The 72,089-nt window shown below is 43.8% G+C and overlaps 1 protein-coding gene across 1 annotated transcript; it reads left to right on the plus strand.

The window, feature by feature from the left end:
* Positions 1-27,452: 27,452 nt before the first annotated feature.
* TNIP2 (TNFAIP3 interacting protein 2) lies at positions 27,453-34,439 on the plus strand. Its single transcript, XM_088539926.1, has 6 exons — positions 27,453-27,894; positions 29,618-29,923; positions 31,815-31,898; positions 32,454-32,735; positions 33,113-33,232; positions 33,933-34,439. Exons 1-6 carry the CDS (start codon positions 27,454-27,456, stop codon positions 34,212-34,214), a joined length of 1,515 nt encoding a protein of 504 aa, XP_088396052.1. The 5' UTR covers position 27,453; the 3' UTR covers positions 34,215-34,439.
* The last annotated feature ends 37,650 nt before the right edge of the window (positions 34,440-72,089 follow it).

The raw sequence follows: 72,089 nt of genomic DNA on the forward strand, positions 1-72,089 counted from the left end.
TATGGCATTTCCATTTTTCTCCATAAGCTTCCTGGAGTTAGAAGGAGACAAACTCTGTTTCCACACGATCTTCACCTGTGCCCAGTGGGCACGCGCCGGCGTGCAGGCTATACAGTGATGTTAAACACACGCGTCACCCCAGGGCCGTACGCAGGGCCATGTGGGGGGATTGCGCATGGGGAACAGAGGCTGGGGCCCAGCGGGCTTTGTGGCATTGCTCACAGGAGCAGCCCATCGGTGCCCAGTACAACGTCAGAGCCACCTCCTCCTGCGGGGAGCCCTGCAGACCAAGGTCACCTCATGCAAGCGTGAAAAACCACCCCCACCAAGAGGACTGCTGCGATGGCCGCAGAGCAGCACGACACGGCACTGCCAATGCCAGAGCATGTGCTACGCGTGCTGGTGAGTCATGGGTGACAAATGGGGACTGAGAGAGGAAGAGGCCGTGGCAGGGCCGCTTTGCAGGAGCTGGAGGTGCCAGCAGCCTCCTACTCAACACAGCTCACTAGGAAACATGGGTCTTGAGCTGAGCTGAGGTTCTGAAGGGGCTCGTACTGCAAGTCTTGGAAGGAATCAACAGAACTCAAAAATAATGGCTCAGTTAGAATATGAAAGATATGCAGACTGCTTGGCATGTCACTTCTGGGTTTGGTCCCTGTTAATGGCCCTGATTCCACTTGGACAGTAAAATTTCCCTGTGAAGGCTCCAGTAGCGTTAGAGAGCGCCTGGGCTCCTAGTTCGGTCTTACACTTTGATCCAACACTGTGAGATCAAACGCAGAGTCTCACCTCACATCTTCATATGCAAGAGAGACACTCAGCACCTCGGAGGACGTTTGTACACATGGAAATCCTGGCGGTGGGAACAAGCGCGTGTCCCCGAGGAGGTGGCTGCTTCCGTGGCTTCCCTTTATGAGCTCCTCTTACAAGGGTAAAAGTGTCTCCATGACACAGGATAGGCAGCAGATTATAATTTCACTCCCTGATTTAGTGTGCACCGATTTCCTTTCATGAAGCACCTTTGGCCACATTTTAAAACAAGTAGTTAAATCAAAACAAGCACTGCATCTTTCTGTGGCATCTTAGATTCAGCATTTAAAAATATTCTCTAAAATCACAAAATGTAGGTATAGTTTACACATGAGCCTTACTAATATGTTCCATTCAACTGTTGTTATAAAAAGGAAATGAACAACACCAAAAACACTTTTCATTTCATATTTCCCATATTGTTCTTCATTCTCAACAGTGACTCTATGAAACTAATCTTTGCCACCCACACACATCCACATTGAAAAAAAAAAAAAGAAGAAGAAGAAAAAAGAAAAGGCAGCAGCCCAGATTTAAGCTGTTGGTCTCACTTCTACTATTTGTGGTGACACTTTGTTTTATTTTTGGACCGTGGCTTTTAAATTTGAGACTGAAAATAGCAGCCACCTCCAGAGTGCTGTATACGTAGGAGGAATGCTTTGTACACAAAACCATCTCTGTCCCTTTTTCTGTCTCAGTCACCCGGCCTACACTTCTCCTCCTTAGAAATGAATTTCTGTGAAGGTTAGTGAGGCATATAAAGCAGAATCCCAGTTCTTCGTTAGTAGCACTAATAAGAGGAAATTCAGTGCAGCATTGACTCAGTCAAGTCAACTTTTGACTGCTTGTTTCAGGTTGCAAATAATAGGACAGAACTTTACAACACTCTAGATCCGGTTCTGGAAACATGGCCACATGTGAACAATTTATTTATTTCTGTATTATCTAAATCTTGCATGCAGAAATATAAGAAATGGCTTTAATAGATCATACTAAGTGTGTTTTTTTTTTCTCCAACAGTGCTCAATAAATACTTCTGAGCAAGGTGTAACAAACCTTCAAATGGGATTTTTTTTAAAAAAACCCTCATGCATGAGAGAAATTTCCATTGCTAGAGATTTCTCTAATGCCCTGAATTATCTGTGTATTTTAAAGCAAAACAACCCGCCAACTATCCTAATATCACTGTGTTTGTTCTCAGCATTTTGAACACTTTGACTTCTGCTCCACTATTGCCCTCAGTGAAAACTTACAACAGGTACAAGCACATGAAACTAGGAGCACGTAATTATGGAAGTTCAGCTTGTTGTCTGCTCGGTACTATTTGCCATTGTACAGGATACTCACAACTCCATTATTTCCATTACCTGTTTCCCTGGTCTGTCTGTATTTTGTATGCTCTAGAAATGAGTGCTTTCTACCCAGAGCATCCAGGGTCAAGCTCTTCCCTTCCCTTCCCTTGATCACAGCACTCTACCTGCTCAAGAATTAAGTTAATTTTTCTGGCTGCTGTTTCATACTCAGGCTACGTTTTCCATAGTTACAGCTGGGTGAAATTAATACATGGTGACATTGGTTATAGCAACTGATGAGTAGTTTAAGTGATTTCTTCCCCCATGAAACCCAGAGGACTCCTTTGACTGCCATGTAGCCCATCCATCTCAATCAGCTGGGGTCTTCTCCAGTTATCCCCAGCACTTTGAAGCCTGTCTAACCTAAACTACATATTTTTGCCATTTTACTGAATGCTTCTTTTCCTAAATTGCTGCAAAAGAGAAAGCTAAAGCCCCTCATCAATCTGAGCTGTGCTTAGAGCAATATTATGAAGGGAAGCACAAACGGGGCCTTTTTGCACTCCTTTATCATCTCTAAATGGTCTGGAATCATTCATCGGTAGTAGGAGAAAAAAAAATGTTTTTCTTAGTATTTTCAGTTGCATGTGAAATGCAGGTCAGGGGAAGTTCACAGCTGGATGACAAGGACTGAATCTTGGGGAAAAGTAATGTTTTGCTATCATGCCAAGGCTTTCTTTGCCCTCCTTTAAAAAAAATCCCTGTCACCCTATTTTTTGCTTTGTCAGAAGACAAAGAGCTTGCATTTTCTTTTTAATCTACCCTAGTTCTTTGTAATATCCTGCATGCCATTCTTTAAATCTGAAGAAATCTGACTTGCTGCGAGCATCACTACCAGCAGGAAGAATGAGAGAGATGGATTTCAAATATATCGGTTAAGTTTTATCCATGTCTGTTATGAAGAAGGACATGGATTAGCAGACGGAACAAACCTGCCACCTATCACTCTTGAGAAAAATGATGCAACTAGTTGTTAAATGACAACTTATATTGTGGTTATATTTTGAAAAACTGTATCTCAAAATGATCTGTACATACTTCTCAAGACGAAGTTTTGCACTGTAACTCAAAATGCAACCATGTGTGCTACACAAAAATAAACACTGCACTTGCACATTAAACAGCACCTTTGTAGAAGTAGGAATAGGATGAGGACGGAAGTGCTACCTGAATTCACAAGAGTATTTTGAAGAAAAATCATTTTAAATTGATGAATTCAGATGTGACCGCAAAAAATGCAGGGTTCTGTGGCTGGGGTAGGACCAAGTTTGGGAGATTAAAAAAAGGCTTTGAGAAAGGAATACAGAAAGAAATACCGACATAAGACACCTTAGCTTATTGGGGAAAAACCACATGGCAGCACAGAATTTAAAAAATCTCCCTAGTACAGGGATTTTGATATTTCTTAAATAATAATAATTTTTAAATCCCCCCCAGTTTTCAGGCCATCTTCATAATAAACAAGCAAACAAAAAGGACATACGACTGTTCCTTGATATATTTAAAGCACACACTGAAAAAAATCTAGATGCCATGTTAACATCTAGCCACTCAAGCTCAACTAGAAAAAAAACCAAAAGTAAAAATAATGCTAATAAAAATATTTCAAATTAAAAATATCAGTGTGTTTAAAATAAGACACACTTATTCTCTGTGCTGAATTTGAACCTAACGGGGGACCCAATGGAAATAACAGAAACTATTACACATTTCTACCCCACAGTGACACCAGGAAATGAGCGGATGAAACGCTTCAGTCCCCAGCGCTCGCGAGCTCAGTCTGGCTCCCTTACCCAGCTGTTCCAGGTCAATAAGCTCACACAATCACGAGGACTTTTGCTCATAATCTTTTTCAAAGGCATTTTCTTTGTAAAAGGATCAAATTGGTATTTCTTTCACTCACACGAGCATGTTTCATCAGTCGCACATTGCGTGTAAGGCCAGAAGTTATAATGTCCCATTTGAACAAGATTTAACCTCCCTGTTTCATGACGGGGGCAGTAATGCCCTGCGTCTGCTCTTGAAAGTGGCTGCTCTAATGACTAATTAATGCATGCCCTGTAATTCTCCTAAGACTGAGTGAGTCTCTTAGTAAAACTGAATTCCCAAGGAGTTTATAACTGATTTGCTCAGTCAGGACTTTCACTACATGGTAACAAAAAGTTATAAAATGTGTTGAATATTAAACCATAGCTTAAGGAAAGACAGTGTCTCCAAATCATAGCATTTAAATACGGACAAAAGCTTTGAAAATAATAGGGAACAAAGACTTGGCGGTTGGGCACATATATTGAAACAGTTGGCATAGCATTGAGAATTTTTACTTTCCTTTTATTCTAAAGCAAAACAAATGGACAATCCCATAAATATTAAATATATCAGTGAGAGCAGATGCATTTTATATGCTCAGTCACTATATGTGCTACAAAATGTTTCAGACACAGATAGCTTTTTCTTCATTCCAAGCCACTTTAAGTACAGATGTACTTGGTCAGTGGAAAATTACTGCTTTACCGTAACTCTCACAGAGGCAGCTCCAGTGCCCCACTCAGAAATTGCCCTTGCCCTTCTGATGTATCAGGTCATTCTCAGGCAAAAAACAATGGATATTTAGGGTGGGAAATCATAGAATAACTCATGCAACAGCACGTCACACCAGCACATCAACCTTGATGTGCTTCTTGAGAGGAAGACAGCACAGAAAGAGAATTTTAATGACAAACTTGCAAGAAAGTTATGATGTATCTTGGTAAATAATTACAGGATACATAAGGAGTAGCTTAAAAAATGGCTGAAAAAGAAATCTAATGATGCTTCTAGGGGAGGCCTTACGGGACAGCTGAAAGCAAAGTCACATATTTTTTTGTGCCTTTAAACTGCTATGTGACTTCAGATAAAACACACTAGTTAGGATTTCCAGAAATCAGTGGCTCAGTTTTTTAGATATCTGCCTTTAGACCATTCAGAAGGACTTGATTTTGAGAAAGCAGATGTATTAGCTGTTGGGAAAAGCAGGCCTCTTTACGCACTTACACTGGGCATGAACAAATTCAGCTATTTGCTTAGAAACTTTCAAGCCACTTCTGATATTCTTGGGCTACAAAACTCTTCACTATTCCTACCCTTAAAAAGGAAATTTCCTGAGCAGGCTGTCTTACTGCAATGGTTACTGAACATGCATGTGCAAAACAAGGGATGAAGAATTACCAGTAGGTGAAAGATTATGAACACGTACTAAAAGATGCACATTAAAAAAAAAAAAAAACACATATTTGTCTTCAAACTGTTATGTTGGAAAAGGTAGTTAATATAGTAAGACTATGCCATATGTATACACTATATATCTATAATCCCTTGGTCTAGATGATAAGGCAAATCCCAGCTGCAACATTCAGGCAAAGGAAGGAAAGAACCCAAAGATTACATAATGTAAACTCACTAGCTGTATTTTTTAATTGTGAATCTATTTATTTCACCATATTATTTCCAAGGTATTCAAAATACTAGATTTGCAATTCTTATAATATATAAGTGAGAGAAGACTCAGGTTTTATAGATCATTAAGGAGAGTTAAGGAGCAAGTGCCACATAAACATCGAAGAAACTGTTTTCTGTGCCATTTTCCTATCCCGCTTTTGAACTGAAAGCTGGAGAATGTTGCTGCATATTAGTTACGTTTCTCATATGACTAACAAGGCATCAATTATGCAGATTTACAGCATTGCCAAAGTAATCACAGATAAATTATAAGTTTATTAATGATTATGACTCAGAACTATTCCAACATCTCTTCTGCCGTTAGAGCCACTTATGAAGTCCAGCAACCCAGTGCCCTGCAACAAGTCTATGAGCTGATAAATCTGCAGATCTGAAAAGTGCCTCTGTTACCACGTCCATGTGCTATGTGAGATCCAGACTCAGTCCAGGACTTGGACCTCAGGCTCAGGAAGAACCCTCCATCTTGAAAAACTGAATGGATAATATGTAGCACAGCACGTCCCACAACATTGAAGAATTACAGAATGGTTAAGGTTGGAAGGGACCTCTAGAGATCATCTAGTCCAACCCCCCTGCTCAAGCTTATATATATATATAGATATATATATATAAAGAACAGAAAATAGGATTGCTAACCTATAGGTCCTGTGTGTTGCTTTTGTGAGGTGATTTAGTGCCTGGCATTACAAGAACAGGCACCTGTTGGGCTGGAAGAACAGTTCAGATTGGCTGAATTCCACAGGGTCTGTAGAACATGTATTTCCATTTCAACAAACACTTGCACTTTAAGAATAGTCAAACACAGACTCTCCTCATTTTATAAGCATCAGGGAATTCATTCTTACTGCATTCCACAGGTCTAGGAAAAGGCTGGTCCCCACGGGCACAAAGAATGAAGCGGAGAGTTAACCGCCCTCTATGCACTAGCTACCTTTTCATCCCAAGAATTTTCTAGGCCTGCACCTGGGATGTTATTTATTTTAATTACGCCATAGAGAAGGAGATGATGCATCAAATAGCTGTTGGACTCACAGCTACAATGATTCAGGAGAAGATCAGCCTTATCCTGTAATCACGCAATGCAAGGGCTTCATTCTGCCATTAATGACCTCAACATCAAGAGTCCCCTGACTTCAAAGTGTGACAGAGGTGGCTTTTACTCTAGAATGTTCAGCAATGAGGCATGAGATATCCAGGCAAACGGTCAGCTACTGAAAGGCAACTCTGCCGCAGACACTAATAATGTAGACTTCACTTATAATGTAATTTCATTGCATATTTATGGCTTTGGCATTTTGGCCACAGAGCTATCTGCAGCGGAGGTCCAAAAGGAATTCAGCAGGAGTTATAAAATGCCACAGCAAATCAAACACATCCACTGGCTTCTTTTTCATTAAGTAGCTCATTTAGATAAGAGGACTAGAAGGCTTGTAAAGAAAATTACATAACAATATTTTTTTTCTTTAGCTACTTTTACCTACTGCTGCTTGCTTAACATACTGCCTGTGTCCACATCCAGGTATAACTTTCATTCCTCCAGCTGAACTGACCTGATTATTATCTAGAACATAGATCACATCTGTGATCTAGCCAGGGGTCTGATATCATTAATTAAAATGGAAATAAAATAGAGATGAGGAAAAAAAAAGAACAATTTTATCATCATCCCTTGAAACTATTGCTTAGTTCTCAGTACTGTAAATGGGGGGCTTATAACTCCTCTCAAGGGGTCTGGAAGCACTTACAAGGAATTAAAGATTAGGGTAGGCCTTTTACCTGTCCTGTCGCTATCGCTGCAGTGATCACTGAAAGTTTCCCTGGACGTGATGACGCCTCTGATGCCCTCCAGCTGGCCCGAAACGTGTTTCTCGAGGCAATGGCTCCACCTGCAGGCTGGAGCAGGGCTAAGAGCAGCGTCTCGGCCGCAGTTACAAGCCAGAACTGCCACTTCTGCTCAAAAGAGCAGGAGCCCTGCACAGCCCTAGGCACTTTCCCATTCCCTCCTGGTCTTAGGAACCACTTCTTCCCCTCCCTCCATCACATCCATGCCAGGTAAATGCCTCTCTCTACCATCCTCCCTTGGAAGCGATCCCCACTAGGCACCATGTGCTTCCTCTTCTTCCCCATTCCCTCTGTTTTGGACCGGCTGCTCTGTAGTGCAGCCGGCACCGGGGGCCGCAGGGATGAGCACCCCTGTGCTCTGCTCCCTACCCGCTGTTGCTTTCTTGCATGCCCAAGGCGGCTTTTCCAGGTCCCAAGAGGTTGAGAGCACTGTACTCGAAAAAACTACCATCTACCAGTTTAATTAACTGAAAACTTCTGTTTGTTCGTTAGTTTGCTGAGCCAATGAATAGAAAACTGACTAGCACCTGCAGACTGGTGACTGATATTTATGGCAGAGATCAAACCCTCCTGGCCCGTCACCTGGGTGCCTGTGCTCAGCTTCTCTCCCGGTTTGGAGGACAGCATCAAGCCTTGCTCTACCCAATAAGCTCCAGCATATCCAAACTATCTTTGTTTCCATATTCATCTTCAATGCTTCCAAGGAATGCAAATACTAGTCTCTTTTTGAAAGCATACAAGTAGTAAGCTTTACTATGATTAGGAGTATGTGTGTGTATGTGTATTAGGGGGACAAGATAAGGGGAACAAATGAACCTAAGAAAGATTTTCTCCTCACTTTTTTAAAGGAGATCAAACTTCAGCATTTTTTGATGTAGGGAGTCAAGCTGTTACAAAATCAATGTGTTATCTTCTCTTTTACACCCCAGTTCCTCTCCTTCTGTTCCTATCTGCTTCTCACCCCAGCCAGAATAATGGGATGGGCTCCTTCTCTAGCCTCGCCAGTCCACGGCTGTGTCCTCTTTCAGACATGAGTCATGATGATACCCGAAGAAGTGACCAACCAGATTACTCTCTTTTTGGTTCCCAATTGCTCCTAACAAGTATCCGCAATTTTAACTTCAAAAAAGAGTTTATATAGAAGCTCCGGAGAGAAAAAGGAAGATGTGGTCTGACTGCTTGGACTAGATTTCATTACCATTAAAAAAAAAAGAAGAGCTGAAACTGTCAGCAGCATCAGGACCTGTGGCCTGGGTAATCATTAGCAGTTACCAGCAGAAAAGAATTCCTAATTCCTTGGAAGCAATAATTTTAGAAGCCAGAAGGAAGTTGCACAAGCGTCCGTGGCGAAGGCGGCAGTTCTCAGAACACGGCAGCAGGCCAGAGACATGGCCTGAGCTACAGTATCTCCACAGCAGGAGCGGATCTGACCCCTGGCTCTGGCAGCCCACGCCAAGCCGTCGTGCCCTGCGCCGCTGCAGACAGCTGAGCTGCATAAGCACTAGCAACATTACTGGAGGATTTTTTATATTTTCGGAGTGCTTGAAAGTCCTTAAAAGCCCTGTGAAGAGGGTAATTATTATTTTCCTTACTTGACAGACTAGGAAAATGAGATACAGAAAAATGAACTGACATACTCAAAATTCCACAGCACATCAGCATCAGAGCCAAGATTATAATTAAGAGTCCATAACTCCTGCCTTCAGAGCCAAGTTGCTGAATGACTTTATGGATTTTATTGGATTATTCTTGAAGAAAGTTCAAAATGAACCTTGACTCCTGAAATATCTTTCTGATTCTGCGACTATTTGTTCTATTGATTTGTTCTATTTAACAAAATGTGTAAATGTGTAAACTAAACCTCATCTTTTCAACATGCAGCTTTACTCAGTTAATGATTGTGAAGCTTTCTGAGCTCCTAGAATGAAGAATATTTAGCAGGAAATAGAGTTGCTATTTTATATATTTATACATTTATCCAGAAGTATGCATGTCGAGAATCGAGAAGTTTACTCAGGAGTGACTAAGGCAGAAGGAAATGGGAAAGGGACTTTACAGAGTTTCTTACTCAAACCACATATGGTAAGTCTGGGAGTTGCATTTCTGGCTTTGTCTGGGAACATGTTGCGTCCCACTCCCTACATCTATTGCACTGTGAGATCTGAAGCAACAAAATTCAACCTGCTGCTCTAGAAGAGGCAAGAGTTTTGTGGTACAAAATGGCACAGATTACTATCACTTGCACTTCTTGAAATTCAGACATACCCCTAACCAGATAATGATGCAGAAATTTCTTTTTATTCTACATGAAGTATACAATATATGGATTACTCTCATGAATCTATGACTGTCTCCTGTAAGACACTGACTAAAATCTACCCCTTTGTTCTTTCATTTCCATTAGAAGAAGGAAATGGATTTAGGATGTTTAGGAAAACAAACAGGTAAATTGCTGTAAGAGGGTTAGAACTCTGGATGCAAAAAAGAACATCCATAGAGATGGATAAAAGTTTTTGTACTCATTGTTTTATTTTTCCTTTTTCTCTACCATGTACCTGATCAGGCTCACACAGTTTATCAGGACCTGTATGTGATAGTCTTTGATATGGCGAAAAATGTATAGCACATATTTTTCATGGTTCAGAGCTCCAGCACTCTGGGGCATGTAGGGTTTGTGTATCCTGTGACCTGAGACTGCCTAAAGAAAGTCGAGACTCCAAGAGCTTACACCACTGCTCAGCCAAGTAGGACCTGGGAAGGAAAAAGCATCTTTCAAGCAGACTCAGAATGGATCTTGCTACCATCAGAGACAACATAAAACTTGCTGTGTGTGCCTGGGCCAAACACAGCATGTTTTGGGGAAGACTGACATGCAGAGCCACACCAGCAGATGCTGATACGTGGCCCAGGGTTTTACAATACTAGCAAATGATTACTGCAGAAGTAAGCCTTGGTCTGTGCTGGGCTCACATATGCTACAGAACAAATGAATTAGGGCAGCCTAGCATTTCTGCAAATCTACAGACGCAGAATGATATGCAAGGAACTACCCTTGGAGTGATTATTTATTAGCAGTCAATTACCAAGACAAGAGTAAAGAGCCACCAGGTCCCTAAGGAGCTGTAGCTGCACAAACTGTGGTGATGTCTCTTGCATTCATGAACAGTCAGAGTGGAAAGATTCCTCCAATGATTGTGACTCATGAGGAACTGAATTTTTTTTGCTGTGAGTTGAATAATAATAACATAGAAATAGTCTTTAGCTTGCAAGAGGCAATAAAGAGATTCTTGCTCTTAAATTCTAAGCCTTTGACTGTGACTTGCATCTCAGATAAATTCCAGGCTCTGCAGACAAGAGATTCTTCTTAGCAGAGTAAAACATGAGATATCTTTTCAGCAGTTTTTCTCCACTCTTGTTAATTTGTAATGAAATTGGAAGAACCAGCGGCCTTCCAGTTTTAGTGGGCAGATGGAGATCTTGCAGAAGTGCTGCTAGAAAAGAAGTAGAAATGCATTTCTCCGTGCACAAAAGGAATAAAAGGCTTTTGAAGTGGCATATATATATGTGGGACAGAAACTTGTTGCGTTGCATGCATGCCCTATCATTGTCAGAAATCTTACTCTGAGCAGCAGGAGACCAGCAGGTCATCGGCATCATTTATCATACCAGTATCATAGCAGGTCCTCAGCACCAATGCTACAGAGCTGTGAGTAACTAAGTACCTTTCTTATTTTGAAAGTCCCACTCCCAAGAAGTGTAGCCTTTACACACAGAAAAGGATGGACTGTGCTCCTCCCTTGCACAAGACAGATCACAGAAATATCCCTCTATGCGGAGAATAAATTCTCCGCTTTTTTGTTACATGGGCCCTATGTAGGGATGTCCCAGGAAAACTCAATGAAAATGAGACTTGCCCTTATCACAAAAAACTACCAATGAAAAGATAACGAAAAGAAGGAAAAGCAAAACCTGTAAGTAAGTGAATAATAACAATCAGGACGACAATAATTTCGCTGCAGAGAAGCAGGAGCTCAGACTGCAGAGCATTACTCTTCCCACCTCATGTTCTTGGTACCAGGCAGGATGCAGCACGGGCAGCCATGGCACCACAGCTGGAGCTCAGGTTTCCATGCGAAATGACTGCAAGCCCACGCAGCCACACTGGGAACACACACACAGCATTGCTTGAAAGAGAGCATGCATACTGACAGAAATTCCTTCATGGTAGTTAGGATTACACAGCATTAACACTAGTCCAAACCAAGCAGAACAGTGATTCAAACCTAGTAAAAAACAGAACTTCTATCAGTACAGCAAACAGGTTAGGAATTGTGAATTATACTGACACAGTTATCAGTGTGGGCCCGAAAGCAGACACATGCACAGTGGTGTAGCAGTACTGTATGTGCTCTACTTTGTTTGAGAAATTCCAATATCAGCAAAAACATTTTTTCCTCTCTTTTTGTGAATATAAACTGCTTCCTCAATCACCATTATTACTGTTTTAATAAAGCTGCACTGGCAAAACATTCCTAAGGAAGGCACCAAGTTAACAGAAATTTCAGACATACACGATCTCTACTAACTCACTTGGATCAGCCAGCACAAAGGAATACTGCATTTGAATATTTTTAGGACTGAAGCCACTACTGTTTCTTTAGTTGCTTTTTTTTTTCACATGGATATTCTAAATATTTAGACAGAGATGTCTGACTTAAGATTTTTACTTTTATGGTCTTTTCCTCTCCAACACCAGGGGCCTCAGAGACCAGCTTACCTTCCTGAAGTCATAAGCTTGTTCCTAGCAGGTCACTAGAGGGCAATGAAGGCTTCAAAAATTAAGGAGTACGTTTATTGTAAGGGTTGGGCTTCCTGAGAAACCCTCCCCTAATTCAGTCAGAAAGGTTAAATGAATATGAGGATCACCTTTAAATTTTCCAATTGTGAAATGGCCTACAGCAGTCAGTGTAAGGAAACAGGGCTTTTGCAGGAGGAAGCTGTGAGGACATAGATATTCTCCACTTCCCCAACCTTTGCAAAAAAAAAAAACAGAATCTTTTTTTGTTTGCTATTTATCCCTCAGATGCATGTCTCTAGCTCTCCCCAGATCTCTTGCAGTACTTACACAAAGCAGTGTGAGTAACAGTCTGGCTGAGGCAGACTGATAGAAAAAGACAAGCAATACCCCGTGGGTGAATGCCTCTGCTGCTCGGACGTGAAACAGCTGGGAAAGAGCAGCTATATTTTATAAAATCAAGAAAGAAGACACGAATAAGACTTTGCTTTCTTCACGATCACCACTCACATGCCCTGGTTATCTTCAGCTCTCTTCTACCCCTTTTCTCCTCCACATTCCTCTGCCTTTCTCAGGCTGTTCTTGCCCAACCACAGCTGAAGTGAAGAGTTGGACAAGGATCAGGAAAAACATTGGGAAAAATATCCCCCTGTTGCTGGTACCTGAAATGTTCACCAAGCCTCCCTTTTTCATGCAGCTTCTTTATTAACTTATACATAGTAAGTCCCTTATGCATAAGGTCCCTTCCAACCTTAAGCATTCTCTGATTCTATGATAATGATAAGATCTATGGACAGAACTGGAGTAAAATATCTGCCACTATTATTCCTATGAGTAAGCCTGTATGTCACATCTGCACAAAGCTCTACTATAGCCTCCTTTGGCTCTGGTAAACTGTATAGAAAACACAGCTGTTAGCTGACTTCTCACCTGGCAAGTAGGTGCAGCTGCCCAGGAGTGTCGTGTCATTGTATGTTATATTATTGTTGCACTTGTTTCTGGTCCAGTCACGTCCCAGGAGAATGTGGGGTTCTGGCAATGAGAAAGCAAGCAAGCAAGCATTACTGGTTGTTTATCAAAAAAAAGCCTTTTGGTAAAAGAGTACATTAAATACACAGTATCTACCTGGCTGGCTATTTTTTTTTTGGTGTTGATTTTAAACTGTTTCCTATTTTTCCAAACACTGCATTATTTTCCCTAAAGTACCACATAGTAGAAGAAAAATGAGAGAAGAATACAGTCATGTCACAACTACATTATATATAGGTTTAGCTGATGGGTTAGATAAAATGGGAAAGAACTAAAGGTGTGGAAAGCAATGGTAAATCAGAGGATAATTTGAAGTCTAATCAGTGACCTCTGACGTCCAAGTCATCTGGCCTAAGAAGAAAGCCAAATAAAATCAGAGTATCCACAGCACAGGGATTATAATAGCCCGAGGGAAGAAAAATATTCCAACTTAATTAAAGCTCTTCTTTTCTAAAAGTGCAGATGAATCGGCACTGAAATTTCTTCACTTAAAACTTTTTTAAAATCTTATTTTAATTGTTTATATTTCTAATTTAAAAGACCTTAATTTTTCAACTTTTAGAATTTAAGTGCATTAATTCAGTGCAGAGAAATTTGAATCCAAATTCTTGCACTCCATTTACCTAATAGTTTTTACAGTCAAGTCAGAATTGCAAATTGCAGAGCCCTTGAGAAATAAGTACACAGCGATAGATTACAAGAACTAGAAGCTTGCAGCTGATCAGACCACAGAAAATTGTACAACAGAGGCATTCACCACTGGCTACATGATATTTCTACAAGCTGGTACAGTTTCAAGTCACAAATAGAAATTATATAGGTGACTGTGACATAGATATATAGTATCTGCTACGTCACATTTATATAACACGCTATATGAAACTACCCACACAATTTCACAAAAGATCCTTCCCAGGATAACCTAGCATAGGGGAAAGCACCGATCTGATAATGAAAAATAAAAACAAACACCCAACTACACAGACTATCACAGCTCAGAGCTGTGCCTTGTGCTATGTTCTAAACATCAGTAAAACTAAATTCATGACTGTCTGAAACCACCACTTCCTGCAAGAGTCAGACAGAATTGCTTCGAAGGACAGTGTCATTGCTGCAGTGGTCTCAGAAGGACCAGTCTCATACAGTTAGACCCAAAACATGCATTGGAATCAGACGGGAATTTTGGGGTGTGGGTTCCCAGCCGAGAGCCCGCTGTTCATCCGTTGGGAACGCTGCGTGCGGCTCCGGTCTGCGGAGGGCTGGTGCTCCATGTGGAAAGTGATCACAGACGTGACGAGATCCAACTGCTTTTGAGCAAAACACACAAAATAACTATCTTTTGCTGAGTGTGGTGTCATGGCAGCACCAAAAGAGGAATCAGGAAACCAAATCCACTAAACCTGAGTGCCAGAATATCGTTACAGATCAAGAAAGAAATGCATGGTCTAAGATGAGCCATCTGGCTTCTGAGGTAGAAGAGAAAACCCTGTGAAAAGAAATGCAAGGCAATCAGTCAAAATCTTAATTTCCCTCTGCTACCATCCATTGCCTCCGGCTTTACCTGAGAGATCTAGCTACTTATCATCATCCAAGCCACTAGTGGTAAGAAAACTAACAAACATATTTAAAAGATCTGATTTACTTCTTCATTGCCTAAATATTATGGTAAAGAACATCTTACATCTTACGAAAATCTTGCATGTCATTTATGAATCAAGATGATCATTCGGTTTGCAATGTTTACCACTCCATTGCGTGATGTTCCTTTGATCAGGATTTTACTGTAACTGATGAAGAATTGTTGAGATTTTTAATAGCAACACTTCTCAGCTTCTCGCATAAACTTAGCTTGACTTCTTAGCATAAAGCTGGAGACCTTTTTAATTCCTAAAAAAATAGCATTTCATTCTAATGGAGACTGACATATTTGGCACTATCATAATAATAATGGGAGGGAAGTGGCAGAGGGCTAAAAATGAAAGCGCTCAGGACAGAAACAGAAACCTGAGCAGCTGTGGGAAAGGATATAATCTTTGGGCTGGGTATAAACTCAGATGAATGGTAAGTTTTGTTTCAATGGCTTTCCCATGTTAAGTTTAAGTTAACTGGTTCAGAAGGATAGGTCAGTGTTATTCAAAATGACATGAGAACAAATCCGCGAGAGGAAGAACTGAATCTCCGGTCTCCAACTTGCCCCCTTCTCTAGAACAAGGGCTGGAGGTTTTTCCTACATTGGCTACAGTAAATACCCTCACTAGTAGCAGGCTTTACTGGTAAGAAAGAAGGAAACTGAGAGGCAGTGCGTAAAATGTAACATTTATTATGGGAAAACGATGACACACGAGCAACTTGTGAAAGAGCACATTCTCCTCTTGATGTGAAAGTTTATATCGCCTTTGCAATTTTGATTCACCTTTATCTTCTTTCTAAAGAAAAGCGCCCAGCAGCAGCGTGGAAAAGCGAGCGATTACTAATCACAACGTGCCTGTGAAACGGCAGGCGGTGGTTACGGCTCGCAGATATTGCAGGGGATCCGCGTCGTCTCGAGGGAGCTCAGCTGCCTTGTTTACTGTGTTCGAGAGACAACAAACCCCAAACCAAAATCGAGATTAAGAATAAATTACTTCTCTATTTGGACTCCTTTTGGTTGTGATGCAAAGCAGACAAAAAGTGCTAGGTAACATTATTAGTAATAATTAGGCAAAAAGTGCTAGGTAACACCAGTAGCAATAAATAATAGTAATTTGCAGCATATGTCTACTGAATCAGATAATATAACTTTAATTACCTAATTCAGTTACTTAAACAAACAACCACATTTTAAAAAGATTAAATGGAATCTGAAGCTACTTCTTGGTAATTGGACCAGTGATGATGTGAATGTTTTGTTTCATTCAGCATTTCACAGAGTGTTCTACCAAACATTTTTGTTCAATACGTTAGAGGGATTTTTCTTCATTTTTAAAAACACCGAATTAGAAAATTCTTCAGAGATTCTGGCCGCTACAAAGATGAGGCAAGTCAATTTATTAGCCATGGATGACAGGCTTGGTAAGTTCACTTCCTTTTAATTTACTGAAAACTGAACATGTCACAGTCCCCTAGTTAGATCATCAAAAGTACAAAAGTGAGACAGAGAAAAGGAACAATTGGTAATGGGGAAATGTTTTCAAATCTTACTGTAAAATATGATTTGGACCATTTCATATTACAGCATTCACATGTCTGTATTCAATGCTGGAATAATCTATGTTATTTGGTGAAGGATGTCAGTTCATTAAAAACCTATTTCCAGAATTCTCTTATAATAAAGATGCAAAATAAATACCTCAAAAATAACTCAAAATAATGTGCTTTAAATAAACTGAGTTGCCCCTTTTTTCCAGGAGTGAAATTAATAAAATCTTATGTTCAGAGATTTGTTGCTAAGCTTCTATTTTTCACTGGGGTGTAGATTTGGTCTCATCATGAGAATCATTGCTTTTGAAAATCTGAGTTACCCCAGCAGTTGACATAGAAACTGCTGGGAAAGCTCAGATGATGCTTTCCATATTACTGTCTGCATGACTGAGAAGAGCCCTGATCACACGTGGCTGTCTGTCGTCGCTGCAGAACTCTCATGGTGCTCTTCACTACTGAAGGGTGTCAGCTCATCTCACCTATCCAGAGTACTAACACCATACTAGCGTCGTGTTTGGAAGCAGTCATGGGCAACATGCTCTAGGTGACCCTGATTGAGCAGGGGAGTTGGACTAGATCATCTCCAGAGGTCCCCTCCAACCACAACCATTCTGTGATTCTGTGATTTCTCGAGGCCCCATGAGAATCTTCCTCCACTGAGAACCACAGTGGAGAGCCTTGTGAAAACAACAACCTGCAGACTACAAGTACACAACAAACACAGCCTTTCTTGTGATTACTTTGCCGTGATGACTTTTCACAGAAAAGGTCATTTTCCTGCTAATCCCTAATCTTCCCACCATTTTTGATTTTCTGAAGAAAAAAAATAACAAAAAGGGAACTGTCCTGCGCTCCTCTAATGCCCGCTCAACATTTCAGGTAGCACCCAGCCAGCACCTGGCCTCAGAGCCCTGACTGATTCTCCCTGCCTAAGACATCAAGGGCCTCTGATCCCTGATCTGTTAGTGAACTAAAAAATGATAAAAAAGAAAGAAAGAAAAAAAAAAACATAAAAAAGAGTAGTACCGTGTTTCCAGTTTCAGTTTCTCTTCAGTGCAGTGACTCAGGGGGGTTTGGAATGAGCAGGTGCAAGGCATTCGCGATGCGACCCATAAGCAATCTCCAGAAGTTCATTAGTGAACTCATTAGCGAAGTCCCGCGCGTGGGCATGGAGCAGAGCCCTGCGGCCGGCGAGGCGCTCGCAGGCCGGCACTGCAGCTTTGCGCAGGGTCTGCAAAGGCTGCGCAGCAGCACGCGCGGTGCACGTGTGTCTGTGTGCGCGCACAAGCGGGAGCTCACAATACACAAAACTAATTCCTGAGACTACCCAGCTGCGCTTTGTAATACCATGTAGAGAAAGCTTTGGCTCTGGCATGCTTATATCAAAAGATTATTCCTTTAAAAGGTCTCTGGTTAACTTTTAGGGAAACGTTTAGCTTGTCACAAAAAGCACACACCGGCGTGATGGAATCTTCAGGATATTGCAATGGGCTCATTAATTGCTACGAAGGCCGTTCAGGATGGGCTGCTGAAAGGAAGTACCAAGGCACAGGCTGTTCTCACAAAGGGCCCAAGTTACAGAAACACAGGCTGAAATCATCCTTTGCAAACACCACAGGAATCAGAAACTGCAGGGCTCCTGGGCCCTAAAAATAACGGATCCCACAGGAAGCAATAAGAAAACCCAAAATGTAGAAGCCAAACTTCCCTTTTTTTCACCTTGATTTCTGCTTGCTGTTGGTTACGGGAAAGAAGCGCTAGGTATTCCATCCTCACCCTGTTTCTGCTATCTATCAGCTGCATCTGAGTAAGCAGAGCTATTTTTAAATCACCAGCAGTTTACCTCAGTAAAGCAATCAGAGAAGTGCACAATCATTTCTAGCACAGGGAATCTCTCCTCTTGGCTTGCTGAGTCACACACACGGGAAAGGCAAACAAACAGTGTCCTACAAGTTTTCAAGAGTTTATGACTAAGTATCAGTTTCTTTACCCATACCAAATCTCTGAAATTTTCCTATAATTGCGCTTCTATGGGGGCAGTTCAACCCAAGCAACACACTCGCAGTGCTGAGAAAATTTCAGAAAGTCATGAGCCCAGCTGTGACAAGCGTTTCCTGGCTGATACATCAAGGACTGCATTGGGGACCTCCAGCACGAGCAATGTGACTTAGCGTGAGTCCCGAACCTCGATGGCTCAAACTGTCGTGTGACAACTTCTATATTCCTGATCGGCACTTAGAGACAATGGAAAACAAAGTTGAAAACAGTGCAAACTGAAAGAAACCGAATTCCAAACCCTGCAAAATATTGTGCTTCATTTTCCCATCATTGCCATCCAAGAGGCAATGCATCGGATTCACTGGACAGACATAGCCTGACTACTGGTAGTGCACTTATGCAAATCAATGCAATCAATGCAATTTATGAAAGGACACATACGTGGCAGTATGTCACTGTATATAGTCTTTTTATAGTACTAAAGTGCTAGAGAGGGGACAGCTATAAACATTGACTTCATTTTCAAGTGTAAGGCAAATTTTCAACTTTCTTTAAAATGCAGTGAAAAACCAATTCTAAACAATAAGCAAAATAAGACACAAGCCACTGTACAAACTGAGGAAGATATAACAGAGCAAAGATCAGATGCCAAATAGCTCTGTTGCTGCTCTGCATGCTAACCACCGTAGCTCGGGCACTGTGTATGAAAAGCAAGCTCCCTATACAAACAGGACTGATCTCCTCAGCCAGCTGCTTTGCTTCTCTTCTTTGCTGCCCCAGCTATGCAAAGTGCTTGTGTGTCAGCTCGCTCCTGGATGCCTTTCTGGGGTAAAATAACGAAATCTGGAGGAGCGCAGCACGGGGACAATCCGCTCCATGCTCAGACAAACGCGTCTGTGACACTGCCAGTGTTTTTCATACCTCAGCAGCCTCTCCAGCAGCCTCTCTCTCTTCCAGCTTTGAAATCGTAAGCCAGCAGCAGCAGCAATGTGCTCCATTTACCTGGCATCCCCCTCTGGAAGTGATGATAACAAGGCTCTTTGGCCACCTCCCATCACGCTGAGGACCACACCACAGGGATAACCTCTGGGGTAACAGCATTTTGAATGTCAGGTGCTCTGCCAGAAGGGCTATGGAAAAGCCCATGCTGACATAGGATAGTTCCCATGGTTCTCTTTTGACAGAAATATTTTGGACTAGTTACGGAGATATGCTGGTAAATTTTGAAGGTGTTGCTCTGGCACAACTGATTCATTTGACTTATACTGATCTTCAGGAAATTTGGTATGCTGGGAGACATTACTAGGGAATGGGAAAAGAAGGGGAGAGAATTTCTTTTTCAAGTATAATCTTCAGTATAGACTGACATTATTAACGAGTGAACCCCGGAAAGAATCATTTTTCTTTTCCCTGTTTTTCTAGTTATTTTGAACATATTTTCTCTCCTGCTAGCACTGCTCAAAAAGGAACTGTTACTCCTTTGTGGGGTCTCATTCTTCGCTACTCATTCCTATAGCATCTCTGAAAATCAATAGTGCCTCAAACCCAGTTCTCTCCTCAAGTTCTAGTTCTAATTAATCATGTGGCTACTTTCATCATCACACAAGTGAACTCCTCTACATCTTTTAAGTTTACAAGAAACCTATAACATTGCCTACAGGAATTAAGCATGAACTTAATGGCTTTATTATCTAACAATTTCATAGCTTTTCTTTTATCCTGAGACACTTCCTGGATAGTTCATAGGAAATAAGTGATGGGAGATTATGTATCATTTTTTAAAGCTGTTGTGTCAGCTAAAGGCTATCACCACACAGCTCCATAAATTTAGATAAATCTACTGCAAGAAGTTGTTTTATCTATAAGTAACAGTAGTGATGGTGCAAATGTGCTGATCTATAAACACAACAGAAGTAAAGCTGGTAGCGGGAGACAGACCAACTAACCTGCGAAAGCACCAATGGTCTCAAAAGGTGTTTGTCTTTTCTCCATATAATCTAATAAAAATGTTTGCTCCCCCTAAAAGCCATGCCTCTCTCACTTAAAAGTAACAACAACTACACAGCTACAATAGATTTAAGCCAAGACTTTGAGGTTTTGTCTAACAATTAAGGCTAAGTGAAAATTGATTGCGACCTTCATTCTATGATCCAAACACTTAATATTCCGCAGACTTTTCCCCCCTCTGTAAATCATCTACAACAGCAGGTCATTATTAGCTCCAGGTTCAAACAGAAATGTAAACACAAAAGCCAAAAGACATACTCAAAGCTGAGCAGTAAATGCACGGGAAGAGAAATCAATCAGTCAATTCATCAGTTTATATTCTCAATCTTAATCCATTAAATGGTATCCTTTCTATTTTAGTTAATTATATTCTCAGCCAAAACTTTAACAAAGACCATGCATCCAGGATTCCCTGGCCTCTTTCCTGTTAAGTTTAGAGCAAAAAGACAGCATAATAATTTTGCCATAAAAACAGAGCTATTACACTAAAACACATGTTAGTCCATCAAAAATCATAATTTATTGCATAAATACTATGTAAAGAGATGGAGAAAGCACATTATTCAGAGCAGACAAATTTAACTGCTATTGAAAGAGACCAAATAAAACAAATTCCACTGTATTGCAAGTGCCCTTTCTTTACTGCTTTTATCTTCATACAAACATACCTAGGAAAAATATCTGCGGCATTTTTCTGGAGTTACCACTTTCAAGACGACATGTTATTGATGCTTTTTTATTATTATTTATTTAATGCTCTAAAATCCACATGTATTTTCATGTCCCCATTAGACTTACTTGCCATCGTCAACAACTTTGATCTGAAAGTATGCTTGCTCTTGCTTACATCAAATATACATTCAGACAAAACCTGTAGTTTGCAGTTGATATCTATATAGTAACACTACTTCAGTCTCCAAAACACTACATTAGGGATTTGAATTTAAAACTCTCTGCTGAACACTCCTTTTTGCTACCCAGCCAAGATTGTTGCTGGACTTTCTGCATTACTGACGCTTGGAGGCATGGAGCTCCATGAGAACATTTCAGTTGTTTCCAGCTGCTTAACTGGACGCTCAGCAGAATTTTGGTAAACGTTATTTCTGTGGAAGGGGCACAAGGCGGGGGAACTAAGTGAAGAGGATGGCAAGGACACTTCCACTTTCCCGTTCTTTTTACTTAATTCCTCCAAACTCTTCCTCAAAATTATTTTTCTGAAAACTTCTTTACCATCCAGTACAAGAGAGATACTAAGGAGCGTCCAGTATTTCTTTTTTTTCTGACTTACACATAGAATATCTGCTCAACTAAAATTTCCTGTGAGGTTCCTGAGAGTCTGAGGAAATCATCTTTCCCAATCATCCTTTTAAACCGAACCTCAAAAGAAAGACATTTAAATTAAACATCTCTGCAAACTCTAGAAACCTGTTTGATGGTTACAACTTGAAGACCAGAAATGTGTGAACTGCTTTTGTTGTAGTTGTAGTTCTCTGCATCAGAGAAACCTTGGAGTCTGCATTAACTACAGAATGTTTACGTGTAAAACAAATCCACAGCACAATTAGGCTGTTCCCTGTAACCTTTGCTTTCAACCTTGCACTTCAAAGTGCAAGCAATGCAACACTATGTGTCTTTTTTTTTCCAATTTAGCATTAAAACTGCCTTGTATTTGAGGAACAGTGAGGGAGAAATCAGATAACTCAGTGCTCTCCATGCTCATCAAAGCAGAATTTCCAAACAAATAACCACACACAGAATTCCCAAAGAATCTATAATAAGGATCGTTATGTTAGGAATATCAGAGCTTTTCACATCAGCTGAGCAGTGCCTCCTTGGGAGTATTTTGAAGTATCAGTTTTTAAGAAAACAACATAAACCAGCGTTTCCTGCACTAGCCACCAGGAATAAACAGCTCTGGGCAAACCTCCACCTTTCCAAAACAACAAGAGGAAAGAGGGAACTTGCTTCTAAGCAGGAGTGGTGGCTGTAAAGGACTCGATCTGAGAGCACAGACACTGCCTCCAGTTGTTCATAATCTGTGCGTTCAACAGAGGGAAAGGTTTTTAAATTCCTGTAAATAAAACTGCAGCTCAAACATCAGTTTTGACATGATGGAGTTGCCTAAAGGACCAGTATTATTGAGCTAAAAAAGGCCTTACAAAAGGTAAAAATATTCAGAAGAACCTCATGCAGGGCTTGAAATAACTAAACACTTGGAGGGAAATAAAAAAAGGAGCATCCAATATAGAAACAGCAGGTGTGCATGGAGAGGTGAATTGCAGCAAAGATCTAAAGCATTAAATGGCCACAGAACATAACAGAAGCCTGAACTAATCACAAGACTTGAGCAGGACACATATGAGTGTACATCCTACTAGCCTGCCAAAACCTATAAAAATGAGACTGAACTGCCTCAGCCCAAATAGAACAAAAGCCGAAGAAAAACTCCTTAAACAAAACCAAGAGGACTGCTTTGCATCTGTCTAATGTCGTGACTCTCCTACCTGCTTATTTCAGCCTTACTGCAATTGAGAAAGCAGGTCTGGGAACTCTGCCCTAAGCATCAGAGTGCTTTTGTTTCTGGTATCCTCCAAAGCCGAAAATGCATTAAACGTGGGGAAAAGCTTATGTTAAAAATAAACAAAGTCTGCGCTATTTCTCCTAAATATTCTTATGTTTACATTATTGAGTCATTCATTAAATAGGGCTTAATCACCGAGTGTATAAACTGAAAACAAGAGTGAAACAGGAATGTTGCCATCAAAGCTGTAACTTCAATGCAGGGAAGCAGTATATGTGTCATAGCAATGAGCTAAGCACATTTCAGGAGCCTTGAGTGGCCTCAAACTGACCTCTGGGTGAGTTTCCCATTGCAACTGTACAAAATGTACTACACCGAATTATCAGAACATCCCATTTAATATCGTATGTAAAGGATGTTTACCCTTTCCCACATAAGAACTGCAAACAGGATTGCTGCTTGTAGCTCGCTTGATCCATGAGTCACAGAACTGTAACTATTTGTTCAGCCTTAAAATTAGATTCTGAGACTTGTGTAGAGCTTAAAATTGGCCCCCTTTTGTATCTGTGAATATTCTGATAGATTAATGGATCTCCGTGAGGGAAATAAACTGTTACTGGGTTTTACTCCTTTTAACACCATAGGGTCAAAAGCTGAGGATGTGTGAGCGGCTGTTGAATTTTTAGCACAGAGCAACGAGAGGATCACTCACTAAGCTCTAACCTGTTTCACTTACGTCAGGCAGCTCAAGGCAACAACGGTATCACTAGGTCATAACGTAGCCTCCAGGACCATTATTAGTGGTGACTAATAAGGAAATTGGGAACAGATCCAACTTGGTAGCCTGAAAATTTTCTGGAGTTCACAGCTCGAAAAAAATACAGCTTCTTGCAAATAAATCATACGTAACTATCTCAAAAAAAGACAAAACTGTCACAGACTTTTCCAAGCATAACTACAAAGACTCATTCTGGTGTCGTTTGAGCTAACATTATGGAGACATAAGGACTACAGTCAGTGGAATTTTTCTTAATTCTCACCTATATGAAATTGAAATTGGTTTACCATATTTTCTCAATCTTAACACTACAAAATAACTTCTTGCTTTAAAAAGAATTTTTAAAGAAAAACACGCCCATGCACACTTAACTCACTATACCTATACTGCTTCCTTTTCCTCAGTTTCCTAAGATCAGCTTATTATCCTTTTCACTTCTAGCTACTATCCTACCACTTCTGTTTCTCGTACGCTGTCTGATACTTCTCATGCATATAATAGTGGGAGGTGATATGCAAAGAATTGCTTGAAGTAATTTCTTGCTAGCTTTTTTTTTTTAACAAAATACCAACAGGCCTACATTTCTGAAAGGGTTAATTTCATTACAAAATCTAATTTGAGGTAGGATTTTACTTGTGAGGCTTTAACATTGTGTTACACCACATTATAGGCCAGAGTTAAAGTAAACTTCACCTTAGATTTTAAGTTGAGGCTGGTAAGGTATGGAAAACAAAGGGCTTTCATTATATAAAGTAGTGCAGAATATACTAGTTGTTCACATAGTTCTTTGCTAAGCAGAATTACTGTACTTAATTTCCCATAATTTCATTGCCTAAAACTGAAAAAGTACTAACAACGTGGTAGACCATCTATTTTACCGGGGAATCTGATAGACGACACACTGAATGCAATCCAGGAAAAGCCAGGTACAATAAGCATCATGTCTTAAGAGATGACTCATTCCCTGGCTCTAGCTTCTAGTTGCTGAATTCCCAAGAATTCCTCTGCACTTCAGAACTAACAAAAGGACACCGTCATTTAAGGGCATTCCCAGGAACATATGGGATCAATTTCTTACTCAGGGCTTGCGCAGTCAAATTTCCCTTATGTCAGTGGTATTTTCCTTGGGCGAGTGCTTGCTTATTCAAAGTACTATTAATGTCAAGTTGCCGGTAATCAGATGTGATACTTGATTTTGATATACGGATACTATACTACAAATATAATTGTACTATATATTTTGTTTGACAGCTGACTAAATGTCCTGATGTCAGCTCTAAGAATAGTTATCAGGAATGGCCATCCCATCTGTAGACACTTGGAATCTCTGAGCTTCCCAGCTACTGCTGTTTGAAGCCAGGTAAATATCTCCCCCAACCACTGTCTTATCATACATTTCCACAGAAACTTTTTGACTGTCAGCAAAAGTGACTTTGCTGTAATTTTTTCACCTAGCTCTGACTGTAGTATAATGATATTGAAAACATAAAATGAAGCCTCTTTATTATTTTTACTTTTCCTATGTATACAAAAACTACAAAGAGCTGGTATTTTTGAGCAAGAATTTCCCCCTTTTTTTTCCCTAGTAAAAGCAATGCTGTTAAGGTTGTCGTTAGCTTTGTTCTACGAGCAGGCAGTCCAAAACAGTAATTTCCTCAACTTTTGCTCACATGACTTTCCAGTATCCTTAGTCATGGAGTATTTGAATTATTTACAAGATGAAGTAACAAATATACTGTAAAATACTTAGGCAAGTGTTTATCCTTTCCTGCCACTCGAGGTCTTCAACCCTTAAAATTCAGGGACATTTTGAACGTATGATTTTGTGGGGAACTCCAAAACCCCTTCTAGCAGTGCTGAGGTGACAAAATGATGACTTTTTGGATCATAGGATTGGCTTATGGGATAATTCAAGCTGGGCCTTCAGCACGTCTCTAGCCCAACCTCATCCTCAGGGCAGGATCAGCTATGAGATCAGACCAGGCTGCTCAGGGCTTTGTTGTTGGAACTTGAAAATCTACAAGCATGGAGATGGCATGACCTCTGTGGGCAAGTAGTTCCAAGGCTTGACTGTCCTTAGAGTGAAAAGGGTTTCCTTCCATCCCATTGGAACCTCTTTTACTTCACCTTGTACCTGTTACATTCTCATGGAAAGCCAGAATGTCACATCTTGCACTCTCATCTCAATGTGACTCATCATTTGGGAACGAGCCAGGAAGCTGTCTTAGCAACAGGGTCCCTTTTGGGTTACTTCATACTCTTTCACACATTCACTGAAGTAGCTTTTACTGAGAGATCCTGACTTAAGTCTTCCCTTTTCAACCTCTCTAGCACTGGTATCCAACCACTTACTCTGTATTAGATAGGTGTGTTTTTCAGTTCAGGACTGTTTCCTCTGATTGTACTGAATTTAGTGCAACAAGGCTGCATTCACACACAGAGCTTTGTCACTATGCCATTATAATTATTGCAGATTATAATAAATCCTTACCCATTTAACTAGGATAATGGCTTTTCCCCCTTGGTGGTCTGCTACTACAGCCAGCAGAAGAGTTATCCACCACACGGGTGGCCAAGAGGGTCTTGCTTGGTGTGAGGCAGCTACTTTTACTTACACCAACGGTGCTCCATCTTCATTTACACTACCACGCACAGTGAGGAACAGGTATACACACAAACTGAATAAATGAACCTTAGATGCCTGGAATGTGGTCTCTCAAGGTCTCTCATCGCCAGGTGAGCTCCTCAAAGGCTGCAGCACTACTGCAACAGATTTCCCTCTGCACGCCCGAGCCCTGAACCTTCCTCCTCTCACTGATGCTGATCCAACAGACTTTACTAGCACTTACCATGCATTTTTCACTGCTCTCACTGGTCTCTGCACTAAGGACCGTCGCTCCTGAGACCACTTTCCAGGGCCATAAAGGGGAAACCCAGCACACGGGCCCCGGGCCATCCCCAAGCCCAGCCGCCCTCACGGCGGACCCGCTTCTCCCCCCGTCACGGTGACCGGGCCGCGGGAAGCGCCGCCCGCAGCCCGGCAGCGACGCGCCCCTAGCGGCGGGGCCGGTTAAACGGCCGCCGCCGCCATGGCGCCGTGGCCCTCCTCCTGCGGGAAGCGGCGCGGCGCCATCGCAGAGCAGCCGCGGAGGGAACGTCCCTTCCCGGCGCTAGGAAATTCCCGGCGCGGCTCCCGCCGGGACGCCTCGCCGCGGGGCTTTCGCAACGCCGGGCGAGCCGCGGCTTGTAGCCCCTCGGCGAGGCCGCCTGCCTCCTCCCCCGCAACGGCCCCTCACGCGCGGCCCTGAGCCCCCCCAGCGGCCCCTCGGCCCCTTCCCGCCCCCATTAACGCTCGCTCCGCGGCGGCGCCTCTCCTCCGCCCCCAGCCCAGCCCCTCGTTGCCGCCGCCCCCTCGGCGGGGATCCCCGGGCCGCCGAGCCCCGGCAGCGCCGCGCGGCCCCGCGCCGGGCTTCCCCCGCGGCGGAGGCGGAGCGCGGCCCGCCCGTAGAAAAGCGGCGGCGGCGCCGGGGGAGCGCAGCGGGCGGGACCTTGCAGCCCGCGGCGGAGCGCGGCCACCCCCGCGCCGGGGGGCGGAAGAGCGAAGCAGCAGCAGCAGCAGCGCCTGGCGCTCCCTGGGTTGTATATGCACCTGGCCGGGTTATTGCTCGCCCTGGAGAAGAGAGAGAAGGGTCCGCAGGGCGGCCGGGACTCCGCCATGTGCTCGGTAAGCGAGGCTAGCAGTACGGACCCCTTGGTGGCCCGGTTCAGGCAGGTGGAGGAGACGCTGGAGAAGCTGCACCGCGAGAACCGGAGCCTGAAGAGCAAAGTGCCCCGCTACAACGCGCTCTGCACCCTCTACCACGAGTCGGTCCAGCAGCTGAAGCACCTCCATCTGCAGCTGGCCGCCAAGGAGGCCACGATCCGCGAGCTGAGGAGCAGCCCGGCCCGGCAGCCGGGCGAGGCGGCGGCGGCCGAGCCCGCCCGCTCCCTCGTGGAGAGCCTCGTGGAGCAGCTGGGCCAGGCGCGGCAGCAGCTCCGGGAGAGCGAGCGGCGCGCGGCGCAGCGCGAGGACACCCTGCGGCAGGTAACGCGCGCGCGGAGCGGCCGCGGCCGCGGGGGGAAGCGGCGCGGGCCGCGGCTGGGCGGCGGCGCCCGGAGCCGCGCGGTGCCCCCGGCCCTGCGAGCGGCGGCGCCGAGCGGGGCTCTGCACCAGCAGCTCTCCCGTACGCGTCAAAAAGAGTTTCCTCCGCGTTAAGCTCAATTACCTAAAAGAGTCGGGCTGGTAACTTTTACGCAGCTACAAAATGAGAGCTTAGCATGGCACTGCAAGCTTTACATAACTGTTTTTCCACAAGCAGAAGGAGAAAATATAAGCTTTACTGAATATTCAGAAGTTCCATATTACATGGGTCCGATAAAGAGGAAGGGTTACTTTAATATAACTTTTTTTTTCCATATAAACAATTTCAACATTTATTTTTTCCTATCAGAGTGGTATTTCTTGTTTTTAAGTTCACTCTTTTAAAAAATGGCCTTCTTGTATTGACGTTAAAATAGCAATCTAGTACTTGGAGGCGTTACTGGCAAATCTAGATTGTGAGGTGGTGGATTAGGAGAATAGAATATGTCTTTATGATAGAAAATAGTTTGAAATCTGTGTCCCCTCCCATCCCCCACAACTGTTACTTTGGATGCTGCTGTTAAGACCTTCTGTGTTCAGTCTGAAATACTTAAAGAATTTTAAATCATCTCTTTCTATATGAAGCTGCAAAAAGGAATTTCCAAACCAAAAAGTAGTACTTAAAATTGAAACAAGTATTTTTGTCATAAGTAATCTCTTGACCTAATACTTATACAAAACACTTTCCACATATGACACTGGCCTAAAATACATTTAAATAAGTTCAAACCTGGAGACTTGTAACAGCAGATAAACTTACGGATGCTGCAGACAAATAGCCAGCCTGGGGTATCTGAGGACGTTCTGGATGGTGGAGGAATAGTGCCACAGAGATTGCTGTTACCAGCTTCCTGTGCTCCTTTTGAGGTCTTGCAGCACAGATGGCATTTTTGAGACTGTCAAGTACAGCTCATGCTGCACAAGCTCGGGACTACCTTGCTGGAGGTGTTGCTGTGTGACATGGCATTACAGTGTGATGGCACCTCGCTCTGCAAGCAAATTTAGTCATTCTCGCAATCATGGTGCTGAGCAGAAGGTCCCACCGAGCCCCCAGCCCAAGCAGAAAGTGCTGCAATGAGCTACACAACCCTGTGCCAAAGAGCGAGACCCCCCTCCTGTGTTTTGGAGACACACGGCCAGACTAGAGTTACCACCACCACAAAGACGCTGCTTTCTGCTTGCCTGTCATTACTGCTCATCCTTTCCTAGGTGGAAAAGCTGTTGTGTGCGCTGGCTCTGATTTGTCCTCGTGGCGGTGCCAGTAAATACTTAGTTAGTTTCTGACAGGATGACTTTTCAGATGCAATTTTTTTTGAAGTCTGCTACCTGGTGATTTAGAATACAGGATTAACCAGCATTTCTCAGTCTGTCTCTGTGGTCATTCTTCTCAAACTCCTTTCCTGTAAGCTGCTGGATATATTTTACATAAGATCTTCTTAACTCTTTGCTTATGTATTTTTTGTTATTATTATTTCTTGATTCTACTGACTTGTAAGAGCTCATATGGCTGCTGGAGCCCTTCTTGATCTGCAGTGAGCGTAGGAGCAACATAAATTTTGGTCTTGCATATGCTTGCACTTTGTGTTCACTTTGCTTTTAAATAACTTCCTCTCTCCCTAATGTTTAGGAAGTGCAGCAGTTAAATCAGCAACTAGAGGAGAAAAATGGAGAGATACAGCAGATGATAAATCAGCCTCCATATGAAAAGGAGAGAGAAATCTTACGGCTCCAGAAAAGCTTGGCAGAGAAGGAGAAAGCTCAGGCCACCAGTGAGGTTTTGTGCCGTTCACTCACCGATGAAACGCACCAGCTTCAACGCAAGTTAGCATCCACAGCAGAAATGTGTCAGCATCTGGCCAAATGTCTAGAAGAGAAGCAAAGAAGAGAAAAGAGGAATTCGGATGATCAGATGCCTACTGAAAGATCTAATCAGGTATTCTTACTACACTTTTTGCCATTATTATCGACTTCTAAAGTGTTGATCACAATATGATAGTAGCAAATGAGGAACAATGAGAAACATCCCTTTAAGTAATTTCACATTCGGTGAAAAGAAAATATGCCAAGCTCTACATAACTTTGAACACTACGAGTTGAGAATGAAGCTGTTGTCAGTCACTTGCATTTTGGCCATCTCATTGCTCTCTAGCATCAAAACTTGGAGAGGAGAGAGCCATTGCAACAGTTCTCTGTGTAGGCTGCAGACAGGGACAGCACTAGATGGTGCTGTGCTTTATCCCTCTTAAATGCCTTATAAACAATGCAGCACAAAGCAAAGCCTCAGTGTTTTACACCAGAATTAAGAACTCTACATCCTGCTGTCTTCTCAGGTCAGGATTTGGTTTTGCATCTGTAGTACAGACCTATAGAAGAGCTCTTTAGGAAAGAGCTGGCAAAGGTGTTTTTTTTTTTTTTCTCTGCAGTTTCTCTGTCCCCCCCTTTTACCCTTGTGGTCTCTCCCTGAAATATGTTGCTTCCCTACATCAGGGATGTTAGACAAATTGCTTCATGCTAGTAAAATGACAGAAACAGCACCAAGAAGCAGCTGGGTGGTGACTGACCTTGCTAATGGCAGTTGGCTTTGCATCACCATTGCCTTAGCTGAAGCTTTTCGGTGTGGGGTAGAAACAGCTCTTTTCAAGAGGAAACACATTGTTCCAGAAATCATGTTATGTAATTCGGGATAATAGCACAAGGAAATTACATCAGAGGTGCTGCCTCCAGGATCAGATAGGAGCACAGAGTGTTGTAACTAGTTCTCAGAGAAAAGAAGAATTTTCAGCCTTGGTCCTCTCAGCTACACAGCAGTAAGGCTGTGTTTTGGGTGACTGCTTGTTCATGCTTTTGTGATTAAACTGTGTGCATGGACCTGATTTTTCATTTATTTATTTTTTTGTAGAAACAATTTGGTAATATTCCTAAAGAAAGGTGGTATACCTGCATTAAAGTTGTCTATAAGATAGATGTAAAGGTTGAGTAGGTGGAAGGAAAAAAATGACTTTTTAAAGGGACTTGAAACTTTTAGTATTATCATATTCTAAATGCATTTAATAGACAGGAAACTTGATTGACTTTGATATATGTAATAAGTAGTAAACTCTGTACAGTGGGGACTTCCCTTTTGAAAAAGAGAAATTTCAGATGCAATTGCTAGTTGATTCTTGGGAATTTTGTACAAAAATGTTTTAAATTACTCATGGACCCTGGGTTTTTTTTTAAGCAGATGTCACAAGTTTTTTTTTTTTTTTTTTTTTTTTTTTTTTTTTTTTTTAAGGTATCCTTTTAGTCATTACATAGCAAGCCATTTTTTTTTCTATTAACTTCTTTGTAGCCCTGGCCAAAATTAGTAAACAGTAATAACAAAATGAGATCAAGGCATTTCTGGGGCATGGTCATGTATTCCTCTACTCCAAAGAAGCAGTTTCCTAGGAGTTCTTGCAAACTCTCAAGCACTGCTGTTGTCAGCACCAACTGTCATGCATATAAAGTATGTGGTATTTTTCTTGTTAACTTTAGTAGACTCAGAGTTTGGCCAGATGGTGATGTTTTTGACACCATGTAGACATACTAAAAACGATACCACAGTGGTAAAAACCTGATTACACTTCTGTGCTTATTTAAAAAAAAAAAAAAAATCAGCCTAACTCTAGGCTATGCTCTACTATGTAGCATATTTCTATATTATGTAGAAACAAATAGAACTAGATGTCTTTATTTCACTGATCTTACAGGAAGAAAGCAATGACTACTTTCAGTTTAACGGTGTATTTAAGTAATACTGTGTGTTTTTATGTTAAAATATCTTCTTTATCTGAAAATTACAGCTGTTAGACGATGAAACTTCACTTCAAGCCCTTATCGTCAAAGTACAAGATGAAAACAGGATGTTAAAACAAAAAGTGGCTCACGTGAGTACTTTCGTTTTGTACAAGATAAATCTTTGAGTATTTTGAATTACATTAGATTAAGCAGGCCTTACCTATTCCAAACTTGATCAAAGGGCAGTTTTATGTCAGACTGACATGTTTAGTCTTGTAGAGATGACACGTACTCTATTTCTGTGGCTAAAAACAGCCTTTTTAATGTTTTCTTGTTGCTCCTAATAATACACTGCAAGAAGAGAGGTAGTTGGAGGTTGCCTTCCACTCCTTTCTGTGCTTCTTCAGTTTCCTAACCCGAAGAGCCCTATGTCTAGGGTGACCACAACCTCCCCAGTCGTTCAATGTGACACTCTCCTTACGGACTGGCTCAGGGGGAGGGCTGCCAGGGAAGACAGCCTCATGACACCATTATCTTCCATTCCTGTGTAACTCACCTACAGCAGTTGACCAGTGGATCAACACTTGAATTTTTTATTATTTATTATTATTTTTTTTTTAAAGAGTCTTAGTCCTGATCGAACTTCTTGTGAAAGCTGGAAAGGATGTGACTTCACGTTGTGACTTTCCTGGGTAATCTTTCAGGTCGAAGACTTAAATGCAAAATGGCAGAAATACGATGCCAGCCGGGACGAGTACGTGAAGCGACTCCACCTGCAGCTGAAGGAGCTGAAGTCGCAGCTGGAGCCCCAGCACGGCCTAACGTCCGCACAGACAAACTCGGAGCTCATGCAGAAGGAGATACTCCGGCTGAACAAGCTCCTGGAAGAGAAAATGAACGAGTGTGTAAAAGCAAAGAAAGAATTAGAAGATGTAAAGAAGGCTAGTGAAGGGGACAATGAGCGCATACAAATGCTGGAGCAACAGGTCATTAAGTTTCTCTTCCCTAGAGATGGGAATTCTTTGGCTTTCCCCAAAATACTGACTGGAAGGGGGAAAGTGAAGTGTTGTTGTTATTGGTCACTGGCCTTTGCCACGTTGGCTATATGGCTTCTTAAAATTGCAGATCAAAAAGTCTAATACATAACATTCCTCATCCTTCTGATGTCTTCTAATAGAAAATAACTAAATATAAAGATCTAAAAGAATACAAATACTTTTTTAAAGCACAGACATGATAGACAAGATAATATTGAGACTTTGGGAGTGAATACATACAAACACATCAAAGCCTCAAATACTTAACATGTCATGCTTATTTTCTGCCTCCCCCCTCCAAAAAACTAACATAATTAATTTTTCAGGTCCTAGTTTATAAAGATGATTTTACATCTGAGAGATCAGACAGAGAACGAGCACAGACTAAAATACAAGAGCTTCAAGCAGAGGTTGCATGTCTGCAACACCAGCTAACGAGAAGACAGGTAAGAAAAGTGAAGTAAGGTTTTTAATAAAAATAACCACAAGATTCAGAACTAAAATATGTATATATATTAATGACTTACTTAAATACCCTTAAAAATCTTAATACTTCTAAAACCAATTCAATTTGATGCAGCACTCAATTATTTCATAATCTGAGTTCAAATGGAGATGCTTCCTGACACACACACACACACACACACCCACCCACCCCTGTGTGTATGTATGTATGAAATATATATAGTATGTATATAATGTCCTATCCCAGTCTGTTTCCTCTCTGTGTTGGATCAATGTAGGAAGAGGAGCTTCTCAGAATGAACACTGGGACAATTAGGACCCTGGTAACTGTGGCATCTTTCTGGAGTCTCCTTCTCTGGAGATCTTCCAAACGCGCCTGGATGCCACCCTGTGCCACGTGCTCTAGGCCTCCCTGCTGGAGCAGGGGGGTTGAACTAGATGAGCTCTAGAGGTCCCTTCCAACCTCAATTATTCTGTGATTTTTGTGATCTTACAAGTAGCTTACTAGCCATCCATCCCCTGTTTTTACAAGTCTTCCTATGACTGTTTCAATAGATATGCAGAAACTAATGCAGGTTTTCTGAATCTTAAGCTAAAAATAACATCACTGTTCCAGATAAAAATGTTAAAATATATATATTTTTAAAATAGAATATTAAGAGCTCTTCTTTCTCTTTCTAGGACACAAGAGACACAACTAGTAATTTCCGAGTTCACATTGGTAACCAGAAGCACATGCACGTACAGACAAATGTTGAACATCTACGAGGCAACAGCCCAGGCCACACGGGCAAGAGGAGGGCGGCCTCGCAGCCCGAGCAAGCTTCTGCCCTCGCGAGCGATGGCAACGCGGGCTCCGAGGGCAGAGCGCAGGGTGAACTGAGGTGCCCTCACTGCATGAGGTTTTTCAGCGATGAACTCAGCGATGAATTTCTCAAGCATGTTGCTGAGTGTTGTCAGTGACCACGTGATGTGAGGAGCGTAACTTAATCACTACTTTCGATAAAGTAAAACTTTGCTCTATAGATACCTCCTACAGTCTTAAAACAGGCACTCAAATGGACAACTCCCAGGAATTAGGAGGATGAGCAGTATCTACCTCTTATTTGATTTTACTTTCTCTTGGACTGTATGGCAAACTTCAAGATAAAGCAAAGACTTTTATGAAGAAATATATATATATTTAACAACTACAAAGGGCAAAGCAAACATGATGCAAACTGTGCTACAAACTAAAGAAGGAACTTGACATCAGTGCAGTTTGACTTAGATGCAAGTCTAATTCTTTAGAGCAGTCTGCAAGTTTGTGAAAGGTCCCTGAAGTTGAACTATAATTCCTTTTTCAAAGATGGAAAAAAGATGACTAAAGAATTGGCGGGGAGGAACAATTTGGCAAAAGATAGCAGGAAAAAAAAATTGCTTATCTAAACTGAACACTTGAATATCTAAAAATCCTTATGCTCAACTGAAAACAGGAGAAGTGAAAGAAATACAAACAAGTCAGTTATTACCTAAAACTACCTTGTCTTTTTGCACAGAAACTATGCACAGGGATATTTATTTTTTCTGTGCCATAAATATTTTACATATTTGTAAATGTGTATTTGTGTAATTATTGATTGTATTCAAAATTTATAATGGCATAATGGTTATTTTTATAATAAAAGTGACAGTGCAGTAGCTTTACTGCATTAGTAAAGTATCAGAGACCTTTCTTTTTGTGTAATTACTTAGACTATTTTACATTTAAGTAACTATGCTTAAGTGTTAGCTAAATGTCATGGTTTCACATATGAGTTATTCCATTACTTCACTAACAAGTGATAGGGTGAAAATTATTCCTCAGTTATGAGAGGAAGAATGACCTTTCAGCTACACAGGAACTCCCTGCCAGCCACACAGTGTTTGTCTACACCACAGCTAGCTGAAGTTTATTTTTATCCTCTCGACAGTGGAAATAACTTCAAATACTAGAAGATCAGTTTGAGACATGTTAGTGGGTAAAGTGTGTGCATTTTTTTTTCCCCTCCTTGACTCCAGGTGTTTCTCAGAGTTGGGGTTAAGGATAGTACATAAACAAAATAAAGGCCTGGTGTAACCACAACCTTTTACCTTTAAAGAAAAAGAATTTACTTTTTATAACAGCACTTCTGTCTTTAAGCAAAGCAGCACTTGCCAGTTTTGTACTAAAATATCTCTTAAAGATGATCCTGGATATTTTTTTCTTCACTTACCAATCTAGGGCATTCATTCTTCCTCTACCACTTGCCCCCAAAAGGGGAGACCAACCCCACAGTGATTTTTTTCCCCAGCAGCCACCTAGCATGTGGTTCTCCCCTTAGAGAACATTTGCTCCTGTTAGAAGGTTTGTGCTTAACGTGCAGGAGGATTAGAGTCTGACATCCCCTTTCCCTGACCTTCCCAGAGCGCTGAGTTTTTGCCTGCTTTTTCTTCTGCTCTTTCCAAGCAGTTACAACATCCCAACAGTACTCATGACTGTGGGCCAGGTGGACAAAAGAGTGAGCACAACTAGAGCACTGCCCTCCCCCTCCCCACAATGTAACTGCAGGGAACACTGCACTCCTCAGCTGGAAGGTTACAAAACAGCTGGAAGAACTAGACCTTCACAAGGAAGAGCTACTTGTGGATGAATGAGTTCCTCTTTCTTAGCCCTTGCTCCCTTCAAAGCAATGGTCCCCAGCCCACCCTTCAGTTCCTGCTGAGAGCAAGCCCAGGAGGAAAACTAGGTAGAGAACTAGCTGCCTCTAAGCAAAGTTTCTGCTATTTCATGATCTTTTTACAGCCCTGAAGAAGATAGCATAAAGTATCTTCCCTTAGGTGAAACACTTAACACCTATTAAAGAAATACAGGGGTTGGTTATTGCATTCAGGGTGCACATGCAATGGTCATTATTAATCTAACCTGTGACTGATTGGTTTCCTTTTCCTAACATAGTATGCATTAAAAAAGGCAACAAAAAAGTCAAAAAAAAAAAAAAAGAAAAAAAGATTGTGTGTTTAAGTGACTGTTCTATAGATAACCTTTTAAAGACTTGCAGATTAGATATGGCCCACAGAACCCAGGCCAAGAAATACACAGTTAAGCTTGCTGTGACACAAGCTAATCTCTCGAGGCTTCGTTTACGTTTCTGGCTGTTCTCATTAGACAACTCTATAGTTTTAATGCATATCAAACTATATTGTCAGTAATTGATGCAGTATGGACTTTTTTGGTATTCGTATTACAAAGTAGGTACCAAACAAAACCAAGGCAGTTGCATCTTGGCAGTGCTTTTCTTCTTGTCTTTTTTTACAGCTTTGAGAGGATCAGCTTATGTCATTCAGAAGTCCAAGCCTGCCCCAGCTTTTCAGGCACATTAATTCCCATGGGTGCAGTTGGACAGACTAACCTATAACTCTTGAAAATATATGCAAGTATCAAGTATGTAAATCTTCAGTCTGCAGCACACAGAAACTCACAGTAAGATATTCTTCTGGTCTTAACATCTGCGAGTTCCCCTATCACAGCACAGATGAGAATCCAAATCTTGGGAAAGGAGGGAATTCTTTAATGCACAGAAACTTTCTAGATCTGTAAAGACAACCATTCTGGACCAAAAACTGATGACATTACAGATCAAGCACATAGTGAAAGGCATCTCCTACCTAGATTTCTAAAACAGTACAATAAGTAATTAATAAAGTGGGAAAAATCTAGAGCAGATCATCTGTTTTTCATTTATAAAAACACCTCACTTCTATAGGCTATTTTACTATACTTCAGGGCTATTTTACTATAACTTTTCTCACTGAGTTTTTCCAAGCTCATAAAAAGTCTTAGCTAATCATTATGGTCTTTCCATTAACCTAGAAAGCAGTTATACATGACTGTGAAAGAACTGTCAGTGTCTTCTACTTTTTTTTTTAATAGATAAAAAAATTCTTCTGGGGCCTGCAGAAGCTGCATTTTCATACGCAGAAATATGTCCCAAAATATTAAGAAATGCCAAGACATTATGATCAGTCAACCCTTCTCCTAAAAGTTCTCCCTCTTTAAACTATTTTCGTAAAGTTGTACTCTCCAAAACACTGTGAGTTCAAAGCCAAGACCAGGGCAGGGAATTCCTAGGGGCTGTCTCACCACAGGTTATCTCCACACCACCTATTGTCCCACATGGGCAAACTGGTTCTCCTTAGTCCCGCGTCTAATTACATTTCCATTGAGACTGAGCAAATGCTATTTGTTAACAATGCCAAGACATGCTGGTTGCCCACGGAAGTAGGGCCGAAGCACATATCATGACAGCAGCTGCAGCCAAGACTGACCTGTTGAATCATAGAAAATACAACCTGAGAAACCCCAGGAGATCATTTAGTCCCTATATCCAGCCCCAAGGGACAGAAGGAGATCAACAGTAACGGCAAAGGCAGGTCAGAGCTACAGAACCTAGAGCTTAAAACATTTTTCAAGTCTTCTGCAGCTTTTAAAGCCAAGTTTGTTTCCTTCTCCCGAGATTTAAGACGTCGTATCTTTTCGAACACATCTTAAATAATGTCTACAGATTAAGTGCACACTAATAATAAAACTAGCTACAAGAATAAAACTTGTTCAAAAGCGGATACCTATATTTTATGGTACTTTTTTTTTAAAAAAAACTTCAATTTCCTGTGACTTTGATGCATGTGTATATATAGAAAGCAAGGGAAATTCCAAGCAACATGCCACCCCATTATACTCAGAACAGCAGTGCTTCTCATGGTAAAAAAAAGGAAGTCTCAAGCTCTCTTTCTACAAAATCAATGTGAATTCAGAGTATGCTACAGTAATATTTCCTAGTACCATGCTCCAGTAACAAATAGACAGCAGGTTTAAGCTAAAATCTAAAGTACACAAAACGCATACAACTCATGGGGTTCATTCTTTCCCTTTCTGTTTTTTACACCCACTTTTTCTTCTCTTTTTGGACTTGCTGCTAAGAAGCCTTTATGGTAGAAATTCTCTTCCTGACGCGTGTCTGATGTCTTGTCCCTACAGGGCCCGATAACCTCCTTGGGAACTTGAAGTACCTCCGCAACACACAGCCCTGCTGTGGACAGTGCTGACCCAGACGGTGGGTTACAGGGAACCTTGTGCAAGTTGTATTTGTAGAAGACACCAAAAGAACATGTGAATCTACCTGGCCTAACCAGGCATGTGGCCTTGCCAGCCCAGCCAGCCCTCAGACCCCGCTCTGGAGGGTCAGGTTCAGGGAGGGCTCAGCATGGTAGGGTCATCTGATGACTCAGGCTGACAGCAACCTCCTGGGGTCCCACACTCACTTTGAGTGAGGCTTTTATGCTCTAATTTCTTGTGCAGTTGGAGGGAGGAAAGAGCAGTGGGCCTGGTTCCACCCAGCTTGCAGATCCTCCATCTCCTCACGTCACCACTGTGACCCTCCTGATTCTTCCCTCCTCCCCCATCCTCTAATTTGCCCAAACTCTGTCAAATCCATGTTCACACAAAGCCCCTTTTCCTTTCTCCCGATAGGCACCTTGGGGGTGCCATGCAAACACCACAGGTGGTTTTTGCAGCAGGGGCGCATCTGTTGTTGCACAAGCCTGATGCTCACACCCAGGCAGCGCTCCCCTGCGCGTCACGGCGCTTTCTTACTGCTGCGCTCTGCAGCACATCCCAACCCTCCTCCTGAGCAACGGAGCAGCACGGAACAGCGTGACCGAGCTGGGCAGAGGCTTCTCCAGCTCAATTCGATTCGCTGCTCTGCAGAGGCTGGAGAGCCGCCTCCTCTCCCGGGTGTGCGCGCGTTCCTGCACGCAGGGGCGGGGGGAGCCCCCAGCTGGGTGCGTGCTGAAGACGTGTGGCATGGGGACAGGAGAGGGTGCGGACCCAGACCCGTGGGGCTGCCAGGCTGGCGAGGTCCCAGGGAAGGCCTTGCTCCAGCTGCAGCCCCGCGCCCCTCGCCAGGCCCGAGCGCAGCTGCAGCTGGGGGCACCTCCTGCTCAGCACCTGCACCGGGCACCTGCGCCTCTGAGGCGGGAGGCAAACGGGGCACGTGTGCGGCAGAGAGCCCAGGGCACGAAACAAACACCAGCTCTGCCAGCAACCCGGCACTGCAGCCCAGCCTGCTCGCAAGGCCCTGAGGCTCCTTCTGAGCACTGCAAAGGGGGCACCTCTTCCCATCTTCATGCACCTTGATGCAGGCTCACCTGGACCCTGCATTTCCATCTCAGTAATAGCTCTCCAGGACCAAGCTTCCCTCTCCATGAGGCCAGCAAATCCATCCATCACTGCCTTGCTGCTGCAGCATGAGGAGGAGGACCACCCTACCAGTGCAGCTGCCCACAGGTAGCATTCCTATAGCAAGGTCTAAGGGTTGTTAAAATATAAATCTATCATTAGCAGAAGTGGGAAGATTTAAAAGTCTAGAAGTTACAGAATACACTACCAATAAAGTCCACACAGACCTACTCTAATGAACTGCTCCTAAAACAATCCAAAAATTAGCAGTACTGATTTGCACAGGATGTTCCTAGCAAGGTGAGTAAGTTCAAAGGAGAAGAGGTGTGAGGACCCAAGAGTACATAATGATTCTATATGATGTGTCTATAGTCTCTTGGAAGAGCAAATAAGTTATGCTTCAGAACACTAAGCTTCTACTTACAGGCCAGGGTCCTGAAATCAGGTTTTGAACAGGAAGCTGAGATACATGGTGCCAGTAACTGCAGGATCACGCCTCAAATTAGACGTGAAAAGTAACTTCCTGAAAGAGAGCTAAGGGATAAAAATGAAGGTTATATGGCCTTGGAGAAGCAATAAAGGAATATAGTGGCTCATACAGGCAATAGCCATGCTTGGGCGCAAGCTACGGGCACATCCTTTCCCTCTGCTGAAACCAGACGCGATTTTAGCCTTTGATAGAGGATGAAGAATGCAGGATAAACTCTGTCATTACTGTCAACTTTACTGATCACTGTCAGCCCACTTCCACCTTCTTCCATTCTGTGCTTATCACTCAGTCACCAAAGTGGTTCCTGGAGCAGGAACCAGAGCCGGTGACAGCAGCCACCGCAGGCGGGTGGCTCTAACGACAAGGAAAGCCAGGTGCCAAGCACCACACGAGCTACCTTCTTGCTCCTGCGAGTGCCTCTTTCACCACGCAGTGCTGTGGCGATCAAAGGGCGCTCTGCGGCCACACATCGTGTCACCGGGGCACCTGCAAGGCTTTGCACCATTAAGGGGATGGTTTTCTTGGGAGAAGCTTCCAAGCTGGCAGCAAACACCCAGAGCAGCTGAAGATTGCACTGGGGAAGATGGGAAGTCTCTGGCAACCTGAAAGATCTGTGATACAGGTGAAACAGGGATTCCTTTCACTGCAGAGGACAGGGCTGTGTAGCAGCCCAGTGCCATCACTCCCTGTGCACAACATGGTGCTGTGCAGCAGAGCAGGTCTGCAAAGGAAAATAAGGTTGAACATGTTTGAGAGGGACCTCAAGGCAAAGAAGGACAGCTGAGAGAAGCCAAAGGGACAGACTGGGCTGCTTTAAAGACTTGTCTGCACTGAGTGAGGGCGTTTGAAGCGCCCCTGGGGCTGAGGCTGGGAGGCGGCGTGGGCGCAGGCAGCTTCCCCCTCCCACGCCACACACACCAGGCAAGGAATTCCCTATGGTGCCGCTGCAGCAGCTTGAGGTGGTGGAAAAACCTGATGAGAGCAGCCACCTCCTTGCCCGAGGAACCAGCTGCAACCAATTTTGTGAACTGTCCCGAGGCCCCGGCGTGCTGCACCTACACTGCAGCTGCAGCCTCCTGCACAGCCCTCCTTGTGACCCAGGATAACTGGGAGGAGGCAAAAGAGCGGGTGCTCCAGGGCAATTCCTGCACGGTGGGGTGTCATTGGTCTTTCTGCTCAGCCCAGAACAAGGTGAGAGCAAACCCCGAGTTCGCAGTTCCTGCCCGTGGCATCTCACAGACAGCAGGCTAATCCTCTGTCTTATCGCTGTGATTTCCAGGTGATTCTCGCAGGGAAAGTTTACTGGAGCTTCATCCTTCATGAAACGGCAGCAGAGCGAATAACCACTTCCTCCCTGAGGAACTTCAAACACGCAGTGTTGCCAAATGGTGTGAAGACACCCTGCCTTCACCTGGCACCGTGCTCCTGCGCGCGCGTTAACAGAGCGGTCACCAACACTGTGAAGTAACAGGGTTGGGAAACACTCAAGCAGTGGAAGGGGCTCTCATGGTTTGGAAAGGTTGATGACTGCTACCTTTTATTTTTCCAAAAGTGATTTGTTGTCTTGCAGCAGCTGTAAACAAATGTAGATCCCACAGTCCTCAACATTTCTATCTGAGCTCTTCATAGTTTGGGCAACTGAAGGATTTTGAGGTTGCTTGCACTGAAGTATTTGTAAGTATTCCTACTGCACTTCAACGGCCACAGAAGAACAAGCAGGAGGAAACTTCTAGAAGAGATTTTTACAAAACTGGCCTGTTGTTACATTTCACCCCTAATCAGAGAGGCACATAATGCCCAATGCATCTAAAGAAGAGGACCCCAAGGTTTATGAACAAGCTGTTTTGAGTGAGTCTTCTGCATCTTGGAGCAGTTTATCTGTAAGACTCTGTTTATAGTGTTTTATCACTTAAAAGTTTGATCAAAGTTTAATTGCATAATATCAAAATCAAATTCCAGTCTCTACCTTGTGGCTTTCAACTCAAGGAAAAGGGTGCAATTCCTATAAACAGTGAGCTTCACTCTGAGCACAACAGGGGCATTGCAGCTGCTTTTCCTACAGATGGTGCTTACACCAGAACAACCACCTTTACGCAGACGCGGCAACTGTTTTGACAGGGTATTAAAGAGACAATCCTGTGCGTTCATGAGGAAAGTCCTGCAGCCATGCTCAGCACATCCTGGCTGAGCTGCTCTCTGAGCTGTGGGACACGGAGCCACACAAGGGCATGGCGGGAGGCAGCCAGCTCCGCCAGCGCCCGATGCCGGAGCTGTCCTTCGGTGCAGAGGGCTGTCCCCTTTCACCCTGTTGAGCTGCTTTTACCCTGGGGCACGTGGCTGACGCAGACCCAGTGAGCAGCACGGTCAGCTTTGGCACGTGGAGTGTCTCAGTAGGGCTTTGCAAGGCCCCAGCTAAGCAAATCTGTTTGCATCTCTGCAGTCTCTGATTTTACATGCCTTGAGGAGGCCGATCCTGAGGCTCAAGGTACCACTGCAGTTTAAAGCTGCACCTAGATTTGGTGTTTATACTCTTGAACAAACACAGTGTGGGCTAAATGAACATTCTGACCAGGGCAACACATAAACACTCCAAAAACCTTTGCGAACTGTAATTACAATCCAAGCAGCACCACCCCACTGCTCCATTTCCACGCTCACACTGTGGTTCAAAAGCTCCCTTTTATTCTGCGCGAGCATTTTCCTCACCTGCATTTCCAAACACGTGTCGCTTTGGGCATTTAGAAACGAGGTGTTCTGCAACACAGAACTACACAGGCTACATGACTGTAGCCACAGTCTTGCAACTAACCCACTTACTGGCGCAGGCATTCACGAATTGGGATGGCTCTGATCTACACAGGAGGCTGCAGGTAACCAAGGCCCAAGCGTGAGCAGCGTGGGATCCATCACGTTTGTAAAGCCAGAATCCCTTTGGAGCAAGGGCCACAGAGCGTGGGAGCACGAAAATGAGCTTGTATTTGTGCATGTGCCTGGAACTTGGGATTTCCACTCAAGTCCTTTGCAAGGAAGAGGTCAAATATAAAAGGGGATAATATAAACAAATCAAAAGGCTATAATGTTTACTGATCTGGAAGCCGTGAATGACCACGAAGAAAGTGATCTTTACAAAATGATACAATAGCTTCTATGCATGTGTTAAACCACTAATAGAAAATTCTGAATGCAAGAGAGACTACTGATACAAATTAAACTTCACAGAGAAAGTGTATGAGCATAGAGCTGTAGAGGAAATTTACTGGAAATTTTATAAGGCAGCAGGTCTAGGCACAAATTATTTTTCTAAGCCATATTTGTGATGGCCATCACAACCAATTGCAAGTTTGCAGAATCAATCACAGAGGCTGGAAGGGAGCCCCAGAGCTCCCTGCCCACTGCTCAGCAGGGTGCTCAGTGTCACGTCCAGCTCGGTTCTGTGCACCTCCTCGGACGAGAAATGAGGAGACTCCATCACTCTGGGCATCTGTTCCAGTGTCTGACCACCCTCACAGGAAAAACACAGACCTATTATCCCTCTACACTGCAAAAGTGATTTTTTTTTTAATTGTTGAGGTCACAGTATTCAAAATCTACAGGTAAATGAGCTAAGGAGATACAGAGGAGACCTCTGCAACCTCAGCTGAAATATTAGGCAGAAGAGTGAGCCAGTTACCGCAGAAACTAGTCCTGGGTATTTAAAAAAAAAAAAAAAAAACAGCATATTTGGCATTGCCATGTCTTCTAAAACAAACACTACCTGAAGTATTTATGAGAATCACAACACCATCCACTGCTTGCAGTGATGGAGGATGATGAGGAAGGAAAAAATTCCTCCTCTGGCAGCCTCACAAGTTCTACAACTCCCACATTCAAACGCATGCATTTGTTTTGCAAGTCCAGTGAAGAAACTGGTAGGAAGTGAGGCAACCCTAAAAAGCTAGGAGGTCTAACGCAGGTAGTTATTTATAACTAGGTCTCTAAATTCCAGTAAATTAAAAGCCTGATAGTGCCTTTTCTCTATACATATATCAGAGCCCACCTCTGTCGCATCTGAATTTAGCTTGAAATCATCTTGTCTTTTTCATGACTTCACTGCCCCTCACCTCTGCATTTTTTTGCAACTTGTAAAGGTTTTACAGTAAGCCTGGGGCACAGCAAGTATTTCCATTCTTTTGCTTTCTTCCCTTATGGCTTAATGGGACGATATTTCTAAAGCGTTCTCTCTGGAGTTTTTCTCCTGTTCTGTGAAGACCATGAATCACACCCAGTCATGTGCAAACCAGTGGGCGATAACATAAAACCCCCTTACACTTATTTCAGCTCTTACAGCATCCCCTCCACACATTAAAATGCTAGGGTGACTCTCTTGCTTGCAAAGGTAAGGAAATAGCGGCCTTGAGTGAAAGCAAGAAGCTGTCGTGGAAACTCTTGCAGGAGCTTGTGAGCGTCCCACCAACGTGACCTGCAAGCCCTGGGCTTTCCTGGGCCACGCAGAGGTGGCCCGCGGAGGTGGAAGTTCACCCCATGAGGAGAACAAGACCAGCAAACTCACTGCTGTTGTTTTCTACCCGGGATTCGAATCACAAGTGAAGAAAGAGCAGCATTACTCAATAGAGATGGTGCTGATCCTCTCATCTTGTAACTGTTCACAGTTAATACAGTCATTAACTTACAGATAATTACACCAAACCTCAGTTTTTCTTTGGACTCTCACTTAGGTGCACAGGGTCACTGCGAGCTCCAATATTAACCTGAAACAGAAAGGCAAAGGCAGGGGATAGAGAAAAACTGTTGAGGGACAATACAAAAAGTCCAGGATAATGGTGTTTCCTGCTTTACAAAAGAGCAGGGCACCAGGGCAGTTAACACAGCAAGCGAGCAATAATGAAGGAGAATGAACTTAAACTAGGGATTCCTTAAATAAATCAGATTTTTGCAAATTGACTGGGTTGACGTTACTTACCACACAGTATTTTAAGAACGGTTGAAACAGCTTCAGAACCAGGCACGGTCCTGGTGATTTTGGTGAATTATTGTGACAAAACAAAACAAAAAAACTTCTTCCTTCCTTTCCCCTGACCCCTTCCTCCCCATCCACATTCAGAAAGGTAATCGCTCATTTTGCCCCATCCAGAAGCCCAGGAAGCAGCTCCCTTTAAAAGGGAGATGGATTAACTTTAATTTCCACTGAAAAAGATGGGAACAAACACAAGATTTATGAGTCTCTACCTGACCTAAAGGAGGTGATTTGGTGACAAATAGTGACAATTCCCTGCTGGCTGCTACACCTGGCCAAACTGATTAAGTTTCCTCTATTCCGCCCTCAGTAACAACTTTTGTGGACAGAAGGAAAACAGTAGATACTTTTTTTTTTTTTTTTTTTACTGAGAATTTCAAAACTGATTGCAAGGCCAACAGAATATATCAGCGAGGCTCTGCATGGACTGCTCCTGGATACAGCGCACAAATGTTTTCACTACCACTTGGGCAACAACAGAACAGAGCAAATTTATTAAACTGACAAGCAAATCCCAAACTGGGGTTGGTGAGAAAAGCCCTGGCAAAGGTGTTTTGAGAGCCACAAGCAGCAACGCAGCAGGACAAATGCAAAGTTGCACAATTTCAGGGTTACTCAATTGCACTAATGCAGGATGAGGAGTCATAAAAAATGAGCCAGGCTACAGAGAAAAAACAGGAGAGCTGACAGTTAACACAAGGAAATCCCTCTGCCCTGCGTGGCATCAAGGAAACTCAGCTGAAATACTGCACTGAGTTCTGATCACCATACATAAAGAAAAATACGGAGAAAAAACGGACAAAAGTCAAGAGGAGTTTCTCTGGAGAAGAGACTCTTCAAAAAGATTACAAAATATGACAGAAGCCAGAAGACTGAGGGTAGCCAGGCTGTGTCCTTGCAGAAGACAAGGAAACTATTTAAGTTCCCTTCCAGGCTTCACTTTCCAGCACAGGAGATTTTATTAGCTTCTCTGATCGGGAAGCTTCCCCTCTTCCTGTCGTTGTCGGGATCTCCGAGGCGAGCAGGGCACCGCTCCCGCTCCATAGTTCCTAGCTCCACCTGGAGCACAGCAACGAGGATGGCAGGAACCAGCGGCCACTCTCTGCCGGCCCCGCATCCCTCCATCCCCGGAACTTCCGCAGGGAGCTGAGGAGGAACCAGCCCCTGCAGCTGCTCGTGGTCAGCATTGCCACGAGTAACCGCCAGACCCACGTGCGTGCACGGCCCAACAGCGCGCGCTCGACGTGGAGGCAGAGCTGCTCAGCAGCAGCAGCTCTCCCGGCCAGGTCCGAGCCCATTTTCCAAAGCCGGCAGGGGAGGAATATTTCTTGCCCCTGGGCAGGGCTCTAATCACCCGTATTTTTCCATCCTGTCTTGATGACTTTTTCCCACTACACATATAAACATTAAGAGGGCACAGGAAGGCAATCGTGGAAGAACCAACTTGAGGATGGCCCTCCTGCCCTTCAGCTGTGCCCGCTCCCCATCTTGGCATTCTAGTTGTTGGTCTCTCAGCCAGGGGAGGTGTGGAAAGAAAGTTTAACTAAGGTTTAATTTCAACTGAAGTTTTGGTTCTGCCAAGGTAACTTTCTCCAAGGTAAGAATACCTTTTTCAAAATCTCAGTGAGCATCTTCAGTCCTGATATTTTCAATTATTTCAAATCTCTCATCCTTTTAAATTTCTTCCTTGAACACTAACCCTTGTCAATGACTTGAGGTTTTGTCAGGTGCGGATCTGCGAGCTGCATCATCACACGCTTCCTCTGCTCCAAGGGCACGAAACTCAGAGAAAACAATATTGCACCTTCATGGTGCTGATCTGCATCTCCTACAAATGAACTTCCCTATTTTCCTGAAATTATGCAAGATTTTGGAGTTTTTGTTTTCTCATCTTCCCCAAAACTTCATCTATGCAGATCCAAGCCATTCCTACGATACAAAGACCCTTCATTTTCCTGCTTTCCTGCTCTTCAGTTCCTCTCATGCCCACCTCTTTCCTTCTCCATTCTCCCAAGTTTAGCTTTTCATTCCCTTTTCTTGGCCAAAGTATTGTTCCCTGACTCTTGCACAGGGCCCTCTCTCCATCACCACCACGGGGATAACAAGCTCAAGCGAAGCTTTCACATCCATAGCCAGATCCAGCCACTGCATCCTCCTGTAGTTTGCACCCTCCTTTCTGAGGGATGAGAGTAACTGAGTCACCTTAGCACCTTTAACCTGGGCTGGTCTTTAGCAGCAGGGATGACTAATACAAAACAATGGGAAAAAGAAGGGACAAGTACACTGTGCCATCGCCCTTTTCCGTATGAAAAAGTCCCAGAGCCCAACTAAAAAAGTTCCCATAGTCTTAATGCCTCAATCCAGTATCTCAGGCTCCTCTTTCTAGATCTTGGCATTGAAGCAGGCGTTCTGTCCTTGGTAACAGGGACTTGCAGCAGTTAATGCTCCAACAGTTGCCTCCAACACGGTGAACACTGGAGTCACTCAACACACAAGGGTGACACTCCTTGAGAGGTGCCCCCACGGCCACCAACCGCCCAGCGCTGGAGACCGGGCTGGGCAGCATGAACTGCAGCGCTGCAGGGCTCAGCAGAGCAGCAGTGAGGTTCTGCCACCCACAGCATCGGTGAAACGCAGCAGCACACGCCAGTTTTGTTGCTCCTGTGATGCATGCGGTCAGGTTTGCAGGAACGAGGCTGAGGTCAGCTTCAGAGCTTCAAGTAACTGCAGTTCTATTCACTCTGCCTGGCATTGCTGGGGTGCAAAAACAGGACAGCAGAAAAGAGCACTAAATTATGGGAAGTGGAAGGGCCGATGGGGAAGAAACATGAGGAAAGGCTTGGGCAGTGCAAGTGGAATCACACATTGGGCTTCAGCACCCACTTCCCGTGGGAAGAGGATGACACAAGGATCTGGGAGGACACACACACTGTGCCCCTGGCACCACCAAAACTGAGAGACTGGCTCCTTTGCAAGGAAGGAAAAGACTTGAGACGGCTGAGAAAAAGGACTGAGAAAAGCAAATAAAGTGGTTGGGGATGGACAGAAAAAGCAGGGGAAGCAAAGGGGTTTTTGTCTGATAAAGAGGAAAAGAACGTGCGCCCAAAGCACGCAGAAAAGCAGAACAAAAGCTGCAGGTGAAAGAAGGGCAAAGAGAGAAAACGCATCATAGACTTAATGTTGCCTTTGCATCACAGTCCTAACATGAAACGACTCCTCAGACACCCGTGTTGGAGCTGCCTGGATGGAAATCAATGAAGTCCTCCAGAAATGAAAGTTTAATGCTTTAGAAAAAGCTCTAATGTCTTTTTTGATGCACTTGTTATTTCAAGGTAGAATTTTGTGGAGACCGACCAGTACGATGAGAAAGCAGCTCAGGCACTATGTCTGATATATTATTTTGCCCTTTTCCATATAATAAAAGTAGCCTGCCCTATCTTTCTGGGACAATCTGATCTCAGCAGCAGCCTCACTTAATGGCAAGCTCAAAGAATAAATTACTTGCATTTTCTTCTCCATTTTTTTCCAAAAAAAGATCAACAGATTCAAAATAGCAGACTAGCATTTTTCAAAGTAGTTATAACTCTTTAAAAGCTCCTGAAGAGCTTCCACAATAACCCCACTGTAATTTTGCTGCAATGTTAACTCCTTAGGCATCTCAGAGTGCCAAAGTCTCCGAAAACAGAAAGAATTATTGTATGCCAAAAATGTATAGGCAAGTTTGGGAACTCATTGCCAAGAGTTGGTCTGAATGCCAAAAGGGTTAAGCAGCTCAAAAAGAATTAGAGAAGTTAAAAGAAAAAAAGTCTGTTGGCTTTTAAACACAACTGTGGATACAGCACCTGGCTCAGAATGCTAAATCACCAGCTGATGAAAGCCAGCGGGGAATCCTCAAGGAAATAACATCAGAAACAGGGCAGTTTGCCATCTTATTTATTACTGGCCTCTGTCAGAGGCTGAAGGTTAGACTGTCTTATCAAGGACTGACATTTTTATGTACACTTACTGAAAGGAAACAAAGTTCTGTACCTTCTCTTGTGTCTTGGAGTTTCCTACAGAAAGCCCATGTCAAAGGGCAGGGGTTGTATAATCTATTTCACTCCCTTCCATTCTAGGAGTCTTCCTAACATCTGGAAAGCTGATGATAGAGAAAGGAAACTGATATATTATAATCCTTTTGATGACTGCAAACCTGGTGCACATGTAACCCTCTGCCATGGAACTACTTGAAGGAAAGGCTAACCTTGCTAAGTAGTTGATACCACATAACATTCTTCTGCATCCACATACCTCTTTTACATGCTTATTCCTACAAAACAGCACTCAAAAGGTCTAATCCAGGCAGAAATCCAACTGAAAGGATAGACATCCTCATGGTACAAAGCAAGCAGAAATAGCTGTTTTTTTGCAAATCCTTCCTCACCTTGAAATCTCTTCAAGTCAGAAGCACAAAAACTTATATAATAGAAATATAAATTAAGTATAAAGAAACATGGGAGGAGGGGAAAAAATCAAGAAAAATATATTTTCTTTGTGTGCAGACTACCTTAGACTATTCAGCTCAGCAGCAGATAACATGTTTTGCTTGGTGTTTGTCATTCGGTAAGAGTGGACACTGCATCATCAAAGCAAGAAGCCCAAGAACATGTGTGTCTTAAAAGAGATCGTTTGGAGGAAGACACTGTAATAGCCTTAGTATAGACACATCTGCAAGTAGAGTGTCTGGTGAGGGTACCTGGAAATAATGCCCAATACCTGCCTAAAGGGTTGGCTACAAACCCATCTTGGCAGCGCTGAAAGAGGAGACAAAAGGTCTCAAAGGTAACTGCGGTGCTCCACATCCCCCTCCACCCACACAACAGGTCTGTTGCAAAGGCTCCGAAAGGACTAAAGTAACATGAACTTGATTTTTTAGTACTTCCCACATCCTCCACCCCCAGGATTTTTTCTCTGAATGCCCACTAGATAAGCTGGAGGAGGCTGCACGTATTGTGGTTTCCCATCTCGGAAGCAAAGTGAAATTCCCTTTGGTTAACCAACCTGCTCACTATATAACATGGCATTTGTTTCACAGTCCTGAGGAAAGAGCATTCAGATCCAACAGAACACAGTCGGCACAGTTCCAAAATCGGAGACCTCTGAAAAATTCAGTTTGACCTCTGAAAAATTCAGTTACTTTGCATCTATTTTCTCTAGAAAAGGAGCTGCTTCCCACTGTGACTTTAACCTGACTTCCCCTCCCCCAGCGCCACCGGGGCACTTCCGAACATGCCCGTGCAGGAGAACAGAACATTCACTTCCGTCTTGAGCTTGCTGAAATTCCCTGGTTTCATCACCCGCCGCGGAGCCCCGGACGCTCGACAGGAAGCGCGGAAGCTTTTCGGTGACAGCCAAAGGGCAACGCAGCTGCGGAGGACGCCTGGCTTTGCAGCATTCAAACAAGTTTTGCAAGCGGCCACAACCAGGGGCACGTGCGTGCGCCGAGTGTGCAGCGTTCCTGTGAAACCCCAGGTGACGAGCGGAGGGGCGGCCGGCTGTGCAGCTCCGAGCGCTGCGCGGAGCAGGGAGGTGTTGCTGCATGAGGGAAAGCTCCCTGCGTCCAGCTAACCTTGCATTGAGACGGACATTCTGGGAAGGGAACAGAAGCAAAAGTGAGAATCCCATTAGCCACTGCAATAATGTGAAACCTCCATGGTACCTCGTTAAAGAGGGGCATATTTCATGCATATTATCAATAGTTATTTTTTGCTATACCTCCTTAGGGGATTTTTTTAACCTCATGTAAGTTGTAAAGCTTAATATCAGGGCTGAAGTTAAGGCTGAGCAAACCTGCTTCTTGTTATTTAACTTTAAACATACTCATAACTTTAAATTTCTGCTCCAGCAGAAGAACAAGAGCCTGTCTTGAAGTGTCCACCTTTAAAGCAAACTACCTGTCACCTCAACCTTAGGCAGGTTATGCAAGGTCAAAGGCTCCTACTATTATTATTACATGGCTGCCTGCCACGGTCCGGCTTGCTCTTACCCAGAACCGTGAGAAACAGCCAATACAACATTGCTGGGAACTACAAGTGCTCCGAGTTATTTACAGTTCCTGGCTCTTGTAAGGTGGAGCCCAACCTTGGAAGTGCTCTCAGGAGGACCCACAAGCACGCGAGGTGCTGTCACACGGGTGCAGTTTCACTCATTCCCTCAGCCATCGCTAACCCAACGGGTGCCTTTCCCTGGCCTCCTCTGCCAGGCAGGGACATGGGAGCATTTCATGTTTCCTGCACGTGAAGCAGGAAACGCTGCTGAAGTCACTCCCGAGGCAGAAGCGCCAATGGCCGCTTCTGCGGGGCGGACTCAGGCCGAACACAAATGCAGTTACAAAACTGCCTGTGCTACAGCAGGCCCGGCCTGGCTGGCGTCACTGCGCGAGCGCTGTGGAAACCCCTCCCTGACGCCAGGCCGCAACGTCCTCCCGCAGTTTTCATCACCGGCAGCGCACGCCAAGACAGCTTTTGTGTCACGGCTCCTTATTTCGATGATCGCGTGCGCAGTATTTGCCAGTTCACTGCGCAGCCGACGGGCCAAGAGCCTTTTTGTCAGGCAGCTAATGAAATTCTGCCGGGTTTTCCCCCCGCCTGCCCCTCCAGCTCCGGGGCTCTGTACCTGCGGTCGGGGCTGTCTGGGGGCAGCTGTGTCTCACGGCCAGGCTGTTGTGCAGCCACATGGGTCGTGTCAGCCATCCCGCGCAGGTCCCTCGTGCTGTTTGCCTCCCGGTCATCAAGTTATGCCGTGACAGACACACAGCAGCTCCTGCAGGAACAAAGGTAGCAGGGGAGCTGTGGACCAAGATCAGCCTACAGATCATGTCTGAGCCTCAGAGACAGAGGTGTAAAGGCTAGAAAGATGTGGGGAAGGCCTGAAGCTTGGCCTGAAAGGAAGACAATTCTGAACTGCTGTACTCACTACATCAAAAACACCCTTGTCCCATGCAGATCTCTTCTCTCATCCCCCAGGCAGCTCTACATACTTTTAAACCATTTCCCTTTTCACTATAGCACAAGCCACTATGGCAGAAATGCACATAGTGACAACCCTCAACCCTGGAAAAACTCAAGGAGGATGATGAGGGAGAGAAAATGCAAAAGTTTTAGCATCTCCTTATACATGTGAGAGCCCTGAGGCCTCTTCCTCTATCACAGAAGCAGCAAGTGTGAAATACAACTATCTTCTGGTCTTTCTCTCTTCCTTGCCTGCAGGACGGAGATGAGATTTGGGAGCTTACAGGAGCAGCTGTCCCACAACACCTGAGCCATCACCCCAGCGCAACATGGTGCAAGGGCCAAGGTGGCTGCTTGCAGAGAGCGGCCGTCTTCAGAGCTACTCACGCAGCAAGGACTGATCCCAAAACCAGCAAAGCCTGCCTGCCACCTCAGCCTCACATCACGCTTGTTTCTGCCTTGTGAAGATGCACATCCATCCCCTCCAACAGTCTGTCTGCAACAACCACCAGCAGGAGATGCTTGGGGAGCACCTCTCTTCTGCCTCCCATGACAGGATGAGAAAGTTGTGCTTTGAGGAAGAAATGGACAGAACTCAGAAGAGACACTGAAGGAAGAAAAGAGTGATAAAAAAAGAAAAAAGAAAAAAAAAAGAAGAATGAGGGAGGAACATTAAAATAAAGGTATGTCTTTTTTACAGGAAATCAAAGAGGGAAAAAAGTAATTGCTCCTGTGGCCAACCAGCACTAGAAGCAGAATTTGGCCTTCTACTCTTTTATTTCACATCCAGAGACTAAAAGAGATATATAAAATTAATCCAGATTGCCAACAGCAGAAGTTGGATCAGTCAGAGAAGAGTTGGACATATCAGAAAAACTTATGAAGTCTGAGGAGACTAAATCAAACAAAAAGAACCACACAAGAGAGTGTTACAATTTCTGTACTAGTATTCCTGGATATCAGAGGAAGAACAGAAACAGTTTCAGATGTCCATTAAATTCCAGACAAGGCAATTATTAACTTTTCAACATGAATTCTAACCTCCCATTCTGATTATGTGACTTATTAAGGGATCTCTCTCAGGTTTTGTTCAAATGATTCCTCGTATCACTAAGTGATATATCATATCACTAACAAGTAATTACCATCCTTTAACAGCTTGAAAAGTGAATGTGATCTAAGTTACCCTTTTTTTTTTTTGCATTCTCAGGAAACCACAGAATCATAGAATGCTTAAGGTTGGAAGGGATCTCTAGTCCAAGCCCCCTGCACACGCAGGGTCACCTAGAGCATGTAGCACAGGACTGCGTCCAAGCGGGTTTTGAAGATCTCCAGAGAAGGAGACTCCACAACCTCTCTGGGCAACCTGTTCCAGGGCTCTGTCACCCCCACTGTTAAGAAATTTGTCCTTAAGTTCCTGAGGAACTTTTGGTGTTTCAGTTTGTGGCCGTTTAGTCCTGTCGGTGGCCACCACTGAAAAGAGACCAGCCCCATCCTCCTCACTCCCTCCCTTGAGGTACTTAGAGACACTGATCAGATCCCCTCTCAGCCTTCTCTTCTCCAGGCTCAACATGCCCAGCTCCCTCAGTCTCCTCATAGGGCAGATGTTCCAGGCCCCTGATCATCCTTGTAGCCCTGTGCTGGACTCTCTCCAGCAGCTCCACATCCCTCTTGTACTGTGGAGCCCAGAACTGGACACAATACTCCAGATGTGGCCTCACCAGGGCTGAGTAGAGGGGCAGGATCACCTCCCTCGACCTGCTGGAGATGCTCTTCTTAATACAGCCCAGGATCCCATTGGCCTTCTTGGCCACGAGGGCACACTGCTGCCTCATGGTCAACTTGTCATCCACCATGACACCCAGGTCCCTCTCCGCAGAGCTGCTCTCCAGAAAGTCAGTCCCAGCCTGTACTGGTGTCTGGGGTTATTCCTCCCTAAGTGCGGGACCTTGCATGCTACAAGGGGACTGCAAATAGGCTACTGCATGGTTAAAGCTGGAACTTCCCTGCTTCTTATCAATGGATACTCACCACTTAATAGGACTTCTTAATAGGAAAACCCAGGAAGCTCACAAGACTTGTGCTGACCATTAACAAGGACACTTCCCATGATGAGTTGCACTCTGCACATTAGTAGCCAACACAACAGCATTATCTACACTCACAGAGGGCTTATTGCAAGAATCCCTCACATAGAGCAGAAAAAACAAAACTGACCATAAAAACTGACCAGCAGACAAAGACAAGTAAGGCACAACTTTGGATGATGTGCGCATTCCCAAAAATCCACTAGAAGAATATTAATAGTATAAACAAATGAACCTGTTCTGTACTGATGCAAAGATGAATTTGTGTTTTGGCAAAAAGCCATTAGGCACTAGAAAGAAAAAAGGACTGGGACAGGTAAACAACAAATGACAACCTCAAAAAGGTTCTAGCTAACTAGTGTCTGAATTTTAGCCCCGATCTAGTCAAAACCCTGCTCAACTCTCAAGGGGCAAAAGCCTCCAGAGCGCAAATAACTCGAAGCTCAGAAGAGCTCCTGTTATTTTTAAGTGAACCGTGATAAAAGTTGAAGTGCTGTCCCTCTTCCTCCCCGCCCCTAGCAGAAAAAGCCCAGGAGGAGTTAGTGTGAGAGGCAGCGAACGCAGGTCCTTCGAGGCAGCCGCCGTGGAACACGCTGGGATTTCCTGTGCAGCATGTGCATTCCCACTGCAGAGCGGCAGCGCTTCTTAGCGCTGCGAAACTGTGCCACCCATGCGATCTGTCAGACTCCTTGGGCAGGGGGATACATGTGCTAATTCTGTTGCTGTGGTTTGGTTAAAGATGGTTTCCTGTGAGGCTGGGCCTTCAGCACATACAAGTTTCACAAGAAGGGGGAAAAAATACGACTGAGAAGCAAGCTAGACGCAAGCTGAGACTCTCCAGGAAACCACAAAATAACCCCTCTAAAGACTGCAGAATCTGCTATTTACGTGTATCTATCATCTTTTAAGGAGCCAAGAGTGGAGGAGGAAGGCTTAGAGAGCTGAGCACGTCAGCAGAGCTGCACACACTGAGTGAAGGCAGCACCAAGGAAAGAACGGGGGGGAACGCCGAGCCCTTGACTGAAGTCAATGGGAATTTCATCATCAGCTTTTATGGAGCTGGGGCTGCACCCAAAGACAAAAATCCTTCCCAGGAGGAACGCAGACAGACACCGGCTGTGAGCAGGGCAGCGCTGCATGGGAATGTCCCTACCTAGATGAGCAAAGCACATATGAACGGAGGGCTGGAATTACCAAGCGGGCTAGAGCTACTGCGAGGTTAAGTCACCACAACCAGACTGTGGTTGAGGGATGCTGATATTCTAGCAGGTCTTCTGCTTAGTAGGGAAGACGAATGAGGAGTGGAAATTGTTAGTGGGATGCTGCGTTTGCATCATTAGCAGTGCTAGCCTGTAGCCTTCACCACAAGGGCTTGAAAACCTCATGCTGAAGAGTAGAGGTTAGCCTCAACGCTGCCTCCCGCACAGGAGCTGTGATTGAGCAATGTGCAGCTTGGCAGAAATGGTACAGTTAATCTGCCCCCTCTGATGGACGTCGGATGTTGATGCCTAAAACCTGGCAACTTTCTAAAAAAAGGCTGTAACAGAAGACTTAATCTCTTTGTACCAGATTAACAACTTTCATCTGACAATAAACACATTTTCATTTTTGAGCCATAACACTGAAAGCTGCATTCATCGACTTGAATTCCAGCTAAATATTGTACACTTGCATTGCTAGAAGCCACAAGCACCTACCAAGCTTTCAAATTACGATTGCTCTGCTAAGTACTGGACCAGAATCCAATAGTAATAATGGCAAAATATGAGTTGGTTGAAAGACCTTCTTCAGTTGGCCGAGGGTAATTCCGAGAGGAAACTTTCCCCCTTACTATCATTTTCAAGATAACCAGTGGGAAAACTTCTCCATTTTTTCTGCAGCAGGCAACAGACCTATCTCGAAGGAAATAAAGTACGGAACATTTTCAGGATATAATAAACACAGTACATAGCTATTTTGAACAATAAAAGCTTTCAACCAAGTCACTAACCGTATTACTAGCAGTTCCAAATATGTCATGTTTTGCAGTAAAAAGCAGGATTTTTTAGAAAAAACATTTACTGGCATATGTTACAGTAGAAGTTGAAAAGCAAGTTTGCTTTTTGACAGGCCTTTGTTCCAATGGGAACAAGAAATCAAGGATCAGGAGGAGAAAAGAAAAATATCTTTTCTTCTTCGCACAGGAGAGCCCTTCTTAGGAACACTGAACAGCCCAATATTTCCTAACAAACACAGTAGCTGCCAATTGATACGTGAATCATTTCAATGCTTGTTTCACTATCATTACAAATTTGTTTAGCCAGAACCTAAACGGATCTGTGGTTTAAAGACAAGGAAAATTCAACGGACAATGCAGGGACATATTGTGCACTGATAGTCACTTCACTGAGTCATTTAACTTCGCAGTTTACCCTTCTGTTGACCTTACAAATGTCACGCATGTCCTCAGCACAAATGTGCGTAAGAAGAGTGCAAAACAACCCCACCAGTGTACTATTCTTTGTGCTTGTTTACATTAACAGACTACAGGGAGAGGTTATTAGGGTTGCAAATACTCAGCAGTGCTTCTCCCACTCAGCATCAGACGAGCTTGTCTGTGCTCATGTTTTTCTGCCCGTCTTACTACAGCATGCCCAGGAGGCTCAGACTCATGAAAGCTTTGGGGCAGGAGGCACTGCCACAGCAGGCGCTCTCGAGGTGGGTGTGAGGCGTGCTCAAGGAATAAAGATTGCCAGGAAAAAGCCCATTTCCTTTAATGACACTCGCGATGCTTGAGCTCTCCCCTTCCAAACCTTGCACCAGTTCTGTCCCGTCCTGGTGCCAGTGAAGGGGCACTGTATTTTCTTCAGGTGAGGATGGGCCAAAGGAGGGCTTAAGCACAGGGACACTGCGCCTGGGAAGGGGCTGCCTCCTCCTTCTGGCCTCCCTCCAGGGTCACTCTGCTCTCCACGGCATGGAGAGACACGGGCAGCCGCACTTACTGCCTCCTCCCACAGAACCTGAGGTGGGGTTGCAAAACGGGACAAAACAGCAACGTGGCAAGAAGCAAGGCAGATCCTCTGTGCTAGGAGCTTGGTACTTAAATGTGCGTCTGACCAAATACCCCATATTTGAAATAGAGTCATTAATGCAATCCTTTACTTATGACTTAGAAGTTAGGTTTTAAAGAGCCTGCTGGCATGAGGCCAGAGGTTTGATGAAACAGACTTGGAAGGGGAGAGGAAAAAACATATTTATCAAAGAAGAAATGGAAACAACAGCTTTGCATGTGATGTCTCAGAGCCCATATGGAACACGGGACTAGTAAGTGAGGATAGAGCAGTCCTTCTACCACAGAAGAGAGGAGGAGGAGGTTACCCTAGTAACTATTCTGGTAGCAACCTTTAACAAGAGAAACAAGGAAAAACAAAAGTTATAAGAATTCATCAAGACCACCAAAAATTGGAAGTTACAGCAAGATATTCCTGTGCTGCCAAAGTTGGTGAAGAGTGAGGTCTGTTCTTGGAAGTGACTGTGTTATTACAGCTTTGTTTTTATCCTCACATTTGCCTAGCGTTAAATCTGATGCAATGAAATGAGACACAAAGACACTCACTCCGTCCCACGCATTTACAACTGCCATCAGTCTCAGATCTGGATTATTGCACTGTTTTTGTCATAACAAAGCACTGCGAGATCCCTTCTCTTTCTTCTACACAGCACAGTAAGAGGAAGTATAAAACTAAGCAATTTGATCGTGGCAGCCTTTGGTCAGAGGAGCTGAACAGCACAGGGAATACAGCATGAACCTGAGATGCAAGATGGCACAAGCAGGTGAATCATGCAGCACGGGTATCACAGTACATGACACATGCATGGAACATGGAGACGGTTCTTTGGTTTTAACCAGCATTTATAAGAGAAATTCATGTGACAGGGCAGAAACATTCGGTGGGGAGCAAAGGCACAGTGACTGGCTAGTTTCTCTTTTGAAAGAATCTCTAAGGCCGTGCACAGAAGAATCCCTCAAAGAGAAGTTACTAAGATACAATCGTGCTGTGAAATACTCAGCAACTTGTACAGGGATGGAGAAGTGTTCAGAGGAAGTGTGATTGCGCTAGGATGGTTCCTCTTCAGATATTCAGGCACAGTTTAGGAGCTATCACAGCCTGTGTGGAATTCACCTGAAGAACTCTGGATGTGAAAAGAAAAAAGAAAAAGGACATCTTACAATCATCAATAGCTGCATGCAACCGAGTAGAGATGAGGACATGGGAGCAGGGAACTGCAGTCTTCCAGCTTCTGAGAAGAGGAGGAGGAAGCATGGGACGGGCACCAGCTGATTCTGCTCCTTTACACTGGAGAGGGGAAGAAAGTTTTCCTCTGTCCTTCCTCATTGGGGGTGAATTGTCAAGTCAACTGCCTGACAGTCAGAATCCATCACATGGAAAAACCCTGAAGAAAAGCAAAATCTGTTGAAGTTTCACAGAGACAGAAAGCATACGTCTGCTTGTGAACATGCACAAGTACACAAAAGAACGTATTAAAATAATCCTCTAGGATATCTACAAACCGAGTGACCAAGCCGTAACAGTTTACATCTTACAGATGTGCAATTCTACCTTCTGCTACACAAGTTGCGCATGAAAGAATTAGTTTAGAAATGCCTGTATTTCCTCCTGTAAGGGTATGTGAGATTTGAGAGCATCTACTTCATTTAAGTCATAAACTCAAAGGCCTTAATAAACAGGGGAACTGATAACAAACCCACAGACACAAACCCAATAAACAGACAAGTGATAATGGAGACAATAGCAAAGACCAAAGCTCTTTGGCTGCTAATTGATGGGTTGTTAAGAAACTACACACATATCTTGAGAGGACCGACCCAGACTTTATAACTGGAAAGAAGGGGGAAGCAGGATGAATGAGGATTACAGATATTTGAGGTGGGGGCCTGAAGGACTAGCTAGAAGTTAAGGAATGCTTAGGGAAAAAGTCAAATCAGCAAAAAGGGAACAAGGGAAGAATAAGCAGGGGGGAAGCCTAGTGGAGGAAGGATAAGAGCTTATGTGTAAGCAGCCCAGACAGTGGTCAGTGTGCCTGCCTCAGCCTTGCATCTCATCAAAACCTTTCTTAACTATCTCTACGTAATTTCACCCACTATCCTACATGTGAATGTTGCAAGGTCTAGATGTCGGCCATCGGAATGGTTGGATCAAGTGGAGTTGAACGAGGTGCCAGCAGCTAGAGGGACCATGAGACCAACAGCCCACGTGTCTAACGTGCCATTAACTGGAAGAACCAGAGTTAGTGAATTAAGGGGGACTGGAATCAGCTTGGGTTTAAGTGACAGCAAATGTAGGTCCCCCAGTCATGGGGCTGTGTGTCTGGGGTGCCAACACCTGGACAGCAGCATGCTTATATTTTTCTCCTAACTGGATCTGTGTTGGTGGGTATATGCAACTTGCTGGCAAACCTCCAGCTGGCCTAGGCAGGGAAGAGGAAGACAATCAGTCTCAGACTGAGGCAGAGGCTGGTAAAGGAGCCCATGGTCCGGACATGGATAATGGACCGACTGAGGGTCTGGCCTGAGCCAATATTAGAGGGATCCACAAGTGGAAACATGCTTATGAAACTAGAGAGGGGGCGTAGGTGTTTTAACTGGAGAGCTTCAACCTCTCTCAGGCTGGAGAGGAGGGGCAGGACTCAGCTCTCTGTACTTATATTTATGTGAGCTCTGTGTTGGAACAGGCAGTGTTCAGTTGTGGCAGTCTGGATAGCTGGCTGTGCTCACCATCTCTGCAACTCACACTCAGGCTGACCCTGCAAATGGGAAAGCAGCATCTCCATGCATCAGTCCTGGACAGAGACCTCGGTGCTCTGGCTACACGAGGTTGGACCCAGGGCTGAGGACAGCCCAGATCCCACTCTGGCAAACTTGGCCGTTATAACATCCCTTCACATTACTGAGACTTGTTTACTTGCTCCTAGAAAGGGATACAAAAGACCAAGGTCTAACACACCTGTGAACATCAACACCCTGACATTTCCCACATGAGTAAGTGGAGCAGCTCCTTTGCTCTATAAAAAGATGAAGTTCCAGACCCTCCCGATCTCAAGACACTGCATGATAGGGGCCTCTCTGAAGTGTCCATACACAAATGCAGCACAATCACTGGAGGTACTGGAGGTCCACACGCAGACACACAGCTGTGAACTGGAGATGCAGTGGAATAGCTCACCTGACAATGCTGTAATGGATGGGTAAGGCCTCCTCAGGAAGGAAGGAGGGCAAGACTCATGGACCTGTGCTCAACGAAAGGAGCAGCCTGTGTGCACAGACAGGAATTGCATGAGCTCAGCTCTAAGCAAATGGGAAGAGCCTTTTGATTGATTGCAGGCCCTTTTTCCCCACTAGGGACTTCAACAACGCCAGTTTCTACTGGAAGGGCAACAAGGAAGGCTGTAAGCAATCCAAGAAAACAATCCCGAATGCATTAAGGACAGCTTTTGGACAAAGGTGGCAGAGATGTTGATTAGGGGAGGCACTCCGCTTAATGGAGACAATCATCAATCAAGACAACCTAGCTAAAGATCTGAAGACTGGTCAAAGTCTTGGCTCCAGCAACCATAAGATAACATTAAAGGTCTTGAACAAACTGAGGTAGCCAAGCAACAGAAGAGCACTCCTGAACTTGGAGAGCAGATTTTGGCTTGCTCAGGGAATTAGTAGGCAGGATCTCACAGAGGGCTGAGGCAAAGGTGCCCAGGAAAGCTGGTTGATCTCCAAGAACAACCAGTCAAAGTAGAACAGTCCATTTTGATGTGCAGGAAATCAAGCAGATGTGGCACAGGGCCAGCTCTGCCCCAGGGGGAACTCCTGACTGAGCTCAAACACAAAAAGGAAGTGTGCAGGAGGTGGAAGTGAGACCAGGCTGTTCAGGAGGAGTATGGAGACAGCACCTCAGTACACAGAGGAGCAGCTAAGAGAAAGTTTTGCTGGAGATGAAACCTGCAGCAATGGTGAGTAGAAGGCAACAGAAGGTAGCACAGTAAGAGAAACATTGGCCCACTGCTAAAAGGAACAGAAAAAGCCAAGGTAGACAACACCTTCCTGGCTGTGAAGGCATCTCCGGCCTCCCCAAGCGCAGTGGCAGAGTCTGTGCAAGCAAAGCGTAACGCAGAATAGAGGAAGAGCAAATTAGGGACCACTGAGGCAAACTAGAGATCAGGACAGGCAGCAGGAGGCTGGGCTAGATGACCTGCAAAGATCTCTTCTGACCTGAATCATTCTGCTTACAAATTCCCATGGGGGGGGGGGAAATCAAGGTGGAAAGGTCATCTCAGTCTACTGTCTTTGCCAGGCCTGTGCCAAAGCTGAAGAGCTGTTGTATTTAAAAATAGAAGACAAAGTAAAGCCACACAGAAAAGAACACTTTAGTTACTAACAGTCCTATCCATATGCATTTCCCTAACAGACACTAGGGATTGCTAGGGATTGGTTTTCAAACACCAGCTTAGGTGAAGCCAAGATGGAGACAATAATAAACATAAAAATACTTAGGGCAAGCATGTCCATAACTTCAGCAGTACAAAAGGTAGCAAATAGACACATTTAGGATGGAAATAGAAATTACAAATTCCATGTGGAAGCTACGTATAGAATTGAAGAACACCCCATCCTGCTATCCCTGTGCTTGCCAACTTTTCTAGACCCTTTAAAGTCTGTTTGGAGGATGCAATAATTAATGCGTTAAGGAATGTTTTTCAGGGGTCACAAGTACCCTGCTGCCTTGTCCAGCATTGTCTAGTGGCAGTCTTTTGATGTTATACCCCTTAGCAGTGCAAATTTTAAAGGTAAGCACCTGTAAAGTGACCATTAAAGCAAATAGGGGAAAAATCAACAACACAGGGCCACCTTCCAGAACTACTTGTATCCCAGCAATATCCAATTTGGAGGAACTTGTCTGCCAAAACAGACAAGGATGTATTTCTGTGAAGAACGCAAAACATACAAATGTTTTAAAAAAATGAGCAAAACAATGGATTTATCACCTCTCTCCAAAGGCCCCTTCACTGAACCACCAGTCAGACAACTGTTTATATATTCCAAATTCATCTGCAAACACAGGAAGCAACAGTGTTTTATTATAATTATTTTAAATAAAGCGAAGTCAAGGGTCTTTCAAGGCTGCTGCAAGAAAGGGATGGCAGCTCCACACTTCCATGCTACAGGAGGGATCTGGGCTGGAAGTGGGTGTCTTCGGGCCACGGCAGCTGGTAAAGTTCCAGCCTTCTTCAGAGCCTGCTTCAGACAGACCCGGCAGCTGAGCACAGGCGCTCGCAGCCGCTCGCTTTAACGAACTGAAAGTTCTGACTTCCCACCGCTGCGTCAGATGGACTTTTTCTCAAGCAGTGGAAACAATTGCCTAGGCACCTCTTGCGTGGGGCTGCAGACACCGATGAGCTGTTAAAGTACCTTTTAGAATAAAATTGAAACTATGAGGAGAGACCATTCATTCTTTACCTTCGAATCAGGAAGTCCACTCATTCAAGCAGCCAACAGGCTGTGCAGCAAAACACATAACATTCACACCATCCCTTCCACTCCTCCTCCAAATATCAACTCACAAAAAGCTGCTCGGAGGTTTCCTCAAGCCCACCAGGAAAGTCAGCGGGGGCTTTTCATAGATGTAGTTTATGGCAGTCTAAGGTCAACAGCTAATTTTGGCCAGGGAAATCCCAATACCATTCATTTAGTATTTCCTTAATGTAACTTAGACTGTGTAGGTTAGAAAAGGGAAAGGCCTGAAACAACCATGATGCAACTAAAATTAAACAACGCTCCTTGTCAACACAAGGCAGTGGTAGCAGACATACCACGCAGCGTGCCAGAGTTAGTACACCATTAATAAGCACTACCACTGCATTGCTCACAACGCTACAGATTCATAGAGGAGAACCACCTTCTGCAAGAACAGAGCCTCTATCTCAAGGATGAGGTAAGCCAGGCATTCACTCAACCACCAATGCTAAGCACTTGGAAAAAGCTGTCTGCATATACAACTAGTCGAGAAAAGCTGCTTGCTGCAGTGCCCAGAGTACCCAGAAGCGGGAAAGTTGGATCCTATTCTCATCTCATTGCCCCCATCCACCAGTTCCTCAGGAATTGAGGTAGCACCTAGTTCACTGGAAGAAACATCAAATGCTTTGGACTATTTATAAAAGTGGTGCTAGAAAGAGACCAGCAGCCCAAGACACATGGAAAGGGTCCATCTCTATCATTACTGCCAGGGTCAATGGGGAACCAGGGAAGAAGAAACAAGCAGGAAAAGCCTTCAGGATTTTTAAAAAAGGGAATATACTTAAGGAAAATGGAGAATTGAGAATTACAATGTTGCTTCTTTTACAAATCCTTTAATCACATAGGTAACTCTTTCCCCAGAACTAGTTCAGATGTCATTAGACTGTTCTTACAAATATACACAGAAAATTTAGTGAGGTGGAAAAAAAACAACTCAAGAGCTAGGAAGAAAATGAACAGAATTACCAGTTTACTACAATCAATAATCAGACTGCCCAGACAAGACTGTGCACTCTCCATCTGCCAAGGTTTTCAAGGCAGGCTCCTGATTCCAGCTGTTGACTGAAGAAACCATGAAGCTATTGAAACTCTTTTGAGCCTTGCGATGCAGACATGCGCAGCCTTCTGCACAAAAATCCCCCCTGCAGGCTCTCCAGCCCTACAGTATGAGGGCAAGTCGCTAACCCTCTTCCCCAGTGAAAAGTCAACGGTGCCGTTACCACGTGTTGGCAGGTAACAAGACCCCATTAAGAGTGTATCAAAGTCAGCATCAACCAGAGGTGCTGCGCAGGGCACACGCTGGCCAGCACTAACAGCAGTGTCCAGGGGACACGTCTGTAACTGGGATTGCCTGCGGGTTTCAGGGCTGGCTGGATACCACAATGACCCACACCTGCAGCTCGTCCTTCACACCCGTGAGCGGGCCGAGGCTGGCAGGGTTTGCCAGGGGCGCCGCGCGCGTGGACAAGCCCCCCGTCCGTCTCCTCAGAGCGTCAAACCACACTGAGTCACGCAGCATTGAGTCAAGTTCAAATTTTGAACGGGAAGCCAAAACCCCTGCAAAAAGCCCATTTCCTGGTTACCGCTGTAGGAAGGGAGCCCTTGGCCCTCCCCGATCGCCACCTTGTGTCACTCGGGAAGCACTGCCGACAGCTCCTCCACCTCAGCCCGTGACGAGTCCTCCCGCAGCCTCCATCCACCCCCTATCCCCTGTGGGATGAGGAGCCCGCCTAGCTAACGCTGTGATAACGAACGCAGGGAGAACTGTTAAAATTACTGCCAAACTCTTAAAATGATTCTTGTCAGGTCTCCTCTGGGTGTTCCTGCCTAGTGGGACCCTGCCTAAATGACCTCAGGAATGGGACAGAATTCATAGTATTCTCCTTGCTGCTCACCTGGTTGCCTCATGACTTTGAGGGCAATAGTATCATCTTGTGCTGCCTGGAAATCAGAGATTTTCTCTTCTCATGTTCACCCTGTCCTTTGGGGATATGCTCACCAAAACATTTGTGTGTCTTGAGGCACACAGGAACTGGAAATTATTCAGAACATGGATCTAATCCTGATGCTGCTCCCTAAATGTGAAGAAGTAGCTGTTGTTGGCAATGGAAAGCAGCAGAGCATAAGAGGGACGCTCACCTGGCCACAAAGCACAGGAACTTGCATACTGGCCCCATAAATACAGGAGGACATCAGAGAGTTTCCTTTTCAGAGCAGCTATGACAACCAGGGACTTCTAGAGCATCTCAAAGAGGGAGCAAAAGCATTTTAGCAGCTCAGCCTACCGAAAACCGGCCCATATCCTCTGGACTCAAAGGACTATGCTGGGTATCCAACAGGTGAAATTCTGACTTACTATGTTAGTAAGAAGAGGCTTGTGGTGTAACCAGGCTCCTTTGGCAACCCTAAAAAGGCACTTCAACCTCCTGGGGTTCAGCAGCACCAAAAAAAAGCTGCAGTTCTTGCAATCTTGGCAACTCCACTTTGGCTGAAGCACATGAACTAAAATGTTTTTGCCTCCTGCATAGCTGATGGCAACTCTTAAGTCATCTATGAGCACCACACACACACACTGCAGAAATCTAGTAACTACTATATTGTCCTACAGGATAAAAGGAAGATTATTTTCTTAGCATGCTAAAGACCAGGACACTGGAAAGCATTCCCCTCCTCCCAGCGCAAAGTGTCAAATTTCACAGCGAATTCTCATTAAAAAGCTTGAATAGACAAGTTTTATTCTGTTGGAATAAGGCCATCCCATTAGACCATGAGGCCTAAAAACACTTGCCAAGCTCCCCACATTTCTCTAGCCTCTCTCCCTTGTGTTTAGATGGTCACAGGCTGACAGAATTTGAATTCTCCTACGCTTCTAAGAGGAAAGGAGTATTTAGTAGTTGAAGCAGATGAACTCATTCTGAGCTAGTTATCTGAAATCAGCTCACTCCTTCATGCAAATCAGTACATCTGCTATGAGACAGGGATCATCACTCAATGCAAAACTCGCTACCTCTGATGGAGGCTCTCAGTTTCTTTCTATTAGCAAGAGTAACTAAGGTGAACAAAATAAATCATGTGCTTTCCTGGAAATTCACCTCTAGTGGTGGAAACCATTGACATTCTCTATAGTAGAGCATCATCACTGGAGTTCACATTAATGCAGTTTAGCTACAGCATAAGCTCCTGTAGCTTCCGAGTTTCTTAAGCATTAAACAAGCAGTCCAGCTGACTCGTTTCTTCATATAGATGATAGTGATATATTGTAGCAAGAACCCAATCTCTCTTATGTACCAATAATTAGCATCTAATGCTTCCATCGCCTCATTTAATAGTTGCGGTCGCAGTCTCTGCATTCATATGACGCCTTTCAAATAAAGCAATCCCCATCCCTGTGCTGCTTTCTGCGCTTTCAAAACCAGGCATTCTTCAGAGATGCAAGGGATAATAATGGCTAAACATCCTTCAGACGGGATCCTTCAGGTTAGGATCACCTCACTGTCCTCATTGAGCATTGAGCTTCTGGGCTGCAATATGGTTACAGCTGAGATTCATGCCTCCAGCTTTCTGAAAGTCTATTGTGGGAGATTACATGAGATTGGGAAAGAAGCAGTTTCTGCGCATCCCAGTAACCGGCTCCCAAGGCACTGGACACACTGCAGCTATGCTAGGAATGAATGAGCTATAAAAGAAATATTAAAATATTAGATCCCTCTCATTTATTGCCTTTAAAAAAAAAAAAAAAAGAGAGCAGAACTAGGAGTCTTATTTCATTCCGACCTCGCCAGGCTACCTGCACCACAGTCTGACTACAGTGCAGGGTGCTTCAAGTAGGTGTTCACAGATCATCAGAAACAACATGGAGAGGGGGTGGCACTGCAGGCAAGCACAAAGCAACACTACGACTGGACACAAAACATATACAGCATTAATTCCCAAGTTTTACTCTCACAAAGCCCCAAGAGCACACGCATGATCATTTACACCTCTGAACTACTTCTCAAATATTTCCAGGGAACCTCAGCCACAAACCCTGTAACAAAGCCAAACGGATTATTTTTTAGATAGTATAGGAAGTGGTGGGAGTAAAACAGATATGGAAGAGAACATTTTATACATGCATACATATATACACACACATATACACAAAAACCTAATACTTTACTGTGCAAACATTTTTTTCCCCTTCATCCAGCAACAGTTCCTGTATGAGTTCCAGCAAAATGCTCATGACAGAAGTCAGACTTGTGATTCAGTCACAGAATAGCACTCTAGAACCCAGGATCAAATCCCACTCATCCCAGGCTTTGAGTACAACTTGTGCCACCCTCTGTCATCCCTCCCCCTGCTTCTTCTGTAAAATGGAGTCAACTTTCAGCCATCACTTCTGTGCTTCACCCAATCCAGCGGGATATCAGTATCAGTTTGGAAAAGTTTTAATCACAGTTCAGATATTCATGGATAATCCTTGTAAGAAAAAAAAAACAAACAGTTCTTAGTTCAGTGATTAGCTACTGAATTGGAGCTGAGGAAGAAGAAAACAAAATAAAATCAAAAAACAAAAAGCATGGATACCTGTGAACCAGAAATACTGGGGGGCAGGTTGAAGCAACAACTATATAAGAAATTAAGTGGGTTAAATCAGAGTCCTTTGCTAGGAAAGAAATATTTTACTGAAAAGCCATAGGCCACAAAAAGTTTGTATTTAAAGTTTATCACAAACTTTGTGATGCTTTGCAAAATCAGTTATAAAACAAAAGTGAATTGCTAGAGATCTCAGGCTGGTGAAGAAAAAAAAAAAAAAAAAAAACCTTTCTTTTAAAAATAACTTTTCTGTGTTGACCCCAAACTATCTATTTTTGTTACCATACAAGATAGTCAAGTTTTACTAAAAGTATTTGCTTAGCATGGCCATGGAACTACATATTTTATAAAGCTTTCAGCCTATCAAAACATTATTATGGCTACAAAAATGATGAGGAAGTGAGATTTAAAGGAGTCATTATCTCTGTGAAATGTTTAAACCTGAAACAATTAAAATAATGATTTTTTTTCAAGATCCTTTAATTTGACATTAAAACAAAATATCCATTTTAACACAGCTAACTGAAGTAGATATGGAAAAAACAAGCACCTTACTCATGCTGCATTATCTAGTGTAATCTAACAAGTAGAATATATGCCAGACTAAAGCACTAAGTTTTGGGTTTTTTTTTTTCCTCCTAGTCATTTCAAAACACTATCACTTCCACAATTTCTCAACCAGCTGCATTGTTTCCTCATTGGGCTACTTTTGTTTGGGTGATTCTGAATTACAGCAACATTCAAGATTGCTCAAGTCACCAACGTCCAAACAACATCATGACTGTTATTAACAACAGAGCCAGCACACAAACTGGGAGAACCCCATCCAATCTACAATTCTGTGATCCTCATACATTTTTGTCATTGTTGCTAAGCAAGGAATTTAGTAATAAAAGAACCAGCCTAGTGATGGATGGATTTAAAGCTGAATTTGGGTCCCAGCTGCTTTTAAGACTGCTTCTCCTATAATATCATACTTTTTCATTCTCACGTATTGTTGGTATGAGCAGAGGAGCCGGGCAGCAGGGCTTATCTGCATGCTGCTTTTTACCATATCTTGGACACAAAGTATTTCAACTAAAAGACAAACCTACCCTTGAATGGGTAGCGACTTGGAACATTTTAAGCCTCCACTTGCATGTTTAGTTTACTTGTATCACACTCAACACTACTCTAGTTCACAGCACTGCCAAAAATCACTCTCTCCCTGCCAAAGCCTAATCAATTCGAGCCCCTTGCTCCTATGACTAAGATGTTCCAAGGCACGGAGAGATCACAATCATATTGCACAAGGGCAGATCAATGTCCAAAAAGGATTTGCACAGAGAGAGAAAAACAAACAAAAAAACCCAAATTGGGGCGTACTTGCTAGCACTAACAAAAGTGAGAAACAGCAAGTTCAGTCTACACAAGAACATGCTAGATCTCCCTGCCACCGTTGGGGCCAATTCTGGTTGCTCAATTGTTAAAATGAGTTAAAAATGGATTTCAAAAGAGCCTTTACAGTAATATTCCCAACTGGTGGTCTCTGAATGACTCAAACTTAGGAAACACTTTGGAAGAGAACAACACTGCTGATGTGGTAAAATATTTCTCACTGCACACAGGCAGCACATTGGCCTGCCTAATCCTTCCCTTGCCGCTTGCTCCTCTCGTTCTCTAGCACTAAATTCTCTGCTGAGCCGCAGCTGGGAAAGCCAGAAACATCTGAAAACCTATTAGGACATCACACGTACATGTATGTAACTCCTCCAACAGGGTTCAACCCCCAATCACATTTTGGGCCACTTTTATAAATGCGTCCACAATCCCGAGTATCTGGGTGACGTACTGGAGACTTTCTTGAGCAGCTTGTTGGCTGAAATGAAGGACTGCTTTGCTACATGTTGCACAAAATCCCTTCTAGTATAAAAAAAGGGTCAAAACTACATAAGACTTAATTCTGGTTACTCCTAATCTGACCTTAACTTAAAAGAAAACAAAGCCCCGAAAATCCCTACTTAACTATTGGTAAAAGGGCTATAGAATCCAGGGAGCCATCAAGCAACAGATGGACAACGATTTGCACAAGGACATACAGGCAGGGCACAGGAGATGTACTCTGTGTATGAAACCTCTGAATTTAGGTAATTTTATTCATGCTTTCTTCTTTCGGAAGAGCTTTGCCGACTGTATTTCTGACGAGCTGCTGCAGGCAACTGGTTTTCACCCTGAACTCTGCTGAAGCAGCAGCAGGCAGTAACACCCCTATCTGCTCTGTCACAGCACAGCTGCTCAGTGTGCTGAAGTCAGCAGAATAGCTTTTCACTCTTTAGGCCACTGGATGTAAATCCTGTATTCCAGGCACACGTGAGAACAGCCTTGGAGAGCATCACGCTGTTTGCGTGCAGAAAGCAAGAACTATCTTGATTCAACAATGTGGTTATAGGAAACGAGGAGGGGAAAACAAGTCCGGACATCTTTTCCTCAGAAAAGTCAAGCTTGCATAAGCTGAGTGACACACACTGTGTGGAATGCACACTAGTTTATATGGGACAAGTGGTTGAGAATTACGGATACATTGAAACAGGTCTTTATTTATTCTTCTGCGTCATATCATGCACCCCTCTTGCCCTACTCTTTTTTTAAATCATCTTTTCCCTAATATATCTGCGAAATGTCTTTTTCTTTTCACACATGGAGAGATACAGTCATCTTTAGCAGGAAAAGCATAAGCCTCTCATATGCCTTGCCAGTTATTGCATCTGAAATGGTCAACTCATGGCTATTAAGGCCCCAAAGAGGTGTTAGCTTTACTGGGCTGTCTAACTGCTGGGAAAGCTGGTTAAAAAAGCTGGAGTGAGTGATGGTACAGGGCTCCCGAATGCTCATCCTTGGCTGGGGTTTGTCTTGTGGCAATTTCTATAGAAGGACTTCCAGTAACCACTACAGACACATGGAGCCCACACAGATTGGTGGATTGCTGTACTCCTGGACACCAAATCTACTTTAAGGAACATTCAGGTTAGACAAACCATACAGCATATTTACTGTCCATCTTCTTGGTAACACTGCCTAAAGAGGCCAAGGAGACAAAACAAAATTGTATACCTCTGATCACATTTTATCTGCTGAAAGAGACAGTGCTAAAACCTAGAGATTCAAATGTGAAAATACACTTTGAGTCATAGAATCATAGAATGCTTAAGGTCGGAAGGGACCTCTAGAGATCATCTAGTCCAACCCCCCTGCACACGCAGGGTCACCTAGAGCACGTGGCACAGGACTGCGTCCAAGCGGGTTTTGAAGATCTCCAGAGAAGGAGACTCCACAACCTGTCTGGGCAGCCTGTTCCAGTGCTCTGTCACCCTCACTGTCAAGAAATTTGTCCTTAAGTTCATGCAGAACTTTTGGTGTTTCAGTTTGTGGCCATTTCCTCTAGTTCTGTCGGTGGCCACCACTGAAAAGAGACCAGCACCATCCTCCTCACTGCCTCCCTTGAGGAACTTATAAACACTGATTAGATCCCCTCTCAGCCTTCTCTTCTCCAGGCTGAACAGGCCCAGCTCCCTCAGCCTCTCCTCATGGGGCAGATGTTCCAGGCCCCTGATCATCCTTGTAGCCCTGCGCTGGACTCTCTCCAGCAGCTCCACATCCCTCTTGTACTGTGGAGCCCAGAACTGGACACAATACTCCAGATGTGGCCTCACCAGGGCTGAATAGAAGGGCAGGATCACCTCCCTCGACCTGCTGGAGACGCTCTTCTTAATGCACCCCAGGATCCCATTGGCCTTCTTGGCCACGAGGACACACTGCTGCCTCATGGTCAACTTGTCCACCATGACACCCAGGTCTTTCTCTGCAGAGCTGCTCTCCAGAAGGTCGGTCCCCAGCCTGTCCTGGTGTCTGGGGTTATTCCTCCCCAGGTGCAGGACCTTGTACTTGGCCTTGTTGAATTGCATGGGGTTTTTCACTGCCCAGTTGTCCAGTCTGTCCAGTCATATTAAGAGAAAACAAACTGATAGATGATTTTACCAAACCCTGTCCCTCCCCACCTGAGATGAAGAAAAACATACCAAAGAAGAGCCAATTAAGGACCTTTCTGTATGTCTTCTTTAAGCCACACTGATAGAAAGTAGACACTCTCCACTTCAAAATCCCATTTGTACCTACTATCATTACAAACAAACGATTATGTAAAAACCGAAGCTTACCTGGTGCATTTTTAAACAGTTTATGTAGATTCCAAGCATATCAACAGCTAGACGCTCTTCCATTTCTCTAAGCATTGAACTGTAAAAAGCTCAATTCTGCAGCTAAAAGCAGTGAAGCTGAACCTAAACACACAGGCATGAAGAGAAAGACTAGAAGTGAAGCCCAAGAGGTCTGGCTCCCCTGCTTCTGTGTTTGGGCAGGTGGGAAAACAGAAGGGAAGAGAGAGACATCCTCCCTTCGGCCTGTGAAACTACAGCATTAATAAGAGATACACGATGATGAGGATTTGATATTTCCGGTTAATGATGAATGAGACTGCCAAGGACAGGCAAACTGTCTTGAAGGTCTCAATAAAAAGCAAGAGTCAAAGACAAAAATACTATATAACTAATCTTGCTCACAGGCATATTATGATACAGAAAAAAAATCTATACATATTCAATATTTAGAAAAAGAATGGTTTCTGCAATCATCCCTGCAATGCTAAGTCTGAAAATTTGAGTATAACAACTTACTAAAACAACAATCAAGCATTAATTTTCCCATCATAATATATAGGACCCACACTCAAATAAAGGTGAGCTACACTTTCACTGAAAGAAAAAACACTGCAAAGCCTTTTTGAACAGCAAAGGCATATCCAGCATGATGACCATACTGAACTCCTACGGTTTCCACAGTCACT

This window comes from Tinamus guttatus, unplaced genomic scaffold (genome assembly GCF_059628265.1).
Source record: "Tinamus guttatus ecotype Peru unplaced genomic scaffold, ASM5962826v1 Tinamus_guttatus_pri_ptg000052l, whole genome shotgun sequence".
In the NCBI taxonomy this organism is placed as follows: Eukaryota; Metazoa; Chordata; class Aves; order Tinamiformes; family Tinamidae; genus Tinamus; species Tinamus guttatus.

Excerpts from the sequence above, each read along its gene's own strand:
- TNIP2 (XM_088539926.1), top strand. The coding sequence starts at position 27,454 with ATGCACCTGGCCGGGTTATTGCTCGCCCTGGAGAAGAGAGAGAAGGGT. Across the intron at positions 27,895-29,617 it reads GCGAGGACACCCTGCGGCAG|GAAGTGCAGCAGTTAAATCA; the intron begins GTAACGCGCGCG and ends CCTAATGTTTAG. Across the intron at positions 31,899-32,453 it reads TAAAACAAAAAGTGGCTCAC|GTCGAAGACTTAAATGCAAA; the intron begins GTGAGTACTTTC and ends GTAATCTTTCAG.